At 40.6% G+C, this 71,105-nt stretch overlaps 2 protein-coding genes and 1 long non-coding RNA gene across 4 annotated transcripts; 2 read left to right on the top strand and 1 right to left on the bottom strand.

Annotated features, from left to right (window-relative positions):
• Positions 1 to 17,123: 17,123 nt before the first annotated feature.
• On the top strand, positions 17,124 to 19,953 carry LOC124259792. Its single transcript, XR_006893919.1, has 4 exons — positions 17,124 to 17,221; positions 17,751 to 17,874; positions 19,075 to 19,195; positions 19,890 to 19,953. It is a non-coding gene; the product is annotated as an uncharacterized LOC124259792 (long non-coding RNA).
• A 140-nt stretch (positions 19,954 to 20,093) lies between these two features.
• Positions 20,094 to 37,632, top strand: LOC124259804 (proprotein convertase subtilisin/kexin type 5-like). Of its 2 annotated transcripts, XM_046694005.1 has the most exons (15): positions 20,095 to 20,188; positions 20,403 to 20,597; positions 21,773 to 21,928; positions 22,446 to 22,609; positions 23,985 to 24,051; positions 26,899 to 27,133; positions 27,760 to 27,987; positions 29,195 to 29,222; positions 29,930 to 30,040; positions 30,272 to 30,391; positions 32,869 to 32,979; positions 34,245 to 34,355; positions 35,032 to 35,148; positions 36,966 to 37,076; positions 37,363 to 37,632. In XM_046694005.1, coding segments are annotated over exons 5-15 (1,353 nt in total). In that variant the 5' UTR covers positions 20,095 to 20,188; positions 20,403 to 20,597; positions 21,773 to 21,928; positions 22,446 to 22,609; positions 23,985 to 24,049; the 3' UTR covers positions 37,542 to 37,632. The 2 variants fall into 2 exon arrangements, with proteins under 2 accessions (XP_046549962.1, XP_046549961.1); XM_046694006.1 differs by lacking the exon at positions 29,930 to 30,040 and having other exon boundaries at positions 20,094 to 20,188.
• A 3,403-nt stretch (positions 37,633 to 41,035) lies between these two features.
• On the bottom strand, positions 41,036 to 64,550 carry LOC124259803 (high affinity choline transporter 1-like). Its single transcript, XM_046694004.1, has 8 exons — positions 64,470 to 64,550; positions 51,846 to 51,953; positions 49,787 to 49,942; positions 49,027 to 49,175; positions 47,498 to 47,644; positions 44,891 to 45,020; positions 44,083 to 44,300; positions 41,036 to 41,948 (listed from the first exon to the last, which is right to left on the bottom strand). The coding sequence occupies exons 1-8, from the start codon at positions 64,486 to 64,488 to the stop codon at positions 41,274 to 41,276; spliced, it is 1,602 nt and encodes a 533-aa protein (XP_046549960.1). The 5' UTR covers positions 64,489 to 64,550; the 3' UTR covers positions 41,036 to 41,273.
• Between the last annotated feature and the right edge of the window lie 6,555 nt (positions 64,551 to 71,105).

The raw sequence follows: 71,105 nt of genomic DNA, 5'->3' as shown, positions 1-71,105 counted from the left end.
CAGCATCTCTGGCTTCTATAACGCCAGTATAGTTCTGCAGAGACAACTGGACTACGAAATAGTAAGTTCCACCTGTATATCTTCCACACTCAATGTGATATTATCAGGAGGGATATGTCAGTGTGGCCAGGTTTTTCAAAATGTATATCACATGAATAGTACATTTATATTCATGCTGAAAACCAGCGTTTTAACTTCTTGGGTGTATAAGAAACATATTTCCCTTACTAGCAAGAGCTGATGCTCCAAATATTGACTGATTTGATTCATATTTACTGACACGAGTCAGTAAATAATATGGTAGGTTAATGCATATTCCTTATCTAATTTTAAAGGGTGTGTAGAAATTTTTAAAAACAGATCACGCTTTCACTTTGAGCCGATAGTGTCCCGGTAAATGGTGGTTAATGAAGGAGTAAAGCGTTATGCCGCTTTTGCGACATATGACACTGACGGGGTGCATTTCATGTTCAGTTTAAACCCTGCAATGTTTCGCTTTAAAGTTTATAATGGAGAACAGTCCTTGAAGGCACTGACCCAGAGCGATTAATGTTTCACGCTAATAATCTAATTACGAATCCTAGCTGCAAGCTGGTCTGTCCCTGCTCCGTCGATCGTGACGGACTGGACTACTGTCCACCAGCATTATGAATTAAGGTCTGATGTGGCAAATGTATTACATGTTGTGTAACATGCGCATGGAAGTGGAGCAAGAGGAATTATCAGCTGAGTTACAAAACAAACATCGATCAAAGGATCAACCGATAGCACGCTGGTTGATTAATTACTTTTATCACAGGACCAAAAGCCGGATAGTAAACCACTGAAATAAACGTAAATACAGTAGGAAATACATGCCATGACCGTATTTTACGCATGTTTTCAGATATTTCCTAACTTCGGGCATATATTTCATATGAACCTATACCTTTGAAACATATGCTCATCGTACATTTTCGTATGCACAAGTACCTCGTTTATGTATGCCATGACAAGATTGTCAGGTATTTCCAAACGTGAATTGCAAAACAGATATCCCAGTAAATGCATGATCATACATTAGTTTCGATGCATTCCTTTGAATTTCAATGGGTGCTGATATTTCTGATTTCGTTCTAAGTTTACTCAGGTTGGAAACATGTAAATTTACTTTAGGTGGGGAAGCACATGTAAATTTTCAAATTTGCAAATGTTTACACACACTTAGATATGTATGTATCATACCGGATTTCAGGGGTATGTATATGAACGGTTCATGCATACACCCTCATGTTACCTGTGCTCAAGCAGGATGATCATATGTTTCCATCATGTGAATTACTTGGTTCAGGTAATTTCATTTTCACACATTTTAGTACGTTTGAAATCAACGTTCACGTGACCTCATGATTCTTATCATCAAAAGAGCCTGACTAAGAATGCAGTATTACGCAAGCTAATGACTTATTAAGCTGCACTTGCTCTTGCTACCAGTATCAGTTACGGTTTGTCTGTGGTGTTGGCAAATCTTGTGAGTGGTGAACAAACGGGCGATGAGCTGCGCCCCTTTGTCCTTGCAAGTGTCCCTGGCTGTCCCAACAAAATAGCACGTTATCTCTCTTGGAACACGGCCAAATACGCTACACGAACCAACTCGTAATTTCTTAAGTCTCTTTAGCTCGCGCCTCAGTACTTCAAAATATTTTTGGCGGTACATAATTGGAATATTATTGCACTGCAATGTACCTTTTTTAATAGTTACGCTGAAGGGGTCGTTGTCGGCACGGGTACTACAGATGTGTACCCCTTTGCTGTAATAACGCCACACATGAACGTCCACATTAACTTCATTAACACAAACGTATACGATAACAACAAAGCCATATGAAATTATATATTCTGTGAGACATGAAATGAAAAATAGTTTTTATCGTGTAGCGATTATGACCGGATAGCACAGGCGGGTGGTGCGTGTTCTGAGTATACCATAGGCATGTTGGACATCCGTGCCTTTTGTGAAATCTGTCTTGATTGTCCTGTTTTAAATTGACGATCCATAAACCCAGATTCCGAAAGCAAATGTCACACAAGTAAATGTGATGTTGCATTGCTGTAATTTTCCCCGTCGGAGAAGTCCTTCTCACAAGATATGAATTCCGTTGTTTGAGCAGGCTCTAGCGACTATTACGCCCCAGTGTGGCTCAACATCTTGGCAGACCTTTAACCTGACATTGACGCAGACCTTGCATGTTCAAGTTCTGATCTGACAGGTGCCGAAAATATTGATTCCGACAAGAATAAAATAACTCAGTGGGTTATTGTTTCCTAAGTAAAGTGGAGTGCTTTCTACAACATTGGGGATAATGGGATCGTTGTCCTTCTGATATTCCCCAAGCAGAAGCTCTACCCGTTTACGGTACAATGTGTATGTTACAGATTTGTAGGGAATAGTCTTAAGACTTTTCTACTTTGACCAGAGTTCTTCTGAACTTGCAACCGTCGTTTGAGAAGATCAAGAGAGAAAGGGGTATTGTGTGATGTATCTGGCAGACGTATATGGAGAAAGTTCGAAGAATGTTGCTGTATAAATACAATAATAGACATACTGGCTATGTTTGAAAAGTACCCTCTCTATCTGATAGCCAGTGAGATTATTGTGAAAGATCGCAATATGTATAATCATAAAAGGGCCTAGATAAAAGTACACGTCATTCATTCCCACATGTTATCCCCTTTATAGACACGGGACATGGTTGTTACAGGTAGGGCAAACACTTCTTCTATAGGTAACTGCCGGTTTCACGCTACATACATGTATTCAGAGTATTGAGAAAGTAGCGACGTGTGTTCTCCATCACACACATAATTGTATAGAAGCCCCAGTGATTAGGAATAGCGCTGCAGCAACTTATTGAAAACTACGACATACACTATCATCTGCAGTAGTACCGCCATACCTAGCATCGTATTTATTAGTCTCTTACATAAGGTGAAATATCACAGGGTTGTCATGGTAACAATAATTTGGCATACTATTTATTGTCTTATTCTTTTATCTGCAATTAGAATTTTAAATCAGTGTGATAGTGACTAATTCAGGACAGCCATCGTCCAAATATTTAAAAAGTCCAAAACTATGTACTCAAGACATGTGAGATTTTATTGTAATATATAAATGACGCTAAGCCGTAGCTTTTTGTCGATTGGGGCAACTAAGGAACTTTTTCAACTTGCCTGACCTCACGTCGATGAGAATCAGGCGCCTTATCCTATTGGGAAGATTTATTCGGACACAGACTGGTGTGGTGGCTTTTCACTTTACATATTCTACAAGTAAAGTCATAACGGGGGCATGATGCATCGGGATAACATTTTTCAATCTTACCACAATTATTGCATCGTTCATCTTCACGCCTTCTCCTGCCGTTGCCTTCTTGAAACTGGAGTTATTTCTCTTTGATCCATTGTACTGGTGCCGTTGTGGTGGGTGATGCTGAATGTAGGTTGATTGCTGTCGTTGGTCTTGGCGATTGTATGTCATCTGTTGATGATCTGACTGGAAATGGATGGGGGCTTTGACTGTTCAATGGATGATCTGGCCGTGGGAAGTGATTATAGCCATTTTTGCGCTTGATAAGGCGGGTTGGTACTGCCATTGATATGGTCCATGATTCATCTGCTGTGCCTGTGTGTGTGCTGCCAATGCTGAAACGACTATCTGGTCAACTTCTTCTTTGAGGCTCCTGGTGGAGTTATAGTGTGGTGCTGTTCAACGAACTTGGCATGTTGTCTTATCTCCTCCAGGGACTGTGGATCCTTACCACTTACCCAGAGATGGTATGAAGGGTGTAGGCCCTTGGTGACATAGGATACGAGGATATCCTTTTGAATGCTGACTCCCAGAATGCGTTTTTGTACCCTGTCGAGGTATTGATCCACTGTCTCCAACTTTCCTTGGTGTACGTCCAGAATAGAAGTGTCAAAATATTTTGATGGGGAAAACCTGTTTTCCAGCAATGACAGAAAGTTATCTAGAGGGGTTTCCTCGAAGTCGTCTGAGAGTGAGTCAAAAAACGCTTTTGCTTCGCCATCCAAATGTGAATGGAGAAGCAGTTTTTGACTGAGGTCATCAAGTTTGTGGGCCTTAATTGTAGCCTTCAGTCTCTGCACCCACACTTTAAAACTTTCCCCAGAGGCACCAGAGAACTTTGCTAGAAGGATCGGTAGTGATGGCATTGTATGGTTTAAGTTGACTGGTTCACTTGGAGTATCCTGAATATCCTGAGATTCACCGCTGTCGATATGGTTAGTTGGGGAACTGTCTTCACCTTCCTAGCTTGAACGGGTAGTCCGCCGGCCGTAGGGAAACACTGTTGGTGTAGCTCCTCTGTTTTGGCTACGCATTTGAAGGTTGGGATCTTTGATTCTCCACTAGCTGAGAACGTACTGTCTCTCACGGTAATTTTGCCTTAAAATAAAAATATATGAATTCAGGATAATGATGACATCAGAGTTGCTAGCGTTCCAAGGTTTATTCAGATGCAGAGTCAGATTCAAAGCTCAGTACCAAATAACGACAATAATTAGCGTAAAAAAGTACACACATAAACATCTCAGCAAATATTTCGCATTAAGAAATTTGAAACCAGGAGTCTAAACTTTACCGCGCTGACTCAGACGGTACTTGTGGGTAAGTACATTGCTGCCCGTTTAAGTACGATGGGTGCTCTTCCCGTGTCTGTGACGGAGCTTGCCCATATAGTGTGGGTGCTATGCCCAATAAAAATAATAATAATCTACAATGGGTGCTATTCCTGTGTCGTTGACAGAGCTTGCAATACTACATTGCGGCTGCTATGCCCAATGAAAAAATAAATAATCCTACCCCTGACTTATTAATGTTAATGTCTTCTTAATACTGACTCATAAAATACATGTGTTTGTTGGTGGCTGGGCCCAAGAATATCCCTATTCTCACTTCATTTTACAGGAGTAAATTGGTGCACATTGTTCATATGCACTTAATACATTATGGTATAGACATCATAAGGTAATAATGTAATGGCTTCTGATCTAACATACCTGGTTGCACTTATCAACAATAACACATTGTATATCCTGAACGGAGTCGATTTAAGTACACACAGATAAGTAAGTCCTGATGAGTTCTGTTGTACACAATGTCCATCTTGAAGATGTCCTTGAGGTATTTCCTGTATGAATACAGGATCTCCATATTGATGGCTGTGATCAGATCTCTGTGGGAGAGACACATGTACTTGCTTGGACTGTTATATCTGGGTGTTTCATCCTTAACTTGTAGGTTGTCCACCAGGTGGTTGTTGTATGATGCTCCAGTGAAGATGGCGGCGTTGAGGATCCAGGTTGATCGAGACGCTTGTAATCTCTTCAAGTAGACGTAGAACTTGGGGAATCATCCTTGATACATCATGTTAATGGTAGGCGCATAGAGAGGTTTCCAAGATCGGGAGTAAGCTAAAAAAGTTACTCCAGCCGGATTCTAACACTCAAATTGTCAACTCGTGGTTTACGCGTCGACTGGGGAATTATCTCATTATTAAGATGAAATGTGCGTTGATGAAGACGAAGGCATAGTTGAGTTCAAACGTTTTAGTACATGACAAACAAATACACAAGCCATGAGCGGGGTGAGCGGAGTACCTGCTCAACCCCAGGGCGTTTCCAACGTGCGGCATTATCCTGCTCGTGGTCGTCCCAACGGACAGTCCAAATACCTAACTCGTACTCCTCTCTTGTCTAGATGTAAGCATACTAAGTATATATACAGTTTTTGACAACAATGGACTGGCGACGATTCATCAATGGACAGACAGAAAACAATAGCACTTCCTTGACCAGTTGAATGTGATGGCAGACACGGCCAAGGGGATTACCAATGAAGGTTATAAATGTCTTATACAATAATTAATGGGCTGACAAGTCAATTACAATTCGGTAGTGATAAGGATGTACAGTAGTGATTAAAAATACAGCTTAGCGTCATTTAAATATTACAATAAAGTCTCACATGTCTTGAGTACATAGTTTTGGACTTTTAAATATTTGGACGATGGCTGTCCTGAATTAGTCACTATAACATCAGTTTTGACGTGAGCATGTTAAGAGAAAAGAAGCTGTAAAACGAATATTAATGTGATCGAACCTTTAGGCCTTTGTAAAAGCGCATTTCAAGCCACCTACATAAAAAACCTTCACGATAAATATCTGCTAATCCGTAACACAATTTTAGCCATATCATGAGCAAGTGTTTGATAATCATAATCAAATAGTGATGTTACAAGGCATCCATGCCGCGTCAATATAACACATGGAAACGCACGATCATTGCAATACGGGCCCCTATACCACTGATGCTCCGTGACCTGGAGCCACATGTGATTGAGCGTATGTAGAAGACAAAAGACAAAATGGATACTCGTGCTGTTATACTTTTGAATTATTAGTAAACATCCGTACTTTGTCACGGGATAAATGTATACCTTCCAGTTTCAACCAAATGAACATTCGAAGGATATCTAATTCTAGGTTAAGCTATTTGAATTATATATACAATGAAAAGACCCAAACAATGGTCTGTTGTCCAAATATTGTGTTTTCCATATCTTGTCCCAATCTGTATCCAGAGACCATACAATAGTCTATTATATGGTCTCTGTTGTATCATAGTCACAGAACGATATTATTTCCCCTTCCGCCCAGCCCTGACTGTAATATGCTTACGCCCTAAATGAAGCATAACTAGATATTCCCAGGTTCAACGTCTGTTATAATCTGCAGGTGACTCACTGCAGGGTTTGGGTTACAGACTAAACATACCAAACACCCATGGCTGTCGCGGACCAACATCTTCAGTAACATTTACATCTGCCAACGCATAATTCGTAAGTTGTGAGGCAATACGCTAATGAGGCTAAGGGTCCTGTACCATGTTTGTGAAATATCTATATTTATAACCTAAGCAAGTCTAGCTATGTATGGCGTAAAGTCACTGCTTGAAGAAAGGTTCCTTTAGAATTTTATTTGGTAAACATTAGTATTTCACTGACTCAATCACATTAGACAACACATAGCAGCCTATAATTCATTGTGACTATGATTAAGCCATCACTGTAAAGCACAAGGATTATTTCCTTTGAGTGACCTGAGAGGTTTTCGGCATCAAATATTTGGAAGTCCGGCCAAAGGTTATGTTATGCTGTCTGGAAATATGGCGTTTTTGTAATGATTTGGTTGCACTTAATGATAAGTGATTGTTAAATGTACATATTATGTTTTGAAGGATAATCTCAGTATGACTCAGAGACTTTGCATGTGCTTTCCCTAACTCTTTCCACACTCATCCTTAGGGTTTTATGTTTGTGACATGATCTGCACACTGATAATTTAATACTGGTATATAAATAATAACTGTTTGCAATCTTTACCCAATTTAGTTTTGCATTTATTTAGCAATTTTCAGTTTCTATTATTTTCTCGAAACTTTGTACGGAGGTACATTTAACAGTTTCACCCAAAGCATACAGATAATACGTTTCGGTACTTTGATAGATTACTAAGTTCACATTATATTCCGTGATATTGGGATGCTAAAATGATTAACATTATTATATAATATATAACAAATCAGTCATTAAAATCAAAATTTAAAACGCATTATCAACATAAATGATGTAAGGTAGTAAGCTTTCAATAAACACAAAAACTGCTTAGTTATCTTACTTTATGAACTAATTGCAATCACTAGAGTTTTCTATAAACTACCCAAGAGATGGAATCAAAATAGGTGTACAGTATATTCCGTCGGGCAACTGAAACTTGAGAAAACGTCCGTATGGGACAACATCTGTATTCAGAATCAAAGAGAGGCCATTCCAAGTAGTGGTGTAACGATTCATCGATAGTATCGATGTCTGCATAGTCAACTATGCGATACGAATGCAACAACACAAAACACATATAGGCAATACATCAGGATATATATATCGCGAGGGTCCGTGATACATCGATGTATCGCCGCAAGAGACGATATATCATATATACGGAGTATTGCATTAGGAATAGGAAGGGAGTCTCTTTGAAATCCTTCTGAAATTGAACCTTGTAGGAAGTTGTTTGTATCTGTTACATGAACAAAGAAGTTGGTGTAGAAGTGATTGAGTGTGAACATTTTTCAAACTCTGTGAACTGTACAATACTTGTCTTCAAGTAACTGAAATATGGTTTAGTTGTTTGACATTTATTCACAACTATGAATGATGTCTTACCTTTGTTAAGGAAGAGAACAAAGATAAGATACAATTTAGACAGCAGACTTAAGAGTTTTTCAGTGATTCTGAATTCTGATATAAATTACATGGAATTGTTTGTGAAAGAATTGGTGTAGAAACACAACTTCCCAAAGGAAACACCAGTTTCAAATTTATTCTGAGGCGTGCTTAACAACTTTAAATTTACCTTCTTTAACATGAAATGCTGAAATGTTATTAGATCAACAGCTCTTTATGTGTGTGTGTGTGTGAATGTAACACAGGTTTTAATGAATTGATAACTATTTTAAGTCACGATATGGCTGAAATACTGCCACTGTGACTATAAACTTTAACTCACTCATGATATATCGTCTTGCCTCATCAAACTGGTATCAGGATATATGTTCCTCTCCACTCAGGCTACGAAACACAACTCTAATACCAAGTATTTGTATATTTACACATTTACAACAGTAATTTACATCATTAATATACTACCCATCAAAAGTTTAGACTCACTAGTGTAAATGTACCCACTTACTTCAGTCAACTGTTCTCAATTTCATTTTGCAAAATATTCCATACTGTTTAAAGGCACCGTTACATTACTGAAAATATTACACGTTGAAAATATTATTGTCATGAGTTCAATAAATGATGAAAATCAGTGAAACTTGGCGAATTCTTAACAAAACGTTAGATCAAAACGCATCAGATCACATGTACGATATTTGCACATGCTTTTCAGCAGTTTGATGCATGATCCTCGTGCAATTTATCTCCATAAGGTTTGAAGTTGGCTCCCCAAAATTAGTGGAGAAATTCATCTTCGATGTAACCATATTTATACGCCAGTAAACAAAAACACCAATGCTCCAATGCAGACGCGGCGAGGCCGGACATGTATTACCCAAAACTAGGAATGGCACGTACAGAAGTAGGAACAGTATATAAACGAAAAGAAACGTAGTGGCGCAGTTGCCTTTCCACTCCCTTCTTACCAGGAATGGTATGTTAAGGTCAGACTGTGAATGTACACATTACAAAATGAAACTCATGAACAGGAAAACACAAGTATTAAATGTTAATTCATGGCATTTCCCATTCTCCTGTCTCCTGCCAGCGAGGAGGAAGTCGAGATCGGCAAGATCGGCGTGGTGTAGATGGCTGCTGGTTGTCAGGCCGCCCAGTAGTCACTGGGTAATCACATGCCCTCAGATGCAGCATCGAGCTGATGGTGGTTTCAGGCATGTAGGTGGTTGCTGGAGTGCTGGATGTAGGAGGCACTACAATATCTGGGGAAGAGGTGGTTTGTTGTTGAGTGTTGGCACTGTAGGAGTAGTACCTGTCCCAGAGTGAAACACATAGGATGAAGGGTTCATGACTTCAGAGTTGATATCGTGGTCGTCAAAGCCACGGATTGGACCAGGTGATGGAGTGGCAACCATCGTGGTCATGATTGGGTAACAGTCTCTAATCTTGATGTCATAGTTTTTGAACGACGTTGAGACCTTGGGAACTTGCGGACTTGGCAGTTCTCCCCTGATATGTGGGTGATGATGTATTTGTCTCTTGCTTTGGTCTTGTCACGATCCCCTAAGGAGAGACCAAGTCCCCTACACGGAGATCAGGGAGGAGAGCTAATTTGTTGACCACAAGCTTTGGATTTGGCACTGAAAGGGTGGTTTGTTTTCCTAGTTTCACGCTGGAGAGAGATTACGTCTTCATCGGCAATTGATAATTGATCGCCAGTCAACTGGTCACGTTGCGTCCAAATCTCTCGAGCAGAAAGGCCGGTGTTCCGAACTCTGGAATTTAGACTCGCTGCTTAGCAAGGGCTAGAGTCACACTTGATATCGGACCACCCTCCGGTGATTGATGAAGTAATTCTAATCCAGTTCCTGGATGGCCCTCTCGGCCACAGGATTCTTGTTGGGGTTCTTGGCATTGCCGATGGCGAGGTTAATGCCATACTGGGAGAGCAGGGCGTCTTTGGCTAAAGCGTTGAAACCAGGTGCAGGGTCAATACGAACAGTGATACCACCATCATTCATGGGGCGGGCTCCTGCACAAAGAATGAGAAAGGCATCACGTAGAGTTTCATGTCGCTCGTTTTCAATCAACATTGTGAAAGTCATGGAGGAAACCATCTCACGGAGGACAAATATCAGCTGGCGATATCGACGCATAACATCAGCAGCGTATGACACGCGGATGGAGGTAGGTGAAGGGTCTGACGTCTGAGGGTATAGTTGTTTGGGGAATGATTTCAGTGACATACAATGGTGGCACGATGATGTCACTCGGGTAGCAGCCTTTGTCTATTCAAAGAGCAAAGAAATATCTGTTGAACAGTGACTTGACCTGATTTTGGGTTGGGTGGTCAAACCGTATGTGTATGGCAGTGAGGAGACCATCCAGAACTTCACATGGTACGACGATTCTTTCACGACTCGGTTGAAACGGTTGGGAATCCTTGACAACTAGCAATCCATCTCGAGCTATGGTAACTTCTCGCAGGTAGCGTTTCACATTGGGAACGTTCGTCATCTTCTTTGATGGGCGGGTACCTTGTGTGAGGTGAGAATGGGTGCGTCTGAGGTCCGGGCATTCGTGTTGGGTATCCAGCCATGCTGCTCGGCTAGTGAATGGCATCCTGACACTATTTTCTGTGACATCTTTGATAGAGAGGCCGCGGATAACTGAACACTCTGTTTGATGGATGAACTGGCATATCTGGCAGCTTTGGTCTGAGCACTCACTGGGGTGTCTACTGGCATAATCCGAAGGCAAGTTAGCTACACCAGATATGTGTCTGATCTCAACCATGTATCTGCTGACAGTGGCCAGGAAAGTTGTGACACGTGAGCTGAGTTTTGGTAGGCTTGTTTTGCCTGGATGATATAGGGGGCAAAGTGTTTCACAGCTGCGCTGATGCCCAAAGCTTCTATTTCACATGGTAGCCAGGTAAGTTGATGTTTCTTTAGTTTTGCATTGAAGAACCCAGCAAGTAAGAGCTTGTTATCTCTCAGTGCGTAGAAGGTAGCAGCGAGGCCTTTGTTCTTGACAGAGGCATCAGTGACTATCCATAAACAGTCAGTTGGTCTTGGTAGGGTGATGGATTTACAATTGGACAGTGCAGCTTGAGCCCTTTTGAATGTTTCAGTTAGTTCATCCGTCCAGATAATCTTTTCTTGTGATTGTCTCCCGCTGTAGCTTGGTCAAGGGGATCCAGAAGCTGTACGTATCCATGTAGAACACGACTCAACACGTTGTAGGCACCTGTGAAGGAACGTAGTCCTTGGACTGTTTGGGGAGATAAACTGATGAAAGAGCAGCAAGTCTGTGAGGGCTAGCTGTAAGTGTACCTTGTGACCAGACCCATCCAAGGATCGTTGTGGAACGCGGACAGATGACTGTTTTCGATGCTGTGAGTCTCAGGTTATTGTCCTTCAGAGCTTTGAGTACACGACTCCAATTGTGTAGAACCTCTTCTGGGGATTCACCACCGCAGAAAGGTCGTCAGCTGTCTTCGCCACACATCCTTCCCTCAATTAGGTTGCCAAGGACTCTGCACATGAGTTCTTCAAGACATATCTCGGATCCTGGCATCCCCATAGCACATCTGGTGTACACTCTTATGCCTTTGAAGGGGTGACGACTCCACAATATTTCATCGAGGAATGAGCCAAAGGGATCTGGTAGAAAGCTTTGAGTAAGTCAGACACAATAATGAATCTCCATTTGCCAATGTCACGTAGTACGCTGTCAACATTAGGCATGAGCGAGGGCTGAGGTTTGCTGTACTGGCCGACTTCACCAAATGAGGTGAAAAGGCGACTTCCGCCTTTAGGCTTGCGAACAAGGAAGGAGAGATTGAGGGTACTCGACAGAAACATTCACTTGCTCTGGTTTTAGCGAACACGCCCGCAGACTCGAGTTCATCAAACTTGTGTTTGAAGTTCAACAAGCATGTCCCGGTTGTAATGGGGGAGCCTTCCTTTCCTCTGAGGAGGCAGTGTCCCATATTTATAACTGCTTGTATGTTTCCACTGAATCCATTATATTTGGCAACAGAAGGGTTTAAAGACATCTTCAAATTGATTTTGGAGATCAAGAAATTTGTCCCTTACATCTTTGGAGGCAGTTGTCAGGGTCTAGGAGATATTTGCTGAATATGGTGGCGGTACTCTGGGAGGTGTTGAAGGCATGTTGGCACATCCAGGTATGTTGGTGGGAGAGGCTATTATGGCTCTGATCTGGCAGAGATGTTCATTGCGTTTCCAGCACAACAGGGTCATCAAGACTGTTTGTGACTCTGAGAGAGTGGCCAACAGAGTTTATTACTTGTTGGGAGGCCATGCTCTTTGGAATTTGTGTGCAGAATTAGAAGGACTGTCTAGTCTTGGCTCAAAGGGCCCATTGAGCATCAGGATCACAGTCACTTGGTGTAGTTAGTTCGATGAATTCACCAGACCACTGTTCGGTGTGATGGAGCTCGAAGCAGGAAAGCTTGGGTTCTCCTGATGGAAGCATCCATGTGAGGAAGGCTGCCGTAATGTACAACCTCAGAGCCTCTGATTACTATCTGGCTTTTGGAAGGACGATGTAGCGATGTCGTTGGATGACTGAAAGGGTATACCAGCTATGACATCCACGTCAAGATGCTTGACAACAAGAGCATTGAGTTTGAAGATGTATGAACCTCTTGTCAGGTTACATTGTATCTCGCCTAGTACCTCCAATGGTGTCATGCCATCAGCTTGGCGGGCTGACTGAGAAGTAGGTTTGATCGTCAGGCCGAGGCCCTTGGCAAAAGAGTCAGTTACCATATTTGTGGTGGCACCTGTGTCAAGTGTAAGTTTCACAGGGTGTTGTAAGTAGTATGTATACAGCACTGGGGACTGGATAACATCCACACGGCAAACTGTTGGAGAGTCTATGAGAGGATCAGGGTTGGATTGCCCATCACTAGTTGTTGGATCATCTTGCTCTATGTAGGCCTGTTCATCATCATACTCATCATCTATGATCATGCGGGAGAGGCTCAAGCAGCTCTTGTCAGAGTCTGGTAAGAATCTGCAGTCAACGAGGTTATGTGATGAAAAGGTTTGACGGCCAGCAGTTTTGCAGAGGATGCAATTCTTAGGCTGTTTGCGACGCATTGTGTGTTGAGGGTGGGCCTTGAACCTTCTGCCTGGGTTGAAGGTGGAACTCCTGAGTATCTTAGTGTCTTCTATTGAGCGAAGTTCATCGAGGAGAGACGCCAAGGCTTGTGAGATTTCCGGTTTAAGGGAAGCAATAGATCTGTTTCACAAGTTGTGGCAAACCTGGATGAATCAGTTGAAGCCAAAGAACCACACTGTGGTTAACAGATTGTCTTCAAAGAAGGCTGTTAATCGTTGGAAAAGGTCCTCAGGTCTTTCAGCTGGCTTGAGAGTAATATTAACAAGGTCTAGGAAGTGTGCACCAGTAGATTGGAAACCGAAGTGTTGCCTGATTTTCTGCCAAATGTCAGGGAGAGAGGTCGAACCCTTGATGATAGAATTTCTTGAGATAACAGAGCAGTAGTTCGCGATTTGTCCGAGCATGAGTTCAAGTTGAGCAATTTTCTGAGCAGCAGTTTTACGTCGTGCCTGTGTTACGGAATCAGATTGTAAAGCCTCTGTGGGATTAGCAGCACTTTTCTTCTGCCAAGTGAATCCATCGTTTAAGAAGGGTGCAGAAGTTATTGTCCAAAGACAAAATATAAATCAGATTCTGTCTCCATTCTCGAAAGAATTGATAGTCTCATTAGTAGTAGCTGCCACTGCTTGGAGTGCACGTGCTGCAGCCATTATATTCCTGAATGGCGCTCACGAAGTTAATAATTGACGTAGTTTGCTTGGGCCTACAAGAACGTAATAGCACTCGATCGCACTGCTTACCGGAGGTGAAAGGTGTCGTGGATTACTTTGTTTGTCGAAGTAAATGTCTTCCAACGTGGGTAAAACCGCTGCCACCACGCCAGTAAACAAAAACACCAATGCTCAATGCAGACGCGGCGAGGCCGAACATGTATTACCCAAAACTAGGAATGGCACGTACAGAAGTAGGAACAGTATATACACGAAAAGAAACGAAGTGGCGATATGCATAACATATAGTGAGTGTTTTTAAGTGAGTCTAAACTTTTGATGGGCAGTATACATTGTAACATCTGTTTTGAAATTATAGATAATGAAATTTGTGCAGCTATGATCATGGCGAGTATGATAACTCATACAAGTGTGCACTAAAATTAGGGACCTACCGGTTAATGTCTGTGTGAACACACCTGTCTGTGTTTTATTGCAATAGGCAGTCTCTCCTTGTATGTCATATATAAAAAATGTACCCTAAGGTCAGTTATTTAAACTATAATGTAATTTCCATTACAAAAGTATAAACGGTATTACCTACTGATCAGAAAGGCTTATCAGTACCCCACCGCCACCACCCCCATCCTAGGCCTACACCATCCCACACCCTCTCCGTCTCACACACATGCACACACACACACTAATAATATATATACTCTGGCCCATAGACCCAATATTTGACCCTTTTAAACAGACATCATGTGTACGTCAAGAAAGGCAGGCACGTTAAATAGTGGTGCTCAGTCATGGGTATCACTTCGCCATGTGTTTCTAATGATCTCCCAGCATTATGGCGTGGTCCGATGCGCTTAATGAACCCGATGTTAAAGTTACATTACAGAACCATTGAAATACATGTTAAAGTAGTGTTAATCTTGTAACACTATATTTACCCATAACCAACCATTTACGCGGGTACTAAATATACGACAACCCTAACCCTGGTCATGCGAGATTTCAAAGGTATTGAAATAAATGTCCTATAAATACCAGCATATACATATATTACACATGCTAGAAAACACATGAAAACAATGGCCATATTTACACACCTGTGAAATACATGTCAATACAAAGTTGAGTGTTCGTTTATTTTAACACACCTTTAAACGTGTATAAATCTGACAGCCAGATGATACGTAGATTTCAAACGTTGTTCATGTGACCGCCGGATGAAAGGTATATTTCCTAACGTTGGTAAATTGGGTAATACAGACATTTTTGTGCGGTGTATCTTGCACAGCGGATTTTTGTCAAAAGGTAGTGTTTATGTATGTAATAATAATAATAATGTGTCCATTTATAAAGCGCCAAACTCCCACTAGGTATGCTCCTATCGCTAACAATCAAGGCACCATTATTACCCCGGACAACCCAAGCTGCCTGTTAGGCGCTAGAAGGTTATAGTCATATGACTTGTTTCCACCGGGTACCCATTTTCCTGCTGGGTGAACAGAGACAAAGTTAAACAAACTCTCACTTGCCTAAGGTGAGACCTCCTATTATGTGTCACATTTGCTTCGTTGCGGGAGCAGGACTGAAGTCCGTAGATTTACTAACGTACACTGAAAAAATATGACCCCATTCTGTGCCTGTGTAAAACAACGTCCTTCCTTCAAAGGATTAACCGCCAATACCCTTGACTGTTCATTGCTGTCCAACTAAATTACATTTTCCAAAGAATGGTGGACATCATACAAAATGGTTGTCAAAAACCTGAAACAGTCACGCCTGACCAGTTGAGGGAACTATCACTAATTATTACGTTCTATCACTTTTTTGCTTATTAGTGACTGTTAAAAGACACATGAAATGGGTAAGGATTCTTTGTCAGCTGCAGATGAATGGCATATCGTTCCCTTTATGTGAATATTGATGGATACATTTATCGAACAAGGTAATAGCCTGATATTGTTGCTATATCTTTAGTCTGTTTTGATTTTTGATATTTGTATTTTGTTTTCATTCATTTCTTGTAGCATTCAACAGAATCATTTTTCTTGTGAAGTGTAATGAGACAGACAGCATACACTAGGTCGCACTTAAGGTGTGTTTGTGAAAATATAATTCACGTTGACAATCTAAAAATGTCTAGATATTACAGTCATGCTATAAAATTAACTATAAACAGATAGCGTAATTTTATTAAGTTTCAAATGCATACAAATATATTAATATACTAATTAGGATTATAAGACAAAATATAAAGACATATATTGACATCGTTATTTTACAGTCCTAACATATTTTACCACTGGCAGATATAGTCAAACTTCAAAATATTTTCATATTATCATAATAATGAAGATGAAAATATCAATGAGTAAAAACGTTTTGCCCATGTTTTAATGTATACTACCAACAGCGCTTGCGGGTGGCACAGCAGTCGAGGATTATGGGATATCGTCCGGGTACTCACGGGAGAAAAACAATAACAATAGCAACAACCAGTCCACGGAAATTGATCTGGATCAGCGTTTCCATTTTAAATTAACGTGTTCTGATGCTGAATATTTTTATTCTTAAATTCAGGATGGAAACTCGCTGAGACTGCTCTTTGTACACAGCCACAAATCCATCAACCGGTAGAAGTAGACTTGTTAACTTCATGGCAACCTCTTACCAACCTCTCATATATGAGCTTAGCAGGGACTTGAAGCATGTTCAAAATTTTGTGGCAGAGTCCGTCAATACGTGACAGTCATCATCGCAGACCTCAATGACGTCCACCCACAGTTCCTGGGGCTGCCCTACCAATCGTCTGTCCCAGGTTGTATGACTTTTTCGTTGTACTCGTCTGTATTTACTGGATTAAATGATACTACCTGAATCGGGCAATATTCATTTATTTGACGGTTCTTCAAAATGATTTATGCTAGAATGCATACACCTCAGCCGTTTCATACACCTATATGTATCGTTGCAAAATACATTTAGATAACTTGCTCATTTCAGAATGAACCCATCAACGCTGTCATCTTGCTACCGCCGGAAGTGTTGAGAATCCCTGAGCACACAGGGATAGGGGGTTTAGTTGACTACTCAATGAAGGTACGTGCTCGTCAAACATCAAACAATATCAATTAGGAACAAGTGAGTGAGTTTAGTTTTACGCCGCACTCATAATTATTCCAGCGCTATATGGCGGCGGTCTGTAAATAAATCGAGTCTGGACCAGACAATCCGGAGTTATTAACAGCATGAGCATCGATCTGCGCAATTGGGATGCGATGACATGTGTCAAATCAAGTCAACGAGAATGACCAGCCCGATCCTGTTAAGTCGCCACGACAAAGAATGGGTTACTGAAGAACAAGTTCTAAACCCCGAATCTTCACGGGTCAATACAAACGCTTTATAACAGCATTATGGAGCTTTTGTGTGCACCTTTGCTCAATACAGATCTGTGGAAGGTCCGAGCAAGAATGTGCCCCCAGTAACCCATGCTTGTCGTAAAAAGTAAAAGAAAGAATGAATGAATGAATGAATGAATGAATGAATCGCTTGCATTAGTTCACTATTTCACTTCTCATATACCTGTTATTGTACATATGAATAACAAAGCTACTCATTTTAACAGGTTCAGACATCACAAACGGCTTACACAAACAAGTTTAATGTATCCAGGACTGGGAACGTGGCACTGATTGGAAGCCTGGATTACGAAAACTCAGTTTCCATATCAGTTTATAATCATTGCCACTGTAAGTATGTGATAATATCAACAGTTTGGTTCTACTGGTGTTTTGCCCTGCTTAGTGCAGGTCTTGCATGACAAGTGTAACCTTGTGGATTTGAAAGTAAATAGAGATTATTAACCGAATGTGTTTCCGTATCATTAATAATCATATAGTAGGAATAAATATTGTATTATGCGAGGCCTTTTGGCGAGCATATATTTTTATTCCTAATGTATGATATTAATGATACAAGAAACACGGAATCAATAATCTCTTTATCATATAATGTCATTCTTAAAATTACTCTAAAAAGAAGCAACTCGCACCTCGAAGTACTCCGTTTCATGTTTTCCAAAGTCAATTACTGCGGTAACAACTCCAGAACCTCTATCATCTATTCTTACAGAATCACCAAATTTTGAGCATGGGGGCAGCCATATTTGTTTACAAACAATGTCAACTCGCGACGACGTCATCAGTGAAATGTTAAACGTTGTAGGATTCGCATGGTGTGTGGTATAGAGTTTGTGAAAGTAGTTCGTGGATTGACGTAATTTGCATAGATTATCAGATTTGGATACCAAGTTTATCAGATTGCTTTATTGCACCGATGACACCTCCATTAGATGATAAATTAATGTATTACTTACATGTGAGAGAGACTGTTTGTTGAACCTAATAGGTAGTAGCGTTTCTGATTTCTGACAATGACGCGTGACAAAAGATATGGGTGGTTTGTTGTTTAATGCCCACTCAGCTCACTCTTGACAAGACAATCCAGTGATCAACAGCATGGTCATTGATTTACGCCAACTGGGATGCGACGACATGTGACAACAAAGTCGGCGAGTCTGACCACCAATCCCATTCGTCGTCTCTAACGACAAGCTTGGAGTTACTGAGGAGCAACCCGGATCGTCACGGGTCGCATGACGAATGATACCAAGGAAATGCTCATCTTCTTTGCGAACACTACTTCGGCATTACTTGATTGACGCTTATTTTAGAAACATTCCAACTGGAAATAATATAACCAGACAGGTCAGTGATTAATATCATGAGCACTTTCAGACACTGTCGGGGGGTACGATGACCCTGAATCAGTCATTGAGCCTGACCATCAAATCATTTCGTCCCTCCTTGTATACTCAAAGGAATTTTACATATACTGTACATGTCACAGTTAACGTACCGTACTCACTCACCACGTATACCCCTTGCCAGGATGGAGGAGGCCCTGACCAGCGAGGCCCAGCTGTTTGTGACTATAACAGATGTCCAGGACAGACCACCATACTTTACTGGAGAACCTTACTTACCTGATATCTGGGAGGACCATGCTGTGGTGAGGCTATTTTTATTATACACCAGTAGTTGTTCGTGACTGTAACAGATGTCAGGACAGACCACCATAATTTACTGGAGACCACAGGCTACCTGATATCTGGGAGGACCATACTGTGGTGAGGCTGTTTGTATTATACACCAGTAGTTGTTTTGTGACTGTAAGAAATGTCCAGGGCAGACCACCATACTTTACTGGAGAACCTTACTTACCTGATATCTGGGAGGACCATGCTGTGGTGAGGCTATTTTTATTATACACCAGTAGTTGTTCGTGACTGTAACAGATGTCCAGGACAGACCACCATACTTTACTGGCGGGCCTTACTTACCTACGATATCTGGGAGGACCATACTGTGGTGAGGCTGTTTGTATTATACACCAGTAGTTGTTTGTGACTGTAAGAAATGTCCAGGGCAGACCACCATACTTTACTGGAGAACCCTACTTACCTGATATCTGTAGGACCATACTGTGGTGAGGCTGTTTGTATTATACACCAGTAGTTGTTTGTGACTGTAAGATGTCAGGACAGGCCACCATACTTTACTGGAGGACCTTACTTACCTGATATCTGGGAGGACCATACTGTGATGAGGCTGTTTGTATTTTACATCAGTATCTGCTAAACAACCAGTCGTAACTAGACAAGAACATTATTGTCAAGTAGAATTATAAAATATACTGTTTTCAGAACAGCAACGTCGTGACCATCTCGGCACTTGACGGAGACAGAGGCAACCCTTAACAACATCACCTACAGGATCACAGCTGGTATTTACATTTCATATTTCTCAGTAGATGAGGTAAATGAAATTCTTGATAAAGGGCATGCTCGTACAGTGTACATGTCCCCGTGATATATTGTAGGCACCTGTCCTACATATTTCAACATCAACCCAACAAGTGGAACAATGGACCTGATCAAGAATGCGGACAGAGACAGCGGGACAATCCTCCAGAACAACGGGATATGTGGTTATCAATGTCCAGGTGAAATTTTAAGTCCTAACTTTTGTCACTTTCGTTCTTGCGTCTTAGCTAAAGCAAATAACACCACAATCAGGACATTGTTATGCATTCTGTTAAATGCGATCATTTCGTTCGTGCCCATTTCTGTGTGTTTGCTCGTTTAGCGGTTATGATACTGCCTCATACAATTTCAGGGTGATTTATTGACTCACTCTCGGTCTACCGTGTGGTCAAGGCTGTGGAAGTGACGTCCTCGGGTACATTCGGTGCTACCGCCAACGACACGGTGACCGTGACAATCAAGGACAAGAACGACAACTCTCCTACGTTCAGCAGCTCCCACTACGAGGCTACCATCCAGGAAAACATGCCGGCAGGGATAACCATCACTTTCACGACACAATCAGTACATGTGGAGGATTTGGATCAGGTATTGCCATATGCGTGTGCACGTCACATGGGACATGGAGTGTCAGAGTTATTTCAGTGAAATCCTGACACTTTGGCAACCAGCGATTTAAGATATACTCCACATGAAATAAAGGAGGAACAAAATAATTGTTTTGAAGCATAGACCATCATTGTTTGTTAACGTACTCCTCACAAAAAATTAAGCAACAAGTATTTTCAGTGTAAAATCAGTGTAATCTCGATTGCGATTTGTGCCAGCATGTTACTGAAAGGTAAATATTTAACGAAAACATAGCATTTAGTGACTATCAAATTAATTTATCAGATACCATTGATAACCTCATCCGAACACAACCACCCTCAGAAGCAACATGCAAAATGTGTGGCATGCACGTGCTCCACACTTCACACATGTACATCATCGGTTAGAACTTACCAGTAAACCTACCTGTAATCATTCCCCTGGTCCTAACTTCATTTTTATGGATGCCCGTCGACATCGAGAAAGAGTTGTTAATGATGTTGTTTAGATCAATAACATCACACACATGGACTGGCCTGCAAGGTCATCTGCTCTTAATCCCATTGAACATGCTTGGGACATTATTGGAAGTCGTGTTTCCGGTCTCCATGTTCATCCCAGACTCTGGCTGAACTTGAGCATGCGTTACAGAGAGAATGACAGAACATTCTTCACACCAGCAACACGACAAGCTCATTTGGTCAATGTGAAGACTTGTAGCGGGATGCATTCGTGCATATGGTGGTCATACGCGTAACTGAACACGGCTTCACTGTCCAAAACTGACTTAAACTTTTTGCACGACTGTTTTACGGGTACATGCTTTTGATGATTTGTAAGTCTATTATTGCACAATGCCATTTCATATCATTTTGGGAATCGTGCGTACACACATTTCACCCTTCTATTTCCTCATTCAATGATTTGCAATTTCAATAAATGAAAATGTAATGAGACAAAAAAATGTGTTGCTTACTTTTTGTGAGGAGTATATTTAAGTTACAAACTGATTTTTTGTTGAAGCAATAAATACGTTGTGCATAAAGGTTCCATGCCTAATATCTAATATCTTTTTGTATCATACCTCAGGAGAATAGTCAATTATTTCCTAGATTTTACGTTGGAAAATACCTCCGTGTGCATGATTGTTTAGAGCACGGTTCTTATTATAGGGGGACAACGCCAAGCTATCGCTGACACTAGATTCATATTCATCGACGTACTTTGAGAATGTCCCGTCCACGGTCCAGGGATCAGCAAGTCTGCTGATCAGAGTGAAGGATAACATCGTCCTCGATTATGAACAGAGACAGAGCATTACACTGACGGTAACACAACGAAAACATCTGCTTTTGATAATTACAAACACCTTGGTGTCTTTATTAGTAATCAAGTCTTGGGAAGAACAACATATTAGCTCTCCTTTCGTAACATTGGGATGGTGTTGAAATGGAACATTGAAACAGGACTGAGACCATATGTAAGCCAGTGCATCATCTATCTCCTCATGATAGATAGGTCTCAAACTGTTATACTCTATAGAGATGTAACGTATTGATTTCTTTAACGGCCATATGCTGTAATTGATCATCATCTAAGGTGTATCATCAGTGTGCACTGAGACACTGCGTTCAATTACTACACAATATAATAGACTTACGATTTACACGTATCACGATCTTAGAAATGTGATCTTAGAAACAGATGAAACTATATTTATTGCTGTAAATCTAAATTCATCCATTAGGCAATGACAACTCCAATACAATCATTATGTCATTTTAATACTAAAATACCGTTATTCTTCAGGATGATTGCCGCACTTATTTGCACTTAATTATCCAGGTTTGGGCCAACGAAACATCCACACCAGAGGAAACAGTGCATCTACAACCATTCATCTAAATATAACAAATCAGAAGAACAACAGTCTCAACTTTACCATGTCAGAATACAGCGCATCTGTCCAGGAGGGTAGCAGCATCTCAACATCTGTCGTCACCGTCAAGGTATTTGTAACAATGTTACATATATCTTCGCACACCGCCTGCAGCATCTGTCCAGGAGGAGGGTAGCATCGTCTCCATATCTGTCGTCACCGTCAAGGTATTTGTAACAGTGTAACATGTAACTCCACAACACACTGCCTACAACATCTGTCCAGGAGGGTAGCATCGTCTCCATATCTGTCGTCACCGTCAAGGTATTTGTTACAATGTGACATAGCAACTCCACACACACTGCCTACCACAGCATCCGTCCAGGAGGATAGTAGCATCGTCTCCATATCTGTCGTCACCGTCGTGGGCTATTTTGGTAACAGTGTAACATGTAACTTCGCACACCTGCCTACAGCATCTGTCAGGAGGGGTAGCATCGTCTCCACATCTGTCATCACGGTCAAAGTATTTGTAACAATTTTACTTGGTAACTTCACACACACTGCCTACAGCATCTGTCCAGGAGGGGTAGCAGCGTCTCCGCATCTGTCATCACCTTCAAGGGTATTTGTAACAAAGTTTACTTGTAACACCACGCACACTGCCTACAGCACCCGTCCAGCGGGGATGAGTGGGTGGTGGGTGGTGGGGTGGTGGGTGGTGGGGGTTGGGTGGTGTCGTCGTCTCACATCTGTCATCACCGTCAAGGTATTTGTAACAATGTATCTTCCCACACTGCCTACAGAGAATGTGTCCAGGAGAGTAGCAGCGTAATCAAACTTTGTCATCACCGTCAATGTACTTGTTACAATGTAACATGTAACTTCACACACAATGCCTACAGCATCTGTCCAGGAGGGGTACCATCGTCTCCATCTGTCATCACCTTCGGGAATTTGTAAACAATGGGCCGTATGTAACTTCCACACACCTGACCGCTTCCATCATCTGCCCAGGAGGGTAGCAACGTTCCGCTACATCATCCGCCATCACCGTCAAGGTATTTGTAACAATGTAACATGTAACTTCACACACTGCCTAATGCATCTGTCCAGGAATTTATTACCGTCCTCCGACATCTGTCATCACGGTCAGGGTATTTGTTTATGATGTAACATGTAACTTCAAACACACTTGCCTACAGTGCAGCTACTGTTTATGGCATCGTCTCCACATTACATTTCATGTGACGAATCGTTTGTTTGTCAATACCGGTTAATTTACATTCCGCTTTATTTGGTTTGAATAGTTCTTGTGTTGTGATAAAAGAAATGTAATGCACATAATGTTGCAGCATTTAGTGGAACCCACGACCTGCGTGTGTTGCAGATAACCAATCATAATAAATCTGTTACGTAATCTGTGTCCTAATAACATGAAACGATGAAAGATGACAGTACTTTGACGCATGTTTGAATTTTATCTTTCAAGGTTACTCTTTCAGGCTACACACAATGATCTGCCGGAACTTTGGAACTGAAAGCGTATGCACTACGGTGTGCCGACGGAATGTAAGCATCCATCTTCATCTCTTGTGTGTCTTGATCTCTAATATGTCTTGATCTCTTGTGTGTCTTGATCTCTTGTATGTCTTGATCTCTCGTCTGTCTTGATCTCTTGTTGTGTCTTGATTCTTATATGTCTTGATCTCTTGTGTGTCTTGGATCTCTTATATGTATTGATCTCTTTGTGTGTCTTGATCTCTAGTGTGTCTTGATTTCTCTTATGTCTTGATCTCTTGTGTGGCTTGATCTCTTGTGTGTCTTGATCTCTAGTCTGTCTCTTGATTAATTGTGTGTCTTGGATCTCTTTGTGTGTCTTGATCTTTTTGTGTCTTGAACTCTTGTGTATTGTCTTGATCTCCTGTGTGTCTTGATCTCTTGTGTGTCTTGGATCTCTTATATGTCTTGATCTCGTCTGTTTTGATCTCTCGTGTGTCTTCATCTTTGTGTGTCTTGAACTCTTGTATGTCTTGATCTCTCTGTCTGTCTTGATCTCTTGTGTGTGTCTTGGATCTCTTGTGTGTCTTGGATCTCTTATTATGTCTTGATCTCTCGTCTGTTTTGATCTCATGCGTGTGTCTTGATCGCTAGTGTGTATTGATCTCTTGTAGTGTCTTGATCTCGTCTGTTTTGATCTCATATATGTCTTGATATCTTGTGTGTCTTGATCTCTAGTGTGTCTTGATCTTTTATATGTCTTGATCTCTCGTCTGTCTTGATCTCATATATGTCTTGATCGCTAGTGTGTCTTGATCTCTTGTGTGGCTTTCTGATCTTTTACATGTCTTGATCTCTTGTGTGTCTTGATCACTCGTCTGTCTTGATCTCATCATGTGTCTTGATCTCTTGTGTGTCTTGATCTCTCGTCTGTCTTGATCTCTCAGTGTGTCTTGATCTCTATATGTCTTGATCTCTCGTCTGTCGGGGGCGGTGGGGTAGCCTAGTGTATGTTAAAGCGTTCGCTCGTCGCGCCGAAGACCCAAGTTCATTCCTGGCATGGGTTTGCAATAATGTGAAGACCATTTATGGTGTCCCCTGCCGTGATGTTTGCTGGAATATTGCTAAAAGCGGCGTAAATCTAAACTCACTCACTACTCTCGTCTGTCTTGATCTCTCGTCTGTCTTGGATCTCTCTTGTCTCTTGATCTCTTATATGATCTCTCGTCCGTCTTGATCTCTCGTCTGTTTTGATCTTGGATCTAGTATGTCTTGATCTCTTATGTGTCTTGATCTCTCGTCTGTCTTTGATCTCTAGTCTGTCTTGATCTCTTAGCCAATCTTGATCTCTCTTGTCTTGATCTCATATCTCGTCTGATTGGATCGCATACGTCTGTCTTGGATCTCTTGATCTATGTGTGATCTCTCGTCTGTTTTGATCTCGTATATGTCTTGATATCTGTGTGTCTTGATCTCTTGTGTGTGTCTTGATCTCTAGTATGTCTTGGATCTCATATGTCTTGATCTCTATATATGTCTTGTCTTGATCTCTTGTGTGTCTTGATCACTCGTCTGTCTTGATCTCCTCATCGTGTCTTGATCTCTCTGTGTCTTGATCTCTCGTCTGTCTTTGATATCTCGTCTGTCTTGATCTCTCTTGTGTGTCTCTGATCTCTTTGTATGTCTTGGATCTCTGTCTGTTTTGATCTCATATATGTGATATCTTGTGTGTCTTGATGTCTTGTGTGTCTTGGATCTGTCTTGTCTTGATCTTTTATATGTCTTGATCTCTCGTCTGTCTTGATCTCATATATGTCTTGATCTCTTGTGTGTCTTGATCTCTATATGTCTTGAACTCTCGTCTGTTTGATCTCGCGTGTGTTTGATCGCTAGTGTGTATTGATCTCTTGTATGGCTTGATCTCTCGTCTGTTTTGATCTCATATATGTCTTGATATCTTGTGTGTCTTGATCTCTAGTGTGTCTTGATCTTTTATATGTCTTGATCTCTCGTCTGTCTTGATCTCATATATGTCTTGATCTCTAGTGTGTGTCTTGATCTCTTGTGTGGCTTGATCTCTTACATGTCTCGATCTCTTGTGTGTCTTGATCACTCGTCTGTCTTGATCTCTCGTCTGTCTTGATCTCTTGTGTGTCTTGATCTCTTATATGTCTTGATCTCTCGTCTGTCGGGGCGGTTGGGTAGCCTAGTGGTTAAAGCGTTCGCTCGTCGCGCCGAAGACCCGGGTTCGATTCCCCACATGGGTACAATATGTGAAGCCCATTTATGGTGTCCCCGCCGTGATATTGCTGGAATATTGCTAAAAGCGGCGTAAATCTAAACTCACTCACTCACTCTCGTCTGTCTTGATCTCTCGTCTGTCTTGATCTCTTTGTGTGTCTTGATCTCTTATATATTTTGATCTCTCGTCCGTCTTAATCTCTCTCGTCTGTCTTGATCTCTTGTGTGTCTTGATCTCTAGTGTGTCTTGATCTCTTATCTGTCTTGATCTCTCGTCTGGTTTGATCTCGCGTGTGTCTTGATCGCTAGTCTGTCTTGATCTCTTGTATGTCTTGATCTCTCGTCTGTTTTGATCTCATATATGTCTTGATATCTTGTGTGTCTTGATGTCTTGTGTGTCTTGATCTCTAGTGTGTCTTGATCTTTTTATATATCTTGATCTCTCGTCTGTCTTGATCTCATATATGTCTTGATCTCTAGTGTGTCTTGATCTCTTGTGTGTCTTGATCACTCGTCTGTCTTGATCTCTCATGTGTCTTGATCTCTTTGTGTGTCTTGATCTCTCGTCTGTCTTGATCTCTTGTGTGTCTTGATCTCTTATATGTCTTAATCTCTCGTTATTAATATCCTACACATTTGTATCTGAATATATTCGTTTCTGCGACATCTCTGTTCAAGGTTCTCCATCGATTCCTCTGGTCTCGTAACTGTGGCCTCTGACCAGCTGGACAGAGAGACCAAGTCTGTGTACTACATATCGGTGGAGGCCACAGACCCCGGAGGATTGAAGGACACCGCTCAGCTCACTGTCAGCATCACGGACGTCAACGATAATGCACCGGTATTCAGAAGAGACTACGACGGGTATTTGAAAGAAAATGAAACCTCCTTTAGTAAACCCATCATTGTGTCGGTGAGTTTACCAAATGCAAGGTATTGTGCGCAAGCTCACGTTAGCTGTTCCTTCATAGTTTGAAACAAACGATATTTTGTTTCTACATGTTGTTAAATCTACCAGTAACCGATTAATGCAGTCACGTTGATGCAAGGCTTTTATCTGGACACCTTTTTATCGCCAACAAGCATCTATACTAAAAGTTATGGAAATGAATACGTGGATGCAAAAGGACATTTTCCTCAATACAAATTACATACCTTTTACGTCTTTTAACCTTAACTATGATGACATTGTCTACATTTGCTTCCTCTTCAGTTCCCTCAGGAAACTAGTATAGCAGTACTCAGTGATTTTACTAAGCATATTTTCAGTCAGCGACAACAAAAGTGGAAACATCTTCAGAAAAAATATATCTAGGTGTTCAAGGAAATTGCATACATATATATATATACACACACACACACACACACACACACACACATATATATATATATATATAAATATGGCAAACTGGAATAAAATATGTTTTTCATAATCAAAGTTAACGTTTAAAATCTATGTCCATTTTCAGCTGACATTACAATTTAAACAGCGCAACACCAATACTAATAGTATACATATATTAACTTTATCTTCCAAAGGCCACAGACGCTGACATTGGGGTCAATGCCCAGGTGAGGTACAGCATCAGCCGGACCTACCCAATCGGCCTCGACTCCCACTTCGCCGTGGATGGTGTCACCGGTGTCCTCTCCGTGGTCGTTCCTCTCATGAACAGTGACACTAGCCAGGTTGTTGTATCGGTGCGGGCCACGGACTCTGGCACACCTCCACTATTCTCTGATGTTAACGTTACAATTAGTCTCCTGGTGGGTATCATGCGTCATATCTGGATATATATCATATGTCATATCTGGATATATATCATATGTCATATCTGGATATATACATTCATTCACATATTTCAATTTATGATTGAAAAATAATTGAGTTATATCGGAGTCAATCAATGTTGATATGATAGCAATGAATGCTTTGAGAGTGCATCGCCACTTGCACTTCCTTATGACCATAGTTGTTTGTACAGTAATCGCTCTACAGTGATTTATCGACCTTCTTGAATACCGTCAGAATCAAGAATGACACCCCATGCACGTGTATGGGGATACTTCGTTGTGCACGTGCATCCCGTGCGTTGTGTTTAGGGGTGGTGATACCGAGAAATGGTGGTGCGTTCATAAGATGTCTGTCTTTGAAAAGTTTGTTAACGCTTAATATACTTCCTATCCAAATTGAAAGTTCAGGTTCCCCTTCCTTTTCAAGAGTAAATATATGCGTAACACTATTAATGTTCCATTTTCCCAGGGACCAGAAATATGTAGTAAAAGAAATAGGTGTCAAACCAATTACAACCCAAGAAATGTTTTGAATTATCTATTGTATCATGAAATCAAATAGGTTTACAAATCAATGCATATTAATGTAAAGTAATGACCAAGACAGTACAGTTACAAAGGCAATAGGATATAAAATAGCAGTGGTATATGTAATGAAATAGGTGACAATAGTGTTCTCCAAGCAGCAACAGTGGTCAAGCTTACGAACCAGTGCCTAGATTTTCGAAGCTCTCTTAGCGCTAAGATAGTCGTAAGTTAATGTTAATGTATGGCACTTACGACTATCTTAGCGCTACGAGAGCTTCGAAAATCTAGGCCCAGGCCTAGGCTGGATGACCAGGGTGAACGTAACAGTCTTCCCAGACTACTGGTCTTGAAGTGAGTGAGTTTAGTTTTACGCCACACTCAGCAATATTCCAGCTATATGGCGGACTGGTCTTGAAAATGAGATGAAGATGTAAATGTGCGTGTCTAAATGCCTTCTAGGAGGTTTTAACTTTATGTTGTATTAGTTGATGAGTTCTAGAAACGTCTATATTACTTTTGACTCCCAGTCTGAAAATAGTAACAAACACACCACTTACCACTCCTGGGTCTTAACAAACAATGTAGTACAATTGCATCACTGTTTCACGATGAATTACACTGCCACATTATAATATGAAACATTTTTTTACAGACACCTGCACGAACATGTAGAGAAACAGGTAAATTATACCGGAAATGCAATTTGTCATGGATTGGGTATACATGTATTTTTCAGTATTTCAGCTGGGAAATAGAGAGAATTGAATGTGATATTGCTAAAAATAATTTTAACTTCGAGCTTTCGTATCGCTGATATCATGTTTGCAGGAATGAATGAGTTCGAACTAGGTTCTTTTGCGTGACGAGCGAAAGCTTTAAACAGTAGGCTGCACCACTGCCTCCTTATCAGGAAGTAAAATATCCGTTGATTTCGTTTTTTGTTTATATCTAGAATGGGAAAATAATGAGTGAGTGAGTGAGTTTGGTTTTACGCCACTTTTAGCAATATTCCAGCAATATCACGGCGGGGACACCAGAAATGGGCTTAACACATTGTACCCATGTGGGGAATCGAGCCCGGGTCTTCGGCGTGACGAGCGAACGCCTTAACCACTAGGCTACCCCATCACCCCGGGAAAATAATGCATCTGACGCTTTTGGTGTATGTACATATAAGTTATCCTTGGCCCTAAGGATGTTTTCTGTCACGCCCAGCGGAATCTGTTCGGCGTATAATCGAGACTGGTTATTCTCTGGCATTGACGTTTTATATTTACATAACGCAAATTCATTAGACTGTTACATTAATCTGTGATGGATGGGTGTGGGTTGATAAAATATGTCCATTTCTTGATATCTTACGGTTTTTGTTTCTTTTTGTTCCCAGATTGCCGTCACAACTTTACAAATTGCGAGTTGGCCAGATGTGAAGATCCCGCCCACCCAATATGTGTGCTGTGTCGGGGAGGTCATACCCTCTTCCATGGACAGTGCAGGGGTTAGTTTGAAGAGATTGTAGCTTCCATAAAATTCATTGTGGTAGAAATAACATATTTGTATGTGAGTGAGTGACTGTTACTCCTTTAGCAATACTCCAGCAATACCATGGCGGGGGACACAAGAAATGGGCCTCTCACATAGTGAACTTGGGTCCTCGGCGTGACGAGCGTTTTAACCACTAGGCTACCCTACTGCCCGATTTGTGTTTGAAACTCCGTATTTGTTTCAGCGTGTCCACCCTGCACACCCATCCTGCACTGCGAGGAGGAGGAGACATCATCCAGTTGCCTCTTCAGGAGGTGCAGCAGGTGCGAGCAGGGATTCTACCGAAAAGCTGGTGCTTGCGAGGGTAGGTTAAGAATATACTTTGATGTACAATTAATAGCTGCAGGATACACAGCAAACAGTGATGCATCAAAATCAATCAGTCAATCACAGCATTATCGTTTGTGGTAGGAATCACTGTCAAATACTAATACCTGGTATTGGTGACCTTGGCAGCCATCACGAACACATGCAAAGGCAAGTCAACTGTTCACATGAAAGTATTTTCTACAAAAATAAAAACCAACAACCCCTAAACCCAAGAACCAATCAAAACAACAACGAAATTTATAGTAGAAGTCAAAATAGGGATTTGTATTAGACATGCTTGTCACTGATGCATCATGATTAGAAATGCCAACGACACGTTTACTATTACGCACAACTTTGATGAAAGCCACGACCTTGATGAAAGCATGTCTTAGACCATATGTGTACTGAATACAGGAGTCAACGTGGCTTGTCACGCTGAAGACCCGGGTTCGAATCCCCACATGGGTACAATGCGTGAAGCCCATTTCTGGTGTCCCCCGCCGTGATGTTGCTGGAATATTGCTAAAAGCGGCGTAAAACCAAACTCAGTCAGTCAGTCAGGAGTCAACGATCAGCGGATCCTTCTGCAAGAAAGAAACACAACTGTGCGACCACTGTACGACATGTGTCCCGTACCATTGCTTTCACTAAAGATGTGGCACTGATCAAATTACTCTGATTAACAGCGAAACAATCGTACTTTTGATGTCCAAACGGTTACTTGAAAACGAGAAAAACTAAACTATCATATATAGAAAACACCACCACTGCAGCACATCTGGTTTTATGCAGAAGTTTACACTGTGTATGAGGTAAGCTCCTGATATGAAGTCTGTGTGTGCCCGACACGTTGCCTCTGCAACGTGAACAAAATAGAAAGAGAACAAACTAGAAACAAAACAGCAACAAACAAATAGATAAAATAAAAACACCAAAAAAAACACATTACAAAATCACACCCACAAAATACATACTATAACACAAGGCCTGGCGCTTAGGAAAAGCTCGGGATCGGGTGGTCAGGCTCGCTGACTTGGTTGACACATGTCATCGGTTACCAACTGCGTAGGTCGATGCTCATGCTGTTGATCACTGGATTGTCTGAACCAGACTCGATTATTTACAGACCTCCGCCATATATTATTATTATTATTATTATTATTATTATAGCATTTGTATAGCGCAAATATCCAGCTCAGCTGCTGATAGGCATTTGACTTTCCCTCGATCATTGGATGCCAAGCTCAAACAGCACATCGTAGTTTCAATCAAAACTCCCTGGGGAACATACAACTCTTGCAGCCACTAGGCGCACCAAGTTAATGTGGCTTTCCAATCCTTACGAGGAATCCATTCACAGCTGGGTGGACTGGGACTCATAATCACACACTTTTTTGTCCAAGTTTACTGCACGTTGCTGTACCCGCAACTAGGTGTTTGCACGTATTCATGTGGCCACCATCTGGTCATATACCAACGGATTCGCGGGTTCTATTAAGTGCACAGGGTTGTGTACTGTACACTAGGGGTTGTGACAACACGGAAAGCGTCTGCACAGCAAAGCTGGAATATTACTGGGTGCGGCGTAAAACTAACTTCACTCACACACTTAAACATTTCCCACTATGTTGATTGGATGGATGGAATACCGATTGATGGAATTGCTATAGATGAGGCATCTATAGAATTGTGCTTGGCATTTGGCATAAAATGAATCTATCTATGCTACACATATTTCGTTACAACAACGGGCACTATAGTCTGAAAACACTGACAGTATTTCCCACGAAATTATCAAGTCCCATTGTTCCCACTAGTCATCACCAAAGAATAACACTATAATAGAATGTTTGAAACAGGACAGATACCCCATCTGTTTATTCTAGATAACACAACAGCAGATTGGTTGAAACAGTGAAGGTAACTTGAGATAACACTACCGCTGAATGGTTGAATCATTGTAAGCAACATCTAGAAAACACCACCGTAGGATGGTTGAAACACTGTAATTACAAATTGGACGGAAGCATTGATGGAATGACAGACCACTTCCGGGCAGTAGGTGCTCGGTTTGTAATATACGAATCATGGTCCCGATCCACAAAGCTTTCGTAACGTTACGACCTGTCGTAAAAACTACGAATGTCGTTGGCTAACACCGAACATCCACGACATTCGTTGTATTTACGACAGGTCGTAATGTTACGAACACTTTGTGGATCGGGACTCATGGTTTCGGTTCTATTGGTGTGTTAGCCAGTGGCCAACGTTGACAGAACGCATGCAGCTGTTTCACATTTTATGAATGTAAAGGGCAAACCCTCGCCTCTTTTTGTACTTGAATGGTCAAAACAGAATTCACATACCACTATATAATTAGGCACGTAATCAAAAGTCTCAGATACATTTCCGTGTGGTCATGAAGACTTTCATTTTATTTATATATTTCATGATGGTATTCTGAAACAGTATGCCCCCGCCCCCATGCTGGATGCCGTGATCTGATCTGCTCCTCCGCCACCGACGTCCACTGCACCAGCTGTTATCCGAGCTTCTATCTCACAGGAAACACCTGTTCAGGTGAGATCATCCTCACATCGAATGATAGTTGTTTCATGAAGCATTAGGGATGTGTACATCAGAATGTTACTGGACCAGGTGCAAAAGGTCTTTACGTGTGACGAGTTTCCCCCTCTTTCTCTCCATATATCAATACACTCACACACACATACTCACTCACTCTCTCTCTCTCTCTCTCTCTCTCTCTCACACACACACACACACACACGCACACTCACTTATAAACCCATACAGCGTCCAGCAACGTCCAGCAACCCATACAACGTCTAGCAACACCTTTGTGTCTTTCATGTGTCCAACATACTGTTGTAACGAAGTAATTGTTTGTTCCCTGTGTAAATATTTTTGTATTCCCCGTTTTTTTTGTGTTGTGTCGAAAATGGGATTACTCGAATAGTTTACATAGATTCCTTCCACTTCGACACAAGGTTGTTTGACTGTAACGTCAGTGAAAAGATTACCCAGTATTGACTGATTCCATTTGGTGTAAAGGGTAACATAGCGGTGAAAGACATGTTCACGGGCCAATGAAAGTCAGTGATGACACCAGGTGTTCACGAAAAGTGTAAGCATGTCATGCCCTACCGGCATTTGTAATTCGCCCAATTTGCTTCAAATAGGGGAGTATTTAGCCGACCCGAGATGACGCGGGTTAGAATTGGTCTTAAGCAACCAATGCTTGACGTTTGGGGGATTAACGGGATCGGGTGGTCAGTCTCGCTGTCTTGGTTGACACATGCCATCGTATCCCAATTACGTAGGTCGATGCTCATGCTGTTGATCACTGGATTGTCTGGTCCAGACTCGATTATTTACAGTCCGCCGCCAGATGCCAAGTGTGGCGTTAAACAACAAACCAACCAATGATTTAGCCTGAAGCCTCAAAGTAGTACTTCTGCGGGTTGTAATCAAACCAGAGAAAGTGATCGACGGACCGAAAAATCCAGTCGGATAATTTTGTTGATGCTATGTGGAACAACAGACATTCCGACGGTTAAAAGTAAAGCTGTTTTGGAAATAGGTTTGGTTTGCAACATACCAGGGATCAGTATGAAGAAATCCATCAGAATTATCTAAACAAAATACAGCATTTCAAATAATCGTGATTAGTAAATCGTTTAGTACAATTGATACTGATTATATATACCTTATATAACAGTTGGTTATTCCAGTATTCCCTCCTGGTGGTTCTACCAGTATCATGTCATAGTAACAACACATGTACATTGCATCATTTCTTTGACATCTTTACGTCCATCTTCCAGAATGCCCTCAAACAGGACCTGACTGCCAACAAGTCGAGTGTACAGGTCCTCGACAGGTGACCTGCACGAAATGCAAAGACGGGTTGTTCTTCTTTAACAACCAATGCACAGGTCAGATGCATGTTTTCTTGCGTTCCATTCATACCATGACATAAATACCATATACCTACACGTAGATAGTAGATAGGGACAGTGGGAATCTCGTTAATCCGTCATTAATTAATGAAGAGTCATTTGGCTACCTTGAGAGAACCATATGATAGTTACTCCCCCCGTTTAACAGCGCTTGAGTACTTCTTTTAATTATTGCAAATTTATATTCTTCACTCACCACCTTGTAGATTGAGTTTACAAAGTGGGCAATAAAGATAAGTGATTCCGGATCAAAGCAATTTGAAAATGGATTAAGGGTCGGGTTGTTGTTTTTGTTCTGGAGTTGAGATAGAATATAGATACAGACCGTCAGTGCAAAAGAATACCCAGTCTTGACTCACCTCAGAAACAATTTCCGTTTACTGTAAATGGGAAAATAGCCGCGAAAGGAATATGAATGTATCGCTAAAAATCAAATCCTTTTACAGTATCTCCTTGCAGGTACTCACCCAAACCGTTTTTGAATATACTATACATTTTCGGAAATAGATATCAGATGATGAAAATAATCTGATTGATGAATATAATGCTGCAACTTTTACGAGCGCTTCCGACGCCCCTGAGCAGCATGCCACGACCAGTTCAGTTCTGATATATTTGGATGTTTACCATGACATTATCTGATATCTGTCAGCCTGTCCGTCCACGATCCTGATCCCTGATTGTGTAGACGTTGCCAGAGACGGCTGCTTCAAACACTGGTGCAGGAAGTGTGCTCCTGGCTTCTTCATCAGCGGAACAGTCTGTGATGGTAAACTGTTTACTTTCTCAATTCTCGAGGGATGATCCTGGTAAGTGCGCCAAAGGCCGAAAGCATTAAGCGTTATATAGAATTTATGTATGTTGTAAGGGACAAATGACATTGATGAACTGGAAGTGATGTCCTCATTAAAGTCCAGTAAAGAGCAAGACCTGACAGCCTATTCAATTCTTCGTTCTAGTAAGTCTTTACAAAAATATACTAAGCAGCAAAAAAAACGTCAGTACGAATTCAAAATTAGATAGGCACTGTAATCAAATCATTACAGAAATGGACATAAAAGGCGGATCAAAACATTTTTTGTGTACAATATCTTGATACATCAATGAACAACTCAAAACAATTTCAAGACATTACGTGAACGTTTGCAGTCCATTCAGACTCTTGACTTCAGTATCTAGTGTGACCACCACGAGTGGCAATAACTGCAGCACAGCGTCTATGCATGGAGTGCACCGATCGATTGATGAAGGCCTTTGGCACCTGGAACCACATTCTGAGAAAGGTCTGGCGCAATAAATAGGCTGTGTTCGGCCTTGGTATGACATTATTCAGTCTCCTCTGAATTTCACCCAAAGATGTGCAATTGGGTTTAAATCAGGACTAAGGGCTGGTCACTGCATAATGTTGACACCGTTGTGCTGTAGGAAGTCCTGTGTAGCTCTGGCAGTATGGGCCCGGGCGTTATCATGCTGGAAAATGTTGTTCCGGTGACGTGCAAAATGTGGTATGACGTGGGGTCTGAGAGCTTGGTCGATGTAGCGCACCGCTGTGATGCCGCCTCCTCTCCCTGGACCAAGGTTCTGGAACACCACAGGACCCACTCTCTGGTTCAGGCCTATTCCACCTCATACCATGATGCTTGCACCTCCCCATGAGTCTCTTTCCATAACACATTGGTCTGAGTAACGCTGGCCACGTCGTCGCCATATTCTTGTTCAGCCATCTGCAGTTGATACGCAGAACCGACTCTCATCTGTGAACAGAACAGTTCTCCATTGCCTGTATCGCCAGTTTTGGTGTTGTAGGGCAAACTGTAGACGTTCACGCTGATGACGAGGGGTGACGATAGGTCCACGGCAAGGTCTACGCAAGTGGAGGTTTCCGCTGTTAAGACGTCGGCGTACTGTATCAGTACTGATTGGTCTTCCGTGTGTTCCCACTGTCTGGCGTGCTGTTTCGGATGCCTGTATGAAGGGATTCTGTACATGCTGTTGCACAACATGGCGGTCTTGTCGTCTTGTGGTCACCCTTGGTCTGCCATTACGGGGGCGATCATTTGTGGTGTTGGTGGCCTTGAAACGTTGCTGCAGCCTGTAGATGGTCCGAACGTTGACCTGGAAGTGATTGGCAACGGCTTGTGCAGTGTGGTCAGCTTCTATTCTTCCTAGCGCCTGGCTCCTCTGAGCCGTCGTGAGTCGCGCCATCCTGCTGATGTTTTCATGTGAATGTTTCAGAAAGGTTTGGGGGTGTATTTTATAGGGCTGGTCCTTGTGAACAGCATATGCAGCTTGAGTTGCATGAAAAACATGGAGAACATCGTACCATCTCCGAGATCATGTTGCGTTTTTGAGACCATTTCCTGGGTTCCATTCTGAGTTTGGGAAGGAATGTCTTTGCTCAGGTAAAGTTGGAGATGTTGTGAAAAATATACAATCAAAACATTAAATGAGTTTACAGTTATCCGTTTCTGCGAAGGAAAATTCCAAACTGACGTTTCTTTGCTGCTTAGTATATACAGAATTTGGTTAAAAGCACCGAATCAAACAGGAGTTCACCAGAAATACATGTACTTTCTTCTTTGTCAGTCTGTCCCCTCCCTGATGCGGGATGTCAAGTAGCAGAGTGTAACTCCTCCTCATCATATTCGAATTGTGTACGCTGTTTCCATGGTTACCATCTACAAGGAGGATTATGTCGTATGTATAACTCAAAGCTTCTTCCGTTTTTCTGTTATTCTTGCCAGGGTCGGTGGGCTGCCTACTGGTAAAAGCGTTCGCTCGTCACGCCGAAGACCCGGGTTCGATTCACTACATGATTATAATAATGTGTGAAGCCCATTTCTTGTTGAATATTGTCGAAAGCAGGGAAAAACCTTACTCACTTTCATTACCGTAACTTTAAAAGCGTATTACTCCAAAGAAAAACAATATTTGAATTATACTTGATGTTTGCTGATACCTCTCTGTAAATGCCTGTTGACAGATCATGACTCTGGACAAGGATCAACCCCCAGTCAGTGTGCGGATCATCCCAAGGCCGACTGTGCCTCTCTACAGGCATCGCTCAACGTCTGCTCAGAACCGAGTACGGCCTGTCACTACTGCCCCCGGTACTGCAACATGTGTGACACGTGCACCCAAGGCATGCCTATCATTGGCTAATGACGTCTGAACCAGGATATAACGTTTACCTAATATTACAAATTGAATGAATACTTGTTACAGAAATTAATAAAGCCAAAGTAAATACCCATGTACTCTTCACTTGTTTATCGTTTCGTCTTAGATATCCAGTGTGGGTTGTGAGGTTGTTGTGCGTGTGCGTGTGCGTGTGCGTGTGTGTGCTTGTGTGTTTATATCTTCAAGAACTGTCGGGGAAATGGCCCTTTCCACACAGAGGATCATTGTCTGACAACATGCAGAGTACATATGCAATTATGACAATAGCACAAGCAGCTGTTAATGACCCACTACCAAATGCTGAAGATAACACGTGTTTTGAATGGGTAGGCGTATTCTAAAACAACAAGGGAACACATACTACATGTCAAAATATGGAATTGTATCTTCATGTTAAATCTTCTGCTGTAACGGGTAAATTCTACAAACATTGACAACAGTTTCTACTGTCACTTACCTGAATTACACATCAATGCCAGAACGTCATTTTTAGGGTCTTTGGAGGAAAAACGTTGAACAATTTGTTTCAAAAACCAGAAACAGCAAATAAAGTTCAGAACACAACACTTTGGCAGTATATTAGTTCCATATGAACAGCTCAGATGGTTTGCAAGAGTATACTGACGTCCAGGAGAACGTTTAGACGCTTAGATTACTCAACGTCGTCAGATTTGGGATGGAAGTGTAATAGTATGGATGACATCACGACCTCATCACTGAGAAGGGCATCTCTTTGTACAAACACGACCATGTGCGAAATATGCATCATGTCAGAAAGCGCACATAAAATCCCCAAATGTTTTTCATAGTCGACATTCAGGTCGAGTAGGTCGAGTAGCGCAAGGTCTGCACTGTGACCACACAATAAGAAACCTAAACATTTATGAGTTGTAATAAGTCACCACAATCGTCACAGGATATATGGAGTGTGGTATAAGCGTCGTGCTGCAGGATCAAGTCTTGACGGGCGTACCCCTTTAACATATTTGTGCCCATAGTGGGGCGTGGTGGTCGAGCTGTCTAAGGCGCCAGGCTAGTGATCCAGTGAGCTTGAGGTGCCGGGATCGAGTCCATCTGTGACCAAGTGTAAAAACCATGGAGTCAACTTTGCGTGCAGACTCTTTCAGTGTTGTCACAACCCCTAGTGTACAGTACACAACCCTGTGCACTTAAAAGAACCCACGTATCCGTTGGTATATGACCTGATGGTGGCCACATGAATACGTGCAAACACCTGGTTGTGGGTACAGCAACGTGCACTAAACTTGGACAAAGTACTGTGACTATGTGTCCCAGTCCACCCAGCTGTGAATGGGTACCACGTAAGAATGGGAAAAGCCACATGAACTCGGTGCGCCTAGTGGCTGCAAGAATCGTATGTTCCCCAGGGAGTTGATAATACAATGTGCCATTGAGACTGACATCCAATGATCGAGGGAAAAATAAAGCGTCTTTGAGCAGGTGGTCTCGATATTGGCCCTACACAAATAAATATAAATATAATATAGTATACATATTACAACTCTGTCGACTGTGAAGCGGATGAGTTCATGCCGAGGGCCGGGGATTCCCAGTAGGTCTTGAATGCGGGTTTCGTGTTGTATGCAGCTCAATGCTTTTGTGTTTCAATGGGCACTATTTCAATCTTGCTCATGTCGTACAAACGGGTTTCGTTTGGCTGTGGGATCATCCGGATCTATTCAAAGGTTAACAGGTATGAAACGTACACTGTAACATTGAAATACGTGTTGTATGCAAGGAAAATGAAGACACACCTTTGCCAATGTAGGTTATTACAAATACGATAAAAAATACGAAAAGTTATTAACCAAGATAGAGTCAACATTAATGCTTGTCACATCTACTTACTCAGGGCGAAGATGATAATAATTACAATGATTCACGTACACGTTATGGAGACATTACTAATAATATCATATAACATTTATTATTTATAGTGGCATTAAATAGTTCTATAATAACAATGATGTATATCTACTAAAACATCCAGGTTAGAACTGGTCTTCAGGCGACTAACGGGATCGGGTGGCCAGGCTCGCTGACTTGGTTGACACATGTCATCGTATCCCAGTTACTTAGATCGATGATCATGCTGTTAATCACTGGATTGTCTGGTCCAGACTCGATTATTTACAGACCGCTGCCATATAGCTGCAATATTACTGAGTGCGGCGTTAAACAACAAACCAACATATCCAAACAAAGCGAGAAAACTATGACTAAAATACTGAAGGATCTCGTCCAAACCCTACATCAAAAGAATAACGATGAAGAAATCGGTATATAGTTGAATACAACCAAAGTTTATTTGACATGCATATTAATTTATATTCATCGCCTTGTTTATATCTTTGTACGATGGATCTGCCTTCAACGACATAAATAGTAACGTTAGGTTAGTATAGTTCCCGAGTAAAATAAATACATAACTGCATTAATTATTATAATCTCATACTTGCAAATACAAACAGACACTGCAGAGGTAGACTAAAATCTAGTCTCTGAAATGAAAATATTTTACATAATAAACGGTTCCTAAATTAGATTAATAAAAATTAATAAATTTGAGCCCAGAGACTTTCTTCTTGTTCAGCGACTAAACACATCCGCGGCGCTATAACGGCCGGGACTTTCACAACACAAGTAAAGATTCTTATCACCATCACTGACATGCCACTGAAAGATTGTGTGACAGGATTAGTTTATTGCTTTAATCACCCCTCCCCAATGACACACCCTGCAATGACTTGGGCGGGGGGAGGGGGGGGGAGACACAGGGGGTCTTGGGAAGTGACACTGTTGACAGCAAGCGATTTAGTTTGTCATACAAACCTTGAAACAAATATATCCATGAAAGCCCATGCAAGTCTAGAATGTGTGGCCAGTCTAGATTACCACAGTTTCAGTTTCTGAAAATGAATAAAATCTCTGGGTTCCTTTTCATGATACCTTATGATAATAATTTAGGAACCGTTTTTGTTGTAAAATATGTCCATTTCAGAGGCTAGATGCTAGTATACCAGCGTTTAACTGATAATTAGAGGCTCTGTGAATTCAGCAGATTTGTACAGACCTTGAAAGTGTGGCAATATAGATTTGCCACATAATCTAGACTCGCATGGGCTGTGCTGGGTATATTTGTTTAAGGGTCTGTATAACCGATTGACCGCTTAGATGTAAAGACGTTTAAGTCCGTTTATTCATCACCAACAAGCGTTTCAACTCTGTGTATGAGATAAAATTGTGAAAGAAAGAATGAGAGTATGTGACGGTCTTTTTACTTCGTTTTGAAAAGCGTACCACGGCGTGGCATCTATATCCGGGAGAATATCTCAAGTGATGAAGGTGATGCAGAGAGAAAGTGATGTACCTTTTTCTTTCTCTTCTCAGTAAAAGGTAGTATGTCAAATGCCAAACCAGGCATTTTCGAATTTTAAACCATTTCCCTTTGTAACGAAATGCCCAACACCCAGTCTTGAAGTGATGACACTACAACATTTGCTTCTTACCCCACCCAGCCCAACCCGCCCCAAAATCATTAAAAAAAAAAATACAAAACAAAGAAAAACATATCCAAGAGGGAGAGTGTTCGAACTTTGATCATAGAACCACAAACTGAATGATGCGTGTTGAAAATATCCTTAAATGTCCAGCTTCATATATCAATGGTACCTTTTCATAACAGTCATTAATCTACAAGCTTGAAGTGTAAGTCACTTGACCGTATGCCTTCCGCTGTTTTACCTCGTTCTCGCTCAACTCTCGTTGATTTACCTCGTTCTCGCTCAACTCTCGCTTCTTTACCTCGTTTTCGCCCTCGTTAACCTCGTTGTTGTCCAACTCCTGATCCTGAACTTCTTTTTCGTGCACCTCCGGGACAACAAGTTCCTCCGTTGTCGACGCACCCAGTGCAACAGTGTCCACGATATGCGCGTTGTCATGGAAATTGTTTAGAAAATCATACTTCATAGGAATGATGTTTCTTGTGAAGAGCGTCTCGGCAAGAAAAGACACTGTGATTATTGTAACGAATGCGAGGAGCATTATGAATGTCCTGAAAGGGAACAGCTGTCCGTCCTTCTCAGAGTGGAATGGATAGCTGATCAGCGCAGGGAGGCCAATGAGAGGCTCACCACTGATCATACGCAATATGACGGACAGGAAGAAGCCACATATACTACCATAGGCGTTGGAAACTTTGACAAAGAGGACGCAGGTGAGTTGAGGGAAGAGGATGACGTACATGAGGTCGCCGGACATGACGTACAGGCCGTAAACGGTGTTGGAGGTGATAGCGATGGCGGCTCCAACGGATCCAACTACCAAGACAGTGATTCTTACAACCCAGATCAGCTCGCGGTCAGACACCTACATGAAGAAAAAGGTTGAGAGGCTAAGACAGACATACATATATACACATACAGTCACGCACACACATGCACGCACCTCCATTCTTTTTATGCACACATACGCTAACATAACCACATCTTTGACATTGGCAGCGTGTTGATGTCTGAAAACTAGTTGTGTTCCAATTAACTGAAATAATCGAAGACTGGTCGCAGTGACCAAACGACCAAGCAACCGATCACATTTTCTCATAATCGAACAGAAACAATTTTGGAAATACTGGTTTAGAGCTTGAAACACTTGACGATGGAGCATGACTTAGAAGTTGCCAGGGCCTGGATAATTCTTAGAAATCTCACTTCACTTACTTGAAGACTCATGTTCATGATACGTTAGTCATAACTTTAATGGAGCAAGTTGCATAATTTTACATTGGATGTGAAATTTGCCAATTTCTAAATGAAACTAAAAACAACAGAAAACCACATGTTTTTTCTCTATACATATCTGCATTAACAACCTGAACAGGAAAATCTGAAAAATGACGCTTTTCTTCAATGCTTGCTCGTTGATAATTAGCCAATCATCAATTGTGAGATTTCAACCAGTTCCCAACACTACTATCTATCTATGGAAAAACGTATATAGCGCTATATCCAGAAATATACTGCTCTGCAGCGCTTGAGACTCTGATGGAAAGTTAGTTGTTGTATGCTTCACAGAAGTAATGAGTCTTTAGCTGTGATTTGAATGAGTCCAGGTCGTGGTTAGATTTAAACAGAAACAAGTCATATATGATTGACAGGAAGAATCTACTGCTTCCCTGTACAAGGACATATTAGTCTGATGTCGACGTAACGAAAGGGCCCTAAAGGATGACTTACAGGCAAACATACATTACTACGGTTGAGTAGAACAGATTCACCATAAAACAAACCTGAGAGTTACGGTACACGAGAACAGATTCACCATAAAACAAACCTGAGTGTTACGGTACAGAAGGTCAGATTCACCATCAAACAAACCTGAGTGTTACGGTACACGAGAACAGATTCACCATCAAACAAACCTGTGAGTTACGGTACACGAGAACAGATTCACCATAAAACAAACCTGAGTGTTACTGTACAGAAGGTAAGATTCACCATAAAACAAACCTGAGTGTTACTGTACAGTAGGACAAATTGATCATACCAAAGTGAGAGATACAGTTGGCATCTACTGTATTGCAGAGCTATAGAGAATCCATATACAGTAGACATCTGGTGTACTCCAGTTACAGAGATGCCATATACACAAGGCATCTAGTGTACTCCAGAGTTACAGAGAAGCCATATACAGTAGGCATCTGGTGTACTCCAGAGTTACAGAGATGCCATATACACTAGGCATCTAGTGTACTCCAGAGTTACAGAGAAGCCATATACAGTAGGCATCTAGTGTACTCCAGAGTTACAGAGATGCCATATACAGAGAGGCATCTAGTGTACTCCAGAGTTACAGAGATGCCATATACACTAGGCATCTGGTGTACTCCAGAGTTTCAGAGATGCCATATACAGTAGGCATCTGGTGTACTCCAGAGTTACAGAGATGCCATATACACTAGGCATCTAGTGTACTCCAGAGTTACAGAGATGCCATATACAGTAGGCATCTGGTGTACTCCAGAGTTACAGAGATGCCATATACACTAGGCATCTGGTGTACTCCAGAGTTACAGAGATGCCATATACAGTAGGCATCTGGTGTACTCCAGAGTTACAGAGATGCCATATACAGTAGGCATCTAGTGTACTCCAGAGTTACAGAGATGCCATATACAGTAGACATCTGGTGTACTCCAGAGTTACAGAGAAGCCATATACAGTAGGCATCTGGTGTACTCCAGAGTTAGAGAGAAGCCATATACAGTAGACATCCTGTGTACTCCAGAGTTACAGGAAGTCATATACAGTAGGTATCTGGTGTACTCCAGGGCTACAGAGAAGCCATATACACAAGTACAGAGAAGCCATATACACTAGTACAGAGAAGCCATATACACTAGACATCGTGTGTGCTGCAGGAGTAAGCTAAGGAAAGCTACGGTAAGTAGAACGACACAGAGCCAAGAACAACTGGTTTGCTCCACGATTCACGCCAGACTTACCTTGGTTCTGAAAACACCTCGGTACCAGTTATTGGCAAAGATGGAGGCAGTGGAGAGAGTGGTGGAGTCAGCAGACGACATGGCGGCAGCCGAAATGGCAGCGAGACCGATGACGGACACTGGGAGTGGACACATGTACTCCAACACCAATGGCAGAATGAATGGCAGCTGATCCTGGGCCAGAGGAACCTCATTTGGGTACGAGGTTTGATTCCAGTCTGCAGAATGATACGGCAATGCATCAAATGATATCTATCTAATCAGTCATGCCTTCCGACTATATAGTTTGTAAGGCGTTGACACCGATCCTTCAGTAGTCTCAATGAACTCTGCAAAGTTGACTCTCTATTCGGGTTGGATTCTCATATGAGTGAGTGAGTATGGTTTTACGCCGCTTTTAGCAATATTGCATCAGAAATGTGCTCCACACATTGTACCCATCTGGGGAATCGAACACGGTCTCCGGCGTGACGAGCCAACGCGTTAACCTCTAGGCTACCCCACTGTCCGATTCTCATATGATGACATACTCTGATTGAGCAGAAATTGTGAATACGCTACTGCGCAGTTCTTGTAGGTCTAATATAAATAGCAGGAAAAGACATTGACCCGACACTGCTTCCAATATTACCTGCTGATGCGGTGGCGGTGGAGTAGCCTTGTGGTTAAGGCGTTCGCTAGTCGAAGACCCGGGTTCGATTCCTCACATGGTTACAATGTGTCAAGCCCATTTCTGGTGTCCCCCCGCCGTGATATTGCTGGAATATTGCTAAAAGCGGCGTAAATCTAAACTCACTCACTCACTTACCTGCTGAGGCTCCTATTACTCCCATAACGGCCGGAGGCACCGCGAACAAGAGACACAGCACAGAAGACAACATTAGAGATATACGGGCGCTTCTCGGAGTCTTACATGCGAGCACTCGTTGATAGAATGGCTGCAGAAAAACCAAGATCATTATAAACTTGCATTGCATCAGGCTTTTGCATACAGGTGTTCAAACAGATATAGATAAGAGTTGCCATTTTTGTAGAGGACTTTTTCTAGTGTGTTTTCTCTGCATGGTACTGTTTGTTTGGCGTGGTACTTTTTGTTCGACTCTGATATCCTTCGTCTTTTTGTGATATGGAAGTGATGCTTTGTGCTATGCTGAAATGAACACTTTTAACATTGCAATAGTCAGATACAGTTTTCCCAGAAATTATTGAGAAAATCTTTGTTTCCTAATACTGATAACATAATTTTATAATAGGTGTTACATTATGTAGTAAGGTACTCAATGGGAGGCAACTCTTGTAGGCTTAAGAATGAACCTTACTAAATCAAGAGTTATCTCCCCTGGTGTAGCAGACGGGTTCCTTTGTTGACATGGCAGATTTGACAGCAGAAGATAAAAGAAAGCTGGTTCTAGATGATTTTGAGCACAAGACGGACAGGTAGGCCAAGGAAGTTCAGTACTATGGATCGCCGGCGACTCGGTCAGATTGTGAGTAGGGAAAAATTGAAAAGCGTTGAGAATATCAGAAATGATATGATTAATAGAGTAAGTTCCCAGGTATGTAATGAAACCCTTTGAAAAGAATTACAAAGACTTAACAGGGTGAAAAAGCGCGGAATTCGTGAGTAGGGCTCACAAAAATCAAGATTGGGATAATGTTTTCTTTTCTGATGAAAAAAACTTTCTGTCTGGCTTTTTCCGAACTGTGTGAAAATGTGGACAAAAGAAACCGTGAAACCTAACTACCAACGCCCAAAACATAGCCCGAAATTTCACATGTTGGGTGGGATATCATCACGTGGAGTCACGCCGTTGTGTATTCGCACTGGAAATTTGAAAAAAGGAATGATATGTTGACATCTTAAATGGTCAGCTCCTTCCAACGGCCCGAACACTGTATGAAGATTATTGGATTTTCCAGCATGATAACGACCCAAAACACACTGCGGGCTACACAAAACTGTGGTTGCCGGAAGATCTGATCTGAGAATGTGGGAGGCTAATGAAGGACAGAATAAACCAAAAAGGACTTAGAAATATTGAGGATATGAAGGAAGAAGTGGTCCAATATTGGGATACGCTGTAACACGATTTCCTACAAACTTTGATCGGTAGTGTACCTAGGCGCATTCAGTCGTGTATTGCAGGGCAAGGAGGTCTCACAAAGTACTGAAAAGACACTTAGACTGTAAGAGAATCATATCTCAACATATTCATTTAAGTAAAACTTTCATAGTCTATATACACGTATTAGATATTTGCTGAAACAACTTTCTCAAAATTTCTGGAAATGCTATATATGCCCACTTCTACGTACTAATTTCGTATGGAGGCTGAATATTTCCTTAACTAAAGCTGCTCAACCAGATTTGAAAGATTAATGAACTTAATATTTCAAAGCATTTTGCAGTAATTTATTTTTGTGAGAATTTCCTTTATTCTAACAGTACACAGCACGGTATTATCTTTTCAGGTATTATTCTATGGATATATTAAAACGAATTTGGTCCAATTGTTAAGGTGGAAAAATCCAAATGCTATAGTGGTAAGGCATAATCTCTGTGATTGAAAGGCGGTCCATGTAGTGCAAAGGTCTAATCTCTGTGATTGGAAAGTGGTCCAAAGATTGAAGTGGGAAGGTCCAGGGTTTATGATGGGAAGGTTCGGGGTTTATGATGGTAAGGTCCAGGGTTTAGGATGGTAAGGTCCAGGATTTTATGATGGAAAGGTCCAGGGTTGTATGATGGAAAGGTATAAGCATGGTAGTCAGTGTTCTGTGGTGGGATGGTAATCATGTCTTGTTGTGGGCTGATCCACGTGTCGTATGTTCCGACTATTCCAGGCAGCTGGGGAGGGGGGTGGGGGTGGAATTCATGCTTGAAAACCTTCAGGTTAAAATGAGTGAGTGAGTATAGTTTTACGCCGCACTCAGCAATATTCCAGCTATATGGTGGCGGTATGTAAATAATCGAGTCCGGACCAGACAATCCAGTGATCAACAGAATGAGCATCGATCTGCGCAATAGGGAACCGATGTCATGTGTCAACCAAGCCAGCGAGCCTGACCACCCGCTCCCGTTAGTCGCCTCTTACGACAAGCATGTGTTACTGAAGGTTCATTCTAACCCGGACCTTCACGGGTTTCAGGTTAAAGTGTCGTAAAGGACAGGTTAGATAATGTACGTAAAGATCTATTCAGACATCGACCATCTGATAAGCGCATCTTAATCAGTTGTACGCGTTAGTGAACAACATGGTGCCGAGGCAGCTACAAATTGGTTTTGTCTGTCCAAAAATCAAACTCTCCATGAACCGTACTCTCTGTAATCCGTCTCTTCAACACAAAGACTTAATGTATTAATAATATACTTAAACCATCTCTCTCTAGATCTACAATGGACTATCTATTACTTTACCTGCCACGGTATCCCTCCAAATATAAGTAAACCGTAGATGTCTAGGAATGACCCGATCTCGTTAGTCGGTAGAGTCCCTGACCACAGCGTTTTCATCTTCTCCTTGTCAAGGGATGGGTGATGGAGGGCGAACGGGAAGGAAACAATCTAAGATTCAAACCAGAAAATCTTAGAAAAGACATTATGAAGTGTGGCCGTCAGTTATAAAAGAAAGGTTACACAAATCGACACTCTACGACAGAACAACGGAGCTGCATTGAAATATGTTTTGAAAAAATTCAAAGTAATTTCAGTCATGTGTTTATTTTTCCGAAATATTGAGCTTACACACTATTACTACGAAAGCCTAATGCTGCCACCTTTGAACCTAAAAAATATTTCCTCAGCGAATGTTTCGTTGCTTCGATTATATTCTCATTTCAAATATTTTCAGGAAATTTCGATTAATTTCTCGTTTTTATAAATATTTTCTTGTCACTTCATGTATTATTTTTTTTTTTAAACTTGAAAGAAAAATAACCAACGAGAAAATAATTGAAATATACTCCCAAGCATCGACAAAATAAATAAGAAATATTTTATGCTACAAAAGTGGCATCATTAGGCTTTCGTACATTACATATCTGTGTTTGCAAAAGATAGACCGACGTCACATGGGGCTATCCTCTCTCATGAAACTGATATGTCTCAATACAACTTAAATTAACTGCATTAACTAAATATGCAGCCTTCATAAATTCAAATATCGACATGTTTTATAAGTACTGGTCACGTTGCCATTTACTTTTTGTTAGTTATTATGAATTGTAATGTGTATGCGCTACTGTAAAAATGCAACAATAATAATAATAAAAAATACAACTGAAATACTGCGGACTGAGCACCAACTGACTCACAACGCGTAACAAATGAGTTGTTCAATGTTATTGGGTAGACTTATGTAAATCAATACAATACACAATGCAAGTACGTCGTGACTTTCGATGATATCAGATATCCAAATCAATATGATGTGATATATGGATGCCGGGGGCAAAACCAGATGTGTTAGCACAGTATTAAGGATGGTCTTTTACTTAAATTATATTATGCGTTTCACATTTGCATATCATGTTTTGCATTTCATATCAAACAGGCAGTTTTTAGATGTGCCTGTGCACTTGCATTTCAGGTTGACATCCCACTTAATTGCAATTTAATTAACAATTTTAATTGCCTCTGGTATAAGAGGTAGTGTTACTTTAATGGACACCTTAAATAGTACTGGTATGGCAGCGTAAAATTTGCAGTAGATGACTTTCGATGTATGTGTGCGTAGAATACGTGGGCGAGAGCGGGGTGCAAATTTCAAAAGATAACTGACAATTCATGTATGACTGACGGTCAATTGAGTAGTGATCAAGGTCAATTGAGTAGTGATCAAGGTCAATTGAGTAGGCCGTCGTAATCTGACCCGAGGTCGTCACGGATTTCATGTTTCATACCATTTATCTCAAATGTAGGACGTTGGTCACCTATGACTGACTTACCAGCCCAATAGCAATAAAAAATAGCTGAACGAGGTCAGTGTAGGCCACAGACCAGAGTCCACCAAGCAAGGTATAGAAGACAGCAATGGCGGCCGATACGATGATGGACGTGGTATTGTCTACGTCGAGGATAATGGCGACGGTCGATCCTTTAATGTGTCAACCAAGACTAATATGTGAGACTTGTAAGCCCTCGGCAGCACTTATCTTCTGATAGATATATTTGAACATCAATGCCTCAAAAATCGAGTAAAAATTCAGTTTTGTTGGAGTCGACTTCCAAAATTGCAAAATTCTCACTTACTGTTTATCTGATTTTGGTATGTTATAATGTAATCCTCCTTTTTAAATAGAATAAAGCAGCTGTAGTTCAAAATACCTTACATTGGCATGTAAGCAATAAGCTGGACCATGCCAACTTTTTAATGGTGTTATTAGAAAGACGAGGGCTCGAAGTCAACTTTACAGTGGCATGTAAGCAATACAGCCAGGACGATGCCAGCCTTTTATTGGTGTTATTAGAAGCACGAGGACCCGAAGTCAAGTAAGCTACCGAGCTTGAAAAATAAATGTCAGGAATGATATTGCTGGAATACTGCTAAAAGCGGCCTTAAACCTCACATATAAACGTCAGAAACTGCCTGCGCGAAATCCAACATGCCTGAGAAATGTATCGCTTAACCGCCTCATGTAACCAGTAAATGTTTCTATGGGACCAATTCAACCCGAGCTGTAGTGAAATAATGGGGAATGGTTTTACCGAGTGCTGACAAGATGGCAGCTGTCCAGAAGATGTCTCCTACAAACTCTGGCACACACATGAGCGCACCTACTCTCGCACCATACTTCTTCTGGAACGGGTCGTACATTGTTACGTAGTTGGCCCTACGCATCTTTGGACCGTAGAACCAGCCGCCTGAATAGAAAAGAACGCTGAATTTATACAGTTGAATTTTGGTAGCATTGAGCAACCACGCTTATGTTGTTACTTACTGTTTAACCACGCATTCAGCAAAATTTCAACATGGCAGAAATAATCAAGGATGTACCAAGTATGAAATGCGTAACTCTTACATAAGTATAACCCACTCTTCGTATGAGGAATGCGTAACTCTTACACAAAGAATACCTCATTCTTGCCATAAGGAATGCGTAACTCGTACATAAGGAATACCCCACTCTTGATATGAGGAATACACAGTTGGCTCTACGGCGCTGTGAAAGGTCTGTAGGAGATAGGCTCTCTGAAGAGGTTAGTTTACAGAGAAGAGTGGAAGATGAAGAGAGGTAATGAGTTTCACAGAATGGAAGAACCACAGACTGGGAGAAGTGGCAGAAAGATCTTTCATCCAACGTTGTCTTGGTGTGTAATGAGTTCCACAGAATGGGAGAACCACAGACTGGGAGAAGTGGCAGAAAGATGTTTCATCCAACGTTGTCTTGGTGTGTAATGAGTTCCACAGAATGGGAGAACCACAGACTGGGAGAAGTGGCAGAAAGATCTTTCATCCAACGTTGTCTTGGTGTGTAATGAGTTCCACAGAATGGGAGAACCACAGACTGGGAGAAGTGACAGAAAGATCTTTCATCCAATATTGTCTCGGTGTGTAATGAGTTCTGCAGAATGGGAGAACCACAGACTGCGAGAAGTGGCAGAAAGATCTTTCATTCAATGTTGTCTTCGTGTATGGCAGAGTCAAGTACATTTCATCGACAGAGCGCAGGTTGCGAATTTGCGTGTGAATTGAAAGTAGAAACTGCAGATATTGTGGGTACTGAAGATCGTGAATGGCGTTGAATGTGATGTTGAGCAGCTTGAACTTTATCCGTTGTCTGACTGGCAGATGGAGTCTCTGTAGTACTGGTGTGGTGTGTTCTGTGGGTTCAGTTCTTGTAATGATGCGGTCTGCAGTGTTCTGCACAAGCTGCAGATGGGTGGTTGCAGATCCACCGTGAAGCAGAGCGGTAAGTCTATCCTCGTCAGAACATAGCTGTGGACAAGCAACTTTTTTGTGGTTCCAGTGTCAAAATATTAGGAATAGCGGCCGATTTTTCTGGAAGGATTGTGCAATGTTCCTAAGATGGTAACACTGGTAGGCAAGACTCAGGACCTTGAATTCAATTCTGGCTCTGATTGGTAGCCAGTGAAGAGACTTAAGAACAGGTGCGGAACTTTGCTTGCAACTCTGTTCCCGAAAAATGCTATTACAGTAGTCAATCTCTGACGCACCAGTGCAGATGCTACATGCATGTAAATACAGAAAAGTCCAGATGAAGTCCAAGGTTTTACGGTTTTCGAAAATGGAATGACAGTGTTGCAAACTGTGACTGAGTTAGTCAACTTGATGAAATGTTTTCCATCGTTTTATACGGAAAAATATAAATGAAATATCGTCTTCATGGTACGTCGTATGAGGAAATACGTTTCTGGCTCGGATTTCTCGAAACAAACAAAGTCTGAGTTTTGACGTAAGTTACAGTTTTATTCAAATTTAAGAAAAAGCAGGAAAATGCATTTCCCAGAATATACTGAAATGAATATTCAACTCAAACTATAGTAGACAATTTGAGTTAGGTTGATGGGTTACATGAGTTGTTATGTGTTTTTGGTGTTAAAATTACGACTAAGTTAGAAACTCGGCTTTTTCAAATTGTCAAACTCAGTTTGAAATTTGTGTAAAAACGTAAGTTTGTTTCGAGAAATCAGGTCCTGAAACTAATACCACATGTTGCTTTTAGAAACCAGCTGTGAATTTCTTTGATGACGCATAGCAAGATAAACAAATGTATTCCATATAATTTAAGTGGAAATAACTTACCTATGAAGAGTCCAATACAATAGCCTATTGGAGCCTGTGTCCAGAGAAGTCCCCTGGAGGCGATTATTTCAGCCGTGCCGTTAACATAGGCTCCACCAACATTCGTTGCTAAGTGCACAAAAATATAAATTCATTAGACATACCTTAAGAGAAAATATATACATATTTATTACGACGTATGTATTTTGTGTATTCACTCCTTATTTAATGCTTAAGTTTTTAATGTATAAAGGGTATTTTTGTTTGTTTTAGTGATCAGCAAAAACCTATTACCGAACACTTTGCCGCCCGTATGGGTTAAAATTCAACATGAAGTTTAGAAAGTAAAGACCCAAAATAAATTTAAAGTTTATACTACGTTTAAAATATTGTTTTCTAAAGCATTTACTTAACGAATTGTTTGATCGGCATTCTAGAAGTTGGTGAGTCAAAAATATAGCATGCAGCTATATGGATGAAAACGTCTTGTTCACTGCATAGAAAAACGTTTCAATGTAGATTCTTACTCAAGTATCAAACGGTATTCTTAATCTCTGCATATAAAACAATGTCTAGCAGAACATGAAATACAATTTTAATGATAAATCATCAATAAAATGTATGGAAATATTTTATTGCACATTTCAAATATAAATTTAAATATACGAAGGTATCAACGGCTTTCTTACCGCAGAGCCAAAATCATCGGATATAGTAATTTATGTTATGCCTTATGTGTATGTTGTTGCTTATACTGTTGCTATGGGTATATATTATACTGGCGTAGTACATGTATATTAACTAAGGGTTTTATGAGATACATTTTCTACACCTTATGATAATGCACACAACAAACACATTAATGAGTGAGTGAGTTAAGAGCGGCAATATTTCAGTCACATCGGCAATATTTCAGCCATATTGTGACTTAAACAGTTAAAATCTGATAATAAATGGAATTAAATTACAAAAACCTGTCGACAAAGGACAGTAAAATGACTAGATTATCACAGATATAAACGTACAACCAGTAATTAAATCTAAAACATTTTAACTATAGAGGACAACATAAGATAAAACCTGGCTGTAGATCGCCAACAACTGGAGGTTGGTCACCATACTAGGGACCATGGGGACTTACGGTGCTTTTGCTACCTGCATGGACCCTAGTTGGATTCACACCATCCCTTCACTTTGAACGTTTTGGGACTTACGTACCCTCTCAGGAGGACAATAACTTTACGATACTTTAACCCCTTTGAAGGTGCAGCCACTAGCGATCGCAGTTGCTAATTTATACTACCATGTTTAAAATACCATTTATCTATTTACAAAACACATTATTAAAAAATTATCTAATAATTCTATCTCCTTTAAAAATTCAACTATCAAATGATAAAAAAGATCTTTAACTATTTTGAAAACTGATGGCAAAAGATGTGCATTTTGTCATACAAAGAAAATGTCCTCCAGATAGTGAAACAAATGTTCATATGCATGAAGTTGTACGAACAAAAGATATTGTTCGATCATGATCATGCTCAACTTAACACCTAATGATCTATGAGAAATAATACTGACAAGCCCATAATTCATGATGCATATTCTGTGAGACTTTCATGTGGATGGGCAGAAACGTATAAAAAATTTATTGGTAGCATAAATGTATTTTTTTCACCCTGACATTTATCTTTATGTCAATTGCGGAGTATTTGTAATTCAGATATTTTACAGAAATTACGCAATTATAATCGAAGCAGCCAGAAAAATTGGAATTTCGTAAAACTTAAATGGTTAAAATGATGAAAAGATTCGGTTTAAAAAACTTATGATACCAGATGGTTTTCGTACAAAATGCACACACACTATACATCATTTATATAGTTCAGACGAAACTCGAGTGTTTATGCTGTACGTACACTGTACAGCACAATATATATGATACGCCCTCTCCATTGTTTAAGTTTGGGCACCAAGGAAAGATAACAATGATTATGATGAACCACTTTTTCATCAGAGTGAACGACGTTGCGGTGTTGGTTCTGACATCATCACTTGCTTAATAACAGTGTTATCAGCTACACCGAACCCGTGAAGATTCCGGTTAGAATGCATCTTCAGTACCCCATGCTTCTCGTAAGAGGCGACTAACGGGTGGTGATATTCGCTGACTTGGTTGACACCCCCTCGTATCCCAATTGCATAGATCGATGCTCACGTTGTTGATCACTGGATTGTATGCCAAATCCTCGATTATCTACAGACCGCCGTTATGTAACTGGAATATTGCTGTGTGGCGTTAATCAACAAACAGACAACGATTGTTATTCTTCCTCTCTTTAATGATGGCAACGGCTTTGTATCCATCTGGTATCTCGCATCAGTAGAAATAGAGAATTATGAATGGTATGGTCAAAATAGATCTTGTTTACATTCTCGTCCAAAAAGAGGTTCTGGAGGGGTTGGCTTCTTGGTGAACAGTAAGCTTGTTCCATTTACGGAAAAATTAACAGACTTTAATACAGAAGGTATACTGTGGATTAAAATTAAAAGAATTCAGCACCCTGATATCTATATATGTGTATGTTATCTACCTCAACAAGGAACAGGTAGATTAGTTGACAGCGAACAATTCTTCCAAGACCTGCAACAGCAATTCTATACTTACCAAACAAACGGATTAATATATCTGTGTGGTGACTTCAATGCAAGGTGTGGTACTTTACAGGATATCATTGAAGGTGTCGATGAAATACAACGGAGGGAAATATACTGAGTCAAAAAAATAAACTTCACATTCTTTCTTCAGGGCACTATAAAAGAACAAGAGATGGTAAGATGGTTAAATTGTTATTATTTCATTGCTGAAATCTGTGTGATGTACTCGATACACTGACAGTGCCATAATCAGTTCCATTAGGCTACACCGCCGTTCCAAAACATGGGTATACAGAATGTCAAGTCACAAGAATAAAAATGCGAAATTTCTCAGTTCAATATCGTGTATGGCCGCCCCGCGCATTCACCACTGCCAAACACCGTCTCCTCATCGACTGCCTGATGCTTGTGAACACGTGGTTGGGGATTCTGCGCCATTGCTCTTGCTAGGCAGCGCCAAGTTCCTGCAAATTCTGAGGTTGGTTCCTAAGACCACGAAGCCTTTCTCCCAAGTGCATCCCAAACGTGCTCTGTTGGATTAAGGTCAGGGGACCTCGGTGACCAGTCCATAACGCTGATTCCAGCGTTTTGAAGGGAATTTCGTGTCAACATCGCGGTATGCGGCCGAGCATTATCATGCAGGAACTGTAGGCCTGGGTCATGACCCGACATGAAAGGAACGAGTTCAGGGGTGAGCACCTGGTCGCGGTAAGCAGCAGCTGTGAGGTTTCCACGGATGACCAGAAGTCGGGAACGGTTGTTCCCACAGAAAGCACCCCACGCCATGCGTCCCCAAATCTGTCGACTTCATGTACACAACATTGGGCATACCGTTCACGACGTCGTCTCCAGACTTTATGCCTGCCGTCCGCGAATCTGAGGGTAAACCTGGATTCATCGCTGAAGACGACTCGATTCCAGTCTCTCTGGGTCCATCGGAGGTGACGTTGGGCCCACAGCAGACGTTGACGTTGATGAAACGGCGTCAATATTGGCCAACGATATGGACGTCGAGAATTGAGATTGGCAGCCCACAACCTATTTCGAATGGTCTGTGAGGACAGTCGACCTCTAAACATCTCAGCCCTGGTTCGTGTAGCCGGCAAGAATCTGTCACGTAGGTAACGTAGGACGATTTGACGGTCTTCTGCTCGTGACGTCGCACGTGGACGTCCCGACCTTGGGCGATCAGAAGTGGTGCCAGTTTGTTGTAGACGACCTCGCAAGTCATACACAGTACGACGGCAGCATCCCATTGCTCTTGCGACGTCAATAACTGATCTTCCCGCTTGCAACATGCCAACGGCACGTTCACGTTGCACATTTGACAATCGTGGCATTTCAAGTACCGTTAGAACTGTGGTTTAAAAGTGTTTTTTCAATTCTTGAGGCCAATGCAAACACGTGCATATGAAGAAAACTTCGCTGCGAAGATCACTTGATCGACTGCACGTGCAAAACCTGATTTCCCAGCAGGCACATCAACGTTGTTTCAACGTTGAGAATAGGTTGGTCCTCAACGTTGAAATTAAAAATAGGTTGTATATGAAAGTTTTTTAGACGTAGATGTCCGACGTGGAATCAACGTTGAAGTTTGACCTATTATCAACGTTGAAAAAAGGTTGTATATGAAAGTTTTTAATACGTAGACATCCGACGTGGAATCAACGTTGAAGTTTGACATATTATTAACGTTGAAAATGGGTTTTCTCGTGGTTGTATATGAAAGTATTTTAGACGTAGATATCCGACGTGGAATCAACGTTGAAGTTTGACATATTATTAACTTTGAAAATGGGTTGTTCCGTGGTTGTCTGGGAGGTATTACGCTTTCCTGGATATAGACTCGCACTTCATCTTTAAACTACACTAAAGTAGCACCAAACTGATGCATCCAGCTAAAATACCCAAATAGCTACCTGCAAAATAAACAGTGTTCAAACATAAAATTGCAGTAAAAATATTTACCTGATAAAATACTTGGTTAAAATTCCACATTCAATATAATGTTCATTTAACTTTTATGTCAGTTGGACGTATAATTCCAGTAAGAAGACAAGAAAAAATTGTGTCCAGGGACACGGATGCCCCCGCTGGCATTCATAAGACAAAATAATTGAACAAAATTCACAAACAAGTTCAATAAACATCTATGCAACTATGACATGCACACCTTTCGAGTCTCAATGAAACACTTGTATAAGCTTAATCAATTCTGTTGAGCAGTTTTTGGGGAGAAGTGGATAGACTTCATCCCCTATTACACTATCATCATAGAGAAATTCAGCAAAATGTACCTAAGTTCAAATGTCTATAAACTTACAAAAAAAACCAATAAAATAAAAAAACAAAATATGAGATGCACACCATTAGAGTCCCAAGAAAGCCCATGTATAAGTTCATTGAATTCCACAGAGCGGTTATGGTGGAGAAGTGGATAGAATACATTCCCTGTTTCGTACGGACGGACGGACACCGAGGGTAACCCTATATGCCCCTGCCATATATGGCGGGGCATAAAAAGAGTATTCCAAATTAAGAAAAACTGTTTACTGTTGTATTGTTAACTTGAAAAGGTGGAAATTGTCCCGAGAAGACATGTTGTCTGAATTTCAGCTATTAGACAGACCCCTGAATAAACACAATGCAATTACTTTCACCATGAAAAGGATCCAAGATGAACAGGAACTATACCTGAAGACAGCACATAAAACCAGTCACTTTTTAAGAAATCTTTATAAACACAAACGCACACAGAGAAACGTGGTATAAAGCATAATATGAAACATCACACATGACATAGTCTGTAGGTGATCTCTGTTTTGATAATAACACAATATCATCTGCATATAGCATTAAACTGACATACAGCTTCTCTTCTTTCTGCCACTCCCTGCCTGGCGGTCATGTGGATACTTCAGAAACGTTCCTAACTCCTTCTTGAAATTTGCTTCGGATGCATTTCCATCTCATTCCCATGAGATGGGACACATTCTGAAATTTTATATTTAAATACATGAATAATTTTATATGGAAGAGATATTGTCTTAAATGATTCAAGTATTTGTTTAATTAATCACTTGAAAGGTTCATTTCACTGCTGTAACTTGCCATGTGAACATATGAACAGCATCAATACAAAATGTGACGAAAAATGTAAACAATTTATATTTTCAACTAAAGGAATGGACGTTTTCTTAAACATATTCAAAGAAAATCCTCAATTGCAAGTTGATTATTCAATTAGACTATGAATAAGGATGAATTAGACGATGCTTTACTGTCATATATTATTTGCTATGGTCATGATGAAAATGCTGCATTTGGTAATTAAATTACCAGAGATGATTGAATACAACCTTGTATTCTTAAAAGAAAACTTGCCGTTTTGCCCATCAACATTCATTCTTGACATCAAATTGTTTGACATTGTCCTGCAAAACAATGGAAGATTGTTGTTATTCTGTTAGATTTAGTTTTCTTTAGAGATTCTCGGAAACGATTATTTCAAATTAAATAGGAGTTGTACTGATGTAGCAATGTTGCTAACAGGAGCCATAAATTGTAACAAAAGCCATTTTACATTAAATGATAAGAAAACAAAATGGGTGGTGGTTCACAGGTCAAAGAACAAGTCTATTGTGGGAGGCCTTCCAACACCATTTATTCCCAATCACAAGGAAGTATGGATCATGGAGTTCTGAAAACAATAATGAGCTCTCATAAGTATACAATATATTCCCTATTATCTACTCTGTCTCTCTTTGTCATTTGTACACTCATAAAACTCAGATTAATAACTTCTTCATAATTCAGAAATGTTTACACTTAATCTCTTATGGGAACGCTTAGAAAATCTCTCATATAATGAATTATGTGTGCCTATAATATCTGCGACGTCATAACTATGCTTCTCTGAATCATGAACAATAAAATGATGAGATTAAACTCTACACTGCCAGAAATAATCTATCATACCCTGAATAATAAGACACTGAAATAACATCTCTTACAACTCCAATCTACACTCAAAAAAAGACTTAAATGTACTCGCAAACAAACATCGCTGGCACACGCAAATTCTTCGAAACAGTTTATCTCCAAGAAATGGAAGTCCTACTCTATTTGACCAAAGGGGTGACAGGTGGCCAAAACATATTGAAATGTAGGTCATACACTGAAAATAACTCTGATTTAAAACACTACAAATATACACCTTCTCTCTAATATACTCGATAGATGATCTTGACAAGGGAACATGTACATAAAATGCTGATATCTAACAATGCCTGTACTCTAAAATAATGGACTCTTCCAAATCTCAGTATGTTTCACTGCACACACATTTAAATGCAAAATAATGAAAAACCTACACTTTGACAATAATAAAGAAACATCATATTCAAATTCTACAGCTGACCAAATACCTGAAGAGTGTGTCTCCCAGCAATAAACATCTATATATCTCTATAAATTTATGACTTCTGTCCTCTCGCGTGCTTTCTCGCATCCAGCTCTTTACGGCGAAAAACAATATGGCGCTAACCAAGGGAGTACTCATTAAACTAAACATCTCCGGGAGAAATCATTGTCAAATTATTCTCTTACGTGATCAACCTTTGTGGTGGATATACTGGAAACAAGTGAAATGTTAAAAACTTGTTACCTTAGCATTGCTCCTTTTATGTGATCCACAAAATTGATGCCACACAGTCTTCGAAGATGAGATTTCTGCAAATTCCATTAAAATTATATCTTATTTCATAATTAAATGTTCCTTACTAAATTACTTCTTTTGTATGTAACATTTTAACCTTTAAGAGACATGATTCATCACATCCCTTCCAAACAAGTGTAAGAATGAAAGTCTGTGAGTGCAGTTTTGTTAATTGTCCCATCAAAGAATCATTAGTGAAGTTACTCATTTTGTAAATAAATAAAAGTTCAAATAAATTATATGCAATTTCATCCTTAACAAAGACTTGCACAGGACATTTTGATGTGAATTTTCGCTGCATGATCTGAGAAAGATTTCCTTTCGCCATTCACCCCCACACACACACACACACACACCACCACCACCCTCCCCAAATAATATGCATATGTTGACAGGGTTCAGAGCGTGCTCAATGCATAATTTACTGATAGACTTATTCAAACGAACAAATGTTCATAATAATGTGATGCAATATAAAATGTTGATAAATTCTATTCGATTTAGTATAGCTGCCCTTACGGGACCGTTCATAATGTATGGCTTGGGGGTGATGATGATTTTTATGAAGAAGCATGTACAATGTGAATTACCCTCCCCCTCCCCCCGTAAAGTGTATGTACGAAATTAGTGACGCCCCACCCTGCATGTCATGTACAATATCTATGACGCCCTCTCCCCTTCCAATAATTTCTAAGCATCATATTAAACATAGTGCGTGTGTACAAAAATGCTGACCCCCTTAGCTCCCCTGAACAAAATGGGTGACCCCCCGTCCCCCTTACAATCATCACCCCCACCCGCAGCCATATAATTATGAATGGTCCCTTATATTGATGTACTTCATTGATTATTAGAAAATGTATATTTGCAAAATTCAAATCAGGTGATGGGTACGAAAGGAAATCTTATTCGATTATATAATAAAATGCCAAATATATGCATGCAAATATATTGAAAAATAACAAAACAAGTTCATCGAAAACACGGGCTTCCACTAAATTTTGAGAAACATGTACGTGACACACCGGTACCCTTGTGAGATAAAACATGAGCCCTAATTCGGAGTTTCTTGCTACATTGACCTGCTAGATTTAGACAACATTCCTACGTTTTCATTATATATGAAGGACATACTTACCAAATAAACACCAGCATGCCGTGAAGATGTTGAAAATAGAACGATATTGCGTTGAACTTCGCCAAAGTAAACTGACAACGATCAGCTGCCTTTGCGCGCGCGATAATTGTGCGCATGTCCGGATATGGCCAAACGAGGCGATCTAGCATGTGTTTGAAAGCAAACTGTCGGGAATTATACAAATTTTACATTTTTGTGGGAAAATATCAAATATAATGCAATTCGGATAACTGATACCTAAATTCATTGATGTTTTCATTTTCAATTGCGATTTACGTAATATTTCCGTCCGTTGATCGATGCACAATCAAACAATATATAAGATTATATGTGTCACTAGCTCGATCTTGATCTTTTATGAAATTAATGTTCCGAAATGATAGTTGCTAAATTGGATACCTATTACCAATATGAATTATGTATCATATTTGCCAAGGAAACAATTAGTTGACATTTTGTTGGTTCCTTACGTTGAAACAACGTTGACAACTAAACGAATCTCGACTAACTTTCTTTGGTCGCATGATAAACGTTGAACCAACGTTTATGAAAGGTTGATCAACCAAACAACCAAAATTCAACGTTGATTCAACGTTGTGTGCCCGCTGGGTTGGCACTAACGTCATTTGCAGGACGAATGGATGGGTTTGAGTGGGTTTTGCTAACGTTTTTCTAGAGTCGAAAGATAAGGATCCCATTTCGGATACATAGATGTATCATCAGAGAAAAATTATTCAATATTTTTCAACTGACATTTTGTGAAGTTTCTTTTTTGACTCAGTATAATTGACCCTTTTATTAATTCTAATGGAGAAAGTATGATTGACTTTATGTCAGGAAGTGGTCTGTGTATGCTAAATGGAAGGGTTGGACATCAAGACTATACGTATATCAGTGGACAAGGTAGATCTCTTGTGGACCATGTCCTGACGCCCTATGAACAATTTCATTATGTTGAAGACTTACATGTACACAGGATTACAGACGCAATCAATACATTCAATCTGTCACCACCAGTGTCAATACCTGAACTCTCAGTGTTAAGATGGCAACTACAAGTAATGAGTACTAATAAGTACAAGTCTAAATGTAACAACTGAAGTGGACTCTGGTCTAAACAACAAACCTACACCAAAGGAACCCTCCATTAAATATGACCTGAGCAATATGCCACAAGCCTTTCTGTCTGAAAACAACACTATGAAATCACTCCAAGAATGGATCAAGAAACTGGAAGAGTGTAATACACAACAAAGAGACATCATTGATATGTATAGTACATTCCTTAAAGCCTTAAGAGAAGAAATGGACACCAAACTGAGCCACAAAACAATAAACCCAAGCAAAAGACAATACAAGAATAATAAATCCAGAAAGAAGCCTTACTGGTGTGACGAATTTACAGACAATGTTGATTCTGGTCTGCCGGAATAAAAAACAATGGACAAAAAGCAAAGGTTCTAGTATCTACAAAAGACAAGAGAAGAATTTTGTAAAGAAAGAAAACATTTTGATAGACTTCATAGGAAATACAAAAGAAGATACCAAAGACAAAAACAGGAAGAAATAACCAAGTCATTGTCTAATCCTGCAGTATTCTGGGAAAGTATTGGAAAAATGGGAATACAAAATGAAAGGAAGCCATTGATCCCTGATATAGCCCTTAGCGATAATAACACAATCTTAACTGACCATAAAGATGTGATGGAAAAGTGGAAACATGATTTCTACAGTATATTTAACCCCAGTGAAGATAACTCCACCAACATTACCAACATTGACCACCTATATAGGGATGACTGTAATATCAGCACAGATACTGCAGACTGTGAAGTTCTTAACCAACCTATAAGGGAAGAAGTAGTCTATAGAGTTGTTCTTCTCACTAAACTGAATACATCTCCTGGAATTGATAATATTCAGGCTGAAGTGCTCAAGAACTCCATGAGTGTGAATATTTGATACTAACTTTTTAATATCATGTTTAAACCTGGACTGGTGCCAGAAATCTGGAAAACGTGGAATTATCAACCCTATCCCAAAATCTGGTAAGCGTGACCCAACAGTACCGACAAACTACAGAGGTATTACATTGCTGTATGTCCCATACAAAATATACGCAAAAATTCTTAACACCAGAATAAGTAACTGGTTGGAAAGTAACAACTATCTAACAGAACTGCAGAATGGATTCTGCAAGGAATCAGGCCAAGATGACTTACAGTCCTTAACAAAAATACTCTACAACAGAAAGATGTCCAGGTTACCAACATTTTTGTGTTTCGTTGATATGAAGAAGGCGTTTGACTCTGTACAGAGAAATTTACTGTGGCTCAAATTGAAGCAACAATTTGGAATTCAAGGGTTGATTCTTGACGCCCTTCAGTCTCTGTATCAAGGAGTTCGGTGTTGTGTAAAAATAAATACAGAAAGAACCAACTTGTTTGACGTCTCAGTGGGTGTGAAACAAGGGTGCTGCATTTCGCCAACTTTATTTTCAATGTACGTAAATGACCTAGCAGATGAATTGAATTGTGGTGTTGATATAGACAACATGGACATTTCATCACTTATGTATGCGGATGATAGTGTGCTCATAGCCCCAGATGAAAATAGAATGCAGAAATTTATGAATTTTCTCGCGGATTGGTCAAAATACTGGAAACTTTCAGTAAACAAAGAGAAAACAAAAGTAATGCATTATCGGACCGTATCCACCCTTATGGGAAGCTACCAGTTTACATGGGGTGAAATTAATATTGACTGTTGTGTCGAATATAAATACCTTGGTATGTGGCTGAACGAACACTACAACTACAGGAAAACTGTAACTGAAATTTGTAAAGCAGCAAACAGAGCCCTTGGGGCTGTGATAGCCAAGTTAAATAACATGGGTGGTTTATGTGTTCACTAAACTGTTTGATAGCTATGTCCAACCTGTTCTAAATTACAGTGCCAGTGTGTGGGGCCTGAACGCTTATAAGGAAATTAACCATGTACAAAACAAAGCCTGTCGTTTCTTCCTGGGGGTGCGGAAAAACAGCTCAAATATCGCTGTACGAGGTGACATAGGTTGGAGGAGTCAACAAACAAAGTTACAAATTGAAGTGTTTACATATCTTCATAAAACTGTTACAGTGGATCCAAACTCATTAACAGGAATCATTCACAGGTGGTCAGTTAGGAAGAAATCATCATGGGATTACAGGATCATGGACATGGTCAAGAAGCTTACTATCACCAGAGGTCAGAGTACATATGATTATTGTAATAACACAAGCCGTGCATTGTTCCTGGATCAAGTATTACAGGAATTAGATAAGAGAGACAGGGAGAAGTGGTTCTCAGATCTATTTAATGACAAGAATAATCCAAATGGTAATAAGTTAAGAACTTACAGACTGTTCAAGGAGGAAATTGAAACATGTCAATATGTTAAAATGTCTCTACCAAGACAATATAGAAGTGTAATGGCATCATTACGCTGTGGTAACCTGCCTATTAACATTGAACGAGGAAGATATACCAAGCCTGTCACACCTCTTTCCGTAAGACTGTGTACTCTCAGTGATAAACAAGCCATAGAAGATGAATTTCATTTTGCTGTGGAATGCAGCTTTTTTGGACAATATCAGACTCCATATGTTTGATATTGCTAAGTTACAAGAAACAAATTTCCCTGAATTTTCAATTTCTGAAAAGTTCATGTGGTTATTTACAAATGATAACATCCAATATCAATTCATAAAGTGTTTACAAGACGTTTGTGCGTATCGTAAACCGCCGTTTTCTCAACTTATTGTATTCTATGAAACTGTCAAATAACCTTACTCTTTACCATGTTTGGTTACAATATGTTGCATATCATTTGTAACCCACACAAGTGTAAACTGTTTGCCAGGATGAGAGATAGTGTGTCTTAGCCTTTGTGATCATTTGTTGTAATGATATGAGTTGTATTACAGTTTGCTTAAGTCGGAAGTCTGATAATTATCAACTATAAAAGTGTTTACACTCTATGTACAGTAGTAGACGTTTGTGCATATTTTAATGACATTTAGCGTTGTTTTGCTAAATGGGTTTATGGGCAGCATTTACAATTCAGCGCATAACTTTAGACTGTAGTACTTGCCTTGGCTTATAGTATCCATCCAGCGTCGCAGTACAGGAGGCGGTGTATTATTTCAGCATTTATTAATAGCAGCAGTAGGGCATTTAGAAGTTAATTGGTAAACATGTTCATAGCCAGTATTTACAATACTTGTGCACAACTTTAAACCCTAGCTTTCGCTTATAGGAACTAACCAGCACAGCAACGCACATGGCAGTGTTGTTCTTCCGCATCCCATAATAGCAGTTACGTCACATCCGGTGTGACGTCACATCTACAAGCATACGTCATATCCGTCCTTTCTATCCTTCATGCTCCCCGGTCAAGTCGTACATTTTGCCTCTGCTAAATAATTCCCACGCACCCGTCCCTTCAGAGGGCAATACCGTGTTTGGGGGAAGGGGGGCGCGGAGGTTGGTAATTTTTTACTTTTAAGTCACCATTGTACAGAACAGACACGGCACCCGTGAAGAGCCACCTCCTCGTGGTGGGTGCTGGGTAACGCTAAGCGCTCTTCGACCCCCCGTTGTGGACCCGGGGGTATAATTGGTCCACCAACCTGTTTGCCGTGGGTTGCACCCCTGTGTCGGTGGAGGACGGGATTCTGGTGGTTGAGGGCAAGGGTTCCAGGAACAGCGTTCCTTTGCCCAATACACCACTTCGACCCTTACTTCACCTAGACGGGTGGTTGATTGGGCCCGGTTCAACCAATCGGCTGGTCATGCCGAGCCCTGAGCACTTAATTTCATTGCTCTATAATTTTTGGCTTGGTTATATTTGGACACATTATTGAAATGTTATATTTTGTATATACTCTAATACATGGATTTTTCAAATATTTGAGAAAATTTGCCTAGATGCCGGTGCCAGAAGGCGATGGCTTATGGGCCAAACTGGTAGGACTTACTACTGGTGTATATCTTCCCTATATCCCTGGTATCTGTCTGTTGGATATCCACAGGCAATAGGATACTGCCTTTCTTGGCACTCGGTGGCGGGTGGGGACTAGGGATGATGAACCTTAATCACACAACCATGGCTTTTCCAACCCCCATAAAAAAATCAAAAAGTACTCTAGAAGTTGATTCTGAGAACGATGATGTGAGTCATACAACAAAACCAGTGGAGTATTGGCCACGATTCTTGGTGATGGAAACACCTGATAAGACACCAATCAAACTGAACCCTTTCGCGGTTGCAAAGGGTATTTATGGAATTGTGGGTGATGTTAAAACTATCAATCGTTTGAGAACTGGTTCTATTCTAATTGAATGTGCCAAGCGACAGCAAGCCACAAACCTAATGTCAGTACAGGAATTTGTTGGAATTTCTGTGTCAGTATCTCCTCACAGATCCTTGAACACCAGCAAAGGCATCATAAGAGATCGTGATCGACTCTTCGATGACATGTCAGAGTTGGATATAGTTTCAGAAATGCATGATCAAGGGGTTACATTTGTGAAAAGATTTATCAGGCGACAAGGCACTGAAACGTTCAAAACAAACACATACTTATTTTCCTTTTCATCTCCAACGGCACCAAAATCAGTTAAAGCAGGGTATTGCAACATGCGTGTTGAAATGCACATACCTAACCCATTGAGATGCTTTAAATGTCAGAAGTTTGGTCATGGATCTAATTCCTGCAAAAATAAAATCACGTGTGCACACTGTAGCCAAACTTCTCACGTTACAGAAGATTGTAACAGTGATGTTAAAACGTGCCAGAATTGTTCTGGAGCACACTCGTCATCCAGTAAAGCCTGCCCAGTATGGAAAAAAGAAATGGAAATAAGTAAAATAAAATGTACAAAGAATATTTCTTACACTGAAGCAAAGAAACTGGTATCTACTACAGACCAGACTGAAACGTATGCTTCTGTAACCAAAACTCCCACAGTTTCCTCAGCAACAGTTCAGTGTCAAACAGATTTGACATGGATTAATTCTGTTAATCCTGAACCCCACTGTCCATCTGATTCTTTTACTCAGACTGTGGATCCCTTCCCAGCTGAACAGATTTCTTCACAAACTACTTCTGTGACACCACCTCAAAGACCAAGATCACAAAATGACTCCTCAACAAAATTACAATCTAGGAAAGAAAGGAATAGTTTAGCAAGGCAAAAACTTGACTCATTGTCTCGCAACAAACAGACTGATAGGATTTCTAAAGGATCAAATGATCCTATAAAACTTCACAACAAGTTTGGATCACTGGAAGAGATGGACGTTTCGGAAAGCATCCATCGCAGGACAACAAGTTTATCGCCTAAAAGAAATGGGCGAGCCAGATCTCCAGTCAATCCGCCAAAGAGATGAATAGTTCTCAACGTTTGATTCAGTGGAATTGTAGAGGATTTAAAACGAATTTTAATGATTTACAATTACTGGCCCAAGACTACAAACCATCAGCTTTCTGTCTACAGGAAACATATTTAAAGCAGACAGACAAACTTAACTTACGTCAGTACAACTCATATCATTGTTTTTCTCCTCCTGGTGATAGGGCCACTGGAGGTTCTTCTATCTTGGTGAGGGAGGGAGTGATTCACAGCCCTGTCAAACTGAACAGTAATCTTCAGGCTGTTGCCATTCGAATTACATTAAATATGGTGTTTACATTGTGCTCTTTGTATGTTCGACCTTCTTTTGTTCTTCAGCAGTCTGATCTTCAGTCATTATATGATCAATTACCTAAACCATGTGTCATCATGGGTGATCTGAATGGCCACAATCCGCTCTGGGGTGGTCTACACACAAACTCAAAGGGCAAGGTCCTAGAGGATTTTATTACCAATAATGATTTATGTATTTCTAATGATGATTCACATACATATTTACACCCTGCAACAGGCACATACTCCTCACTTGATTTGTCGCTGACAGATTCTGGACTGCTCAATGAGTTCGAATGGTCAGTTCATCATGACCTTTGTGGAAGTGACCATTTTCCAACTTTACTTTCACTCGTTCATCCAGCTGATACCCCACCTTCATCCAGATATAATTTTATAATTTTACAAAGGCAAATTGGTCTTTATTTGAGACATTATGTCAATGGACAATTACACCTGAATTAATTTTTAATACTTCTGACCCGATTCAGATCTTTTCTGAAGAATTACTGAAAATTGCAAATGACTATTCCTAAATCCTCTACAAATCCATATATACGAAAACCATGGTATACTGACGACTGTAAACAAGCTAGAAAAGCTAGGAGGAAGGCAGAAAATTATTTTCGCAATCACCCCACCGTCCACAACTTAAACAAATTTAAGATATCAAATGCTAAAGCCCGACGCACCTTCAAGCAATCTAAACGCCAATCCTGGCACAAAAATGTATCGAAAATCAATTCCAGAACTCCAATGTCTAAAGTTTGGATTATGATACAAAAAATTAAAGGAAAGGGTTCCGGATCTCGTGTTCACCATCTAAAGGAGGTTAACACATTACTAACAGATACAGCAGATATCGCAAACAAACTTGGGGAATCTTTAGCCAAACATTCCTCCTCATCAAATTACACACCAAAATTTCAGAAATTTAAAGACCAGGAAGAAAGAAAGAAACTAACGGTGAGGACTATAATGAACTTTTCTCCTTACATGAATTATACACTGCTTTAGGGCAAGCACAAGATACAGCAACAGGGGGTGATAATATTCATTATCAACTGTTAAAACATTTACCTGATACTTGTCTTGAAGTACTATTATGTATGTTTGACAATATATGGACTACTGGGAATTTCCCTTCTTCATGGCGGAATGCTGTCGTCATTCCTATACCTAAACCCGGCCGGGATCATACAGATCCTTCTAATTATAGGCCAATATCTCTTACCAGCTGTTTATGTAAAACCATGGAGAGAATAGTCAATAACCGACTGGTATGGTACCTGGAAACAAATAATCTTATAACAAATATTCAGTGTGGTTTTAGAAAAAATCGAAGTACCATAGACCAATTAGTTAGATTGGAAACGTTCGTAAAGGATGCTATCATCCAAAAACAACATGCTGTATTAATATTTTTCGATTTAGAGAAAGCGTATGATACGACCTGGAAGTATGGAATTTTAAAAGATCTTCATGAAATGGGATTGAGACGCCGTTTGTCTCAATTTATATCTCAGTTTTTAACAGATCGGCAGTTCCAGGTACGTGTGGGTTCCGCCATGTCTGATATGTATGATCAAGACCAGGGTGTACCACAAAGTAGCATATTATCTGTAACGTTATTCAGTATAAAAATAAACAGCTTATCTAAAGTTTTAAATGAATCCATTGATGGTTCATTATTTGTTGATGATTTTAATGTGTCCTGTCGAGGTAAAAATATGCACACGATTGAGAGGCAATTGCAGTTATGCCTCAATAAAATTAATGATTGGTCAGAACGAAATGGTTTTAAGTTTTCAAAAACTAAAACTAATTGCATTCATTTCTGTTGGAAATATAAGCCGCACAGAGACCCAGAATTGCATCTGGCAGGCTCTCCAATTAAAATTGTAAAGGAAGCTAAATTTCTGGGAATAATATTTGACAATCATCTTACTTTCTTACCACATATTAAATATCTGAGAGCTAAATGTCTGAAGGCACTCGATTATTAAAGGTAGTTTCAAACTCCAAGTGGGGAGGGGACCAGTCAACCCTTCTTCACTTATACAGATCACTCGTCCGTTGTAAACTCGATTATGGTTCCATCATTTATGGTGGAGCCTGCAAGAGCAATCTTAAATTATTAGATTCTGTTCATCACCAAGGTCTCAGACTTTGTGTTGGATCTTTCCGAACTTCTCCTATTGACAGTCTTTCCGTAGAGGCTGATGAGCCATCTCTCGAACAACGCCGTATAAAGTTATCGTTACAATATATCACAAAACTATATTCTAGTGAGTCTAACCCGGCATATAACTGCGCTTTTAATCCTCTTTATGAGGATCTGTATAACAAAAAGTCTTCCCTTGTTCCGCCTCTTGGGCACAGAATTAAGCCATTCATTTCTGCTGCCGGCATTGTGCTGGAAAATATATCTCCTTCGGGTCTTCTTTCTTCTCCTCCTTGGCAACTGGTGAGGCCTGAAGGTGACCTAACTCTGACATATTGTAAGAAAACAGAAACTAATGAATTACAATATAAACAGGAATATAATCAATTAAAAAGTAAATATAATACATACAAGTCCTTATTTACAGATGGGTCCAAGGATGGTGGCGCAGTGGCTTGTGCCACTGTTATTGGATCAAAAATAATATCTTCTAGATACCTGACAACAGCTCTATTTTCACAGCGGAAGCTAATGCCATACTCACAGCTCTTAAATATATTAATAAAAAACGTCAATATAAACAATACATAATATTTTCCGATTCTCTTTCTTGCCTTCAGGCTATTAAAAATTTGTCTTCTCAACATCCACTTTTAATTGAAATCGTTGAATTATATAATGATCTTGCTACTGGCCAATGCGACATCGTCTTTTGTTGGTTACCCAGCCATGTGGGAATCTCTGGTAACACAATGGCCGATTTCGCTGCTAAGGCAGCACTCAACAAATCCGTAACACCACTTCTTATCCCATATTCTGATTATAAAGCCATGATTAGATCATATATCCGAGATCTCATGCAAAAGAAGTGGGACACCCAGGTAGGTATCAATAAATTACACGAAATTAAACCAACTATCGGTTACACCTACTTGGGTTGTCAGTCCAGGTTTGAGGAGGTCATCATGCGACGATGTCGCATTGGTTATACAAGATATACACATGAGTATTTATTGAAAGGTGAAGATCCTCCATTCTGTATCCCTTGTGATGAACGAATCACGATCAAGCATGTCCTGCTTGACTGCATTGATTTTTCCATCACAAGGGATAAATATTTCAGTGTCAAAACACTGAAGGATCTTTTTTATACTGTAAATTATCATTTAATACTTGGTTTTTTAAAAGAAATAGAATTATTGCATAAATTTTGTCCAACTCAAAGTGGGGGAGGGGATCAAGCTACCCTCCTCCACCTATATCGATCATTGGTCCGCTCGAAACTTGATTATGGCTCCATCGTATATGGTGGAGCCTGCAAAAGCAACCTACAACTTTTAGATTCTGTCAACCACCAAGGCCTGAGACTTTGTCTTGGGTCCTTTCGAACTTCTCCTGTTGACAGTCTCTACGTCGAGGCAGATGAGCCATCTCTTGCACAACGCCGTATAAAATTATCTTTACAATACATTACTAAACTATATTCTAGCGAGTCTAACCCTGCATATAACTGTGTCTTTCATCCCCTCTATGAGGATTTATACAACAAAAATCCTTCTCTTGTTCCGCCTCTTGGGCAAAGAATTAAGCCATTCCTGTCTGCTGCCGGCATTGAGCTGGAAAATATAGCTCCTTCCCGTCTTCTTTCTTCTCCTTCTTGGCAACTAGGGCGGTGGGGTAGCCTAGAGGTTAAAGCGTTGGCTCGTCACGCCGAAGACCCGGGTTCGAATCCCTACATGGGTATATTGTGTGAAGCCCATGTCTGGTGTCCCCGCCGGGATGTTGCTGGAATATTGCTAAAAGCGGCGTAAAACCAAACTCAGTCAGTCAGTCCTTGGCAACTGGTTAGGCCTGAAGTTGACCTAACTCTGACAA

This window comes from Haliotis rubra, unplaced genomic scaffold (genome assembly GCF_003918875.1).
Source record: "Haliotis rubra isolate DU_JTF1 unplaced genomic scaffold, ASM391887v1 Scf738, whole genome shotgun sequence".
In the NCBI taxonomy this organism is placed as follows: domain Eukaryota; kingdom Metazoa; phylum Mollusca; class Gastropoda; order Lepetellida; family Haliotidae; genus Haliotis; species Haliotis rubra.
This window is presented reverse-complemented; position numbering and strand designations above follow the sequence as displayed.

Coding starts and splice junctions, on each gene's coding strand:
- LOC124259804 (XM_046694005.1), top strand. Junction 27,134..27,759: donor GTAAACCCATCATTGTGTCG/GTGAGTTTACCA, acceptor TATCTTCCAAAG/GCCACAGACGCTGACATTGG. Junction 37,077..37,362: donor TCTACAAGGAGGATTATGTC/GTATGTATAACT, acceptor GCCTGTTGACAG/ATCATGACTCTGGACAAGGA.
- LOC124259803 (XM_046694004.1), bottom strand. Junction 44,301..44,890: donor AGTAATAGGAGCCTCAGCAG/GTAAGTGAGTGA, acceptor ATCATTCTGCAG/ACTGGAATCAAACCTCGTAC. Junction 41,949..44,082: donor GAGGTGTTTTCAGAACCAAG/GTAAGTCTGGCG, acceptor TTCTTCATGTAG/GTGTCTGACCGCGAGCTGAT.